The sequence below is a fragment of the Alosa pseudoharengus genome, unplaced genomic scaffold (assembly GCF_046254945.1).
Source record: "Alosa pseudoharengus isolate Yale_2024_CS ecotype anadromous, Long Island Sound unplaced genomic scaffold, YU_APseudo_1.1 YU_APseudo_1.1_scf_12, whole genome shotgun sequence".
In the NCBI taxonomy this organism is placed as follows: Eukaryota; Metazoa; Chordata; class Actinopteri; order Clupeiformes; family Clupeidae; genus Alosa; species Alosa pseudoharengus.
In genome coordinates this window covers 23,624,945-23,697,033 of record NW_027468587.1, presented here as the reverse complement: position 1 = coordinate 23,697,033, position 72,089 = coordinate 23,624,945, and the positions used below count along the sequence as shown (strand labels likewise).

The 72,089-nt window shown below is 39.8% G+C and overlaps 3 protein-coding genes and 1 pseudogene across 4 annotated transcripts; all 4 read right to left on the bottom strand.

The window, feature by feature from the left end:
- Positions 1 to 18,453: 18,453 nt before the first annotated feature.
- LOC143119641 (uncharacterized) lies at positions 18,454 to 23,039 on the bottom strand (annotated as a pseudogene).
- Positions 23,040 to 28,851: 5,812 nt separating this feature from the next.
- LOC143119640 (uncharacterized) lies at positions 28,852 to 33,151 on the bottom strand. The gene is made up of 5 exons (XM_076281261.1): positions 33,112 to 33,151; positions 31,253 to 31,550; positions 30,417 to 30,571; positions 29,296 to 29,578; positions 28,852 to 29,002 (listed from the first exon to the last, which is right to left on the bottom strand). The coding sequence occupies exons 1-5, from the start codon at positions 33,149 to 33,151 to the stop codon at positions 28,852 to 28,854; spliced, it is 927 nt and encodes a 308-aa protein (XP_076137376.1).
- Positions 33,152 to 42,165: 9,014 nt separating this feature from the next.
- LOC143119201 (uncharacterized) lies at positions 42,166 to 44,679 on the bottom strand. Its single transcript, XM_076280527.1, has 5 exons — positions 44,613 to 44,679; positions 43,849 to 44,146; positions 43,388 to 43,542; positions 42,748 to 43,030; positions 42,166 to 42,490 (listed from the first exon to the last, which is right to left on the bottom strand). Exons 1-5 carry the CDS (start codon positions 44,677 to 44,679, stop codon positions 42,340 to 42,342), a joined length of 954 nt encoding a protein of 317 aa, XP_076136642.1. The 3' UTR covers positions 42,166 to 42,339.
- A 4,261-nt stretch (positions 44,680 to 48,940) lies between these two features.
- Positions 48,941 to 60,525, bottom strand: LOC143119200 (pentraxin fusion protein-like). 2 transcript variants are annotated; one of them, XM_076280524.1, is made up of 6 exons: positions 60,394 to 60,525; positions 57,877 to 57,944; positions 55,030 to 55,327; positions 53,977 to 54,131; positions 53,350 to 53,629; positions 48,941 to 49,502 (listed from the first exon to the last, which is right to left on the bottom strand). In XM_076280524.1, the coding sequence occupies exons 2-6, from the start codon at positions 57,941 to 57,943 to the stop codon at positions 49,352 to 49,354; spliced, it is 951 nt and encodes a 316-aa protein (XP_076136639.1). In that variant the 5' UTR covers position 57,944; positions 60,394 to 60,525; the 3' UTR covers positions 48,941 to 49,351. The 2 variants fall into 2 exon arrangements, with proteins under 2 accessions (XP_076136639.1, XP_076136641.1); XM_076280526.1 differs by lacking the exon at positions 57,877 to 57,944.
- Positions 60,526 to 72,089: the final 11,564 nt, after the last annotated feature.

Sequence of the window (72,089 nt, the reverse complement as noted above, 5' to 3'; positions counted from 1 at the left end):
TCACCTCCAACTCAATAATGGTCGCAACTAATGATTGCATCACATTTTCGCTTCATGTTAATATCATGCTTGTAACAATCCCAGGTTGTCCACGTTGCAAAATCTCTTCGATTTATGGGTCTTTTGCCATAAGCATGAGTCAAAAAGACCCAACATTTGGAATGCTACTTCTCAAAGTAAACATTAGACTTCCTTTATGCCTGTACTACTGACATTACACAATTGAAATCACACACAGACACACACACACACACACACACACACACACACACACACACACACACACACACACACACACACACACACACACACACACACACAAAGAGCCAGAGAAAGAATCTTCTATCACCATTGACAGATGCTGAGAGGGGTGAAAGAGAGTGAGTGCAGAACCAAACTTTCAAATAGCAATTACTTTCCATCTCTCACGGGAGCAGTTTCTGGGAAAGCAGCCATACCCACACAATTAGCGAATGAGGATAAGGCTGCTTGCAAACATCACTGCGAGATATCCCTTTTGTCCCAAATTTGTCATCTGAACATAAAATGATGATAACGATGAAGATATCACAATGGCACTGTTGCCGTATCAGTACGCATTGCCAAATCGTTCCCTTGGTCCCTCTCCTCTCCATCGCTGTTATTGTTTTTAAATACGCCATCCACAAATTGAGCCCTCAACCAGCACTGACACGTAGTCCTGCCTTTAGAATATGGACGGACCTGGATCCTCCAGCGCTGCAAGTGCTACTGTGCTGCATTTGAGGATACGGTCAAACTATAGAGCTGATGCTGCTATTGCTTTATTTGTTTAGCTTTTTGAACCAGTCAGTGTCAGAAAGCTCTCACCGAAGAAAATGTGTGCAATTTGGGTACTCATGATTGATAGACCACATTTCCGTCTATTGTACCTACCCTTTCCGTAAAAAACGTACCTTTGTTTAAAAACTTGTAAATTTGTTCACTCATTGTCAATTTGTTTAAAAACTTGTAAATGTGTTCACTCATTGTAAATTTGTTTAAAACTTGTAAATTTGTTTAAAAAAATGTCAATTTGCTTAAAACATTGTACATTTTTAAAAAAGCTTGTAAATCTGTTTAAAAACTTTTTTTTTAAAAACTTGTTTTTAATCTTGTAAATAATTCATTTACCATTGTTATTTTTTTTGCCCTTCCAGGCCACCGTACTCATGCCAGAAAACAGAGAAAAGAGAGCGAGGAGAAGAGGAGGAAGAGGAGGAGGAGGAGGAGAAGGAGGAGGACAGTCTATTACATGCCACTGAGAGTGGAGTTATGCAGCCGCGGGCTGTAAGGGCTATAAGAAGAGGGGAACGCGCATCTCCACGCTTGATTCCGTGACTCGTAGAGTGTGAGTGATGATGCACTTATAAACACACAGACTCACACACACACAGAGACACACACACACACACACACACACACACACACACACACACACGTTTACAAAAAAGGTCCACACTGCAAGTTTTTTATCAGCGTTTTTGCAGAGGAGTCAGGCAACTAAGGAAATAAAAGTGGAAAAAAGGAATCTTGAACTGGGTACGACATTACTGTGTAACAACCTCACAATACACACACATGACATCAGAACAATAGAAGAGTCAATGTGCTTTAGAAGAAGAATGTCTGGGTAATTTACCATAAAAACAGCACTGTTTTAACCCTCAAGTTCCTTCTGATGGTTTATCTGTTCAGACAGAATGGATTGTTACTGTGCACAAATGCATGTGTGCATGTTTGTGTGTGAATGTGTGGTATGTGTGTGTCTGTGTGTGTGTGTGTGTGTATGTCCGTGTTTGTGTATGTGTGTGTGTGTGTGTGTGTCAGTATGCCCCGACGAGAGCCACACCCCACTAAAAAACCTCCCACCGCCTGACCGGCTCAGTTGAGAGTTGCCCATCTAATGGCACTTTATGGAGATGAGCCTGGGCATCTTATGAAAAGCTCGTTTTGTGTATTTGTCGGAAACCAAATTAACAGTGCATCTCTCTGGGGTGTGCAGGCATTCAATAACTACTGTCACACTCCATTACATTCACAGAACTGCTAATGTGAGTTTCTCTATGGAAATGTTTCGGCCTGTGTGCATAAGGTAATGTGTGTATGAGTGTATTTGTGTGTGTGTGTGTGTGTTTGTGTGTGTGTGTGTGTGTGTGTGTGTGTGTGACTGTGTATGTGTGTGCGTGTATGTGCATGCATGTGTGTGTGTGATTGTGCATGTGATACGTGTATCGGCATGCTTTGGGCAGCTATATTGCAACGGCTATCACAATTTTGTCTGTGTGGGTGTAGCCCATACTTGACACTCCTCAGTGTGAGTGTGTGTGTGTGTGTGTGTGTGTGTGTGTGTGTGTGTGTTTATAATGCTGTTTATCTCTCTTGTGCTTCTTTCTCAGGTTTCTTTTTGTTGCTTATCACTTTTCCCTTCACTTCATTCTGTTTCCTGACCCTACACACACACACACACACACACACACACACACACACACACACACACACACACACACACTCCCATAGCGTATCTCTCTCTGTGCAGCTGAGCTTAAGAGAGACAGAGACAGAGAGAGAGAGAGAGTATTCTACTTAAGGAGAGAAGAAGACAAAGCACTAAACATAGCCAAAACTCACTCCTACAAATACACAAAACCACTCCCTCGCACACAAATATATAGTTGCAGGGATTTGTACACACACTCAGATAAACGACAAGCACACACATTTCTGTCTCTCTCTCTGTCTCTCTCTCTCTCTCTCTCTCTGTGTGACAGTGGTGTTGTGACCATCTGATTTTATCTGGAATAAGTAGGATTTATTATCTTTATAGATGCCCAAGGCTAAAGCTGGTGTTCTAAAAATGAAGAAGCTACCATTTGGAAGACTGCTCATGTCTGATTTTTCAAAAGGAGACCATCATAAATTGAAGGCAAATGTTGGAAGCAAACCTAATTTGTGTAATTTTCTTATTCATGTCTAATGAAAACATATTGTTGTCATTAATTTCTCCTTGTCCATCAATATAATAATAGTAGGCTAGAAACATCTGGAAACATCCAATGGGGAGGGGTTTTAGAGAAGGAGTAAGGCACTGTGCCACCAATCCAAGGGTAGACTTTTCAACCAGTCAGAGAAGCCCATGTAGACCAAGGTGTGCAAGCAACCCCAGGGATTATTCACCATGGCAACTAATAGCTCCTGTTACACAATTCAGGATACGGCCGGGACATGCAGGGACCCCAAATTTGGTAGTATACAGCCGTATCTGGGATTGTGTAACAGACCAGTATACTCCCAGATATCTATATGTATCTCCGTGTATCTCTGGTATGCAAGGGAGAATACTGTGGAATTCAAGTCCCGGATAATTTTTTTTTCTTACTGTGACACACACAAACACACACTCAAACACACACACACACACACACACACACACACACACACACACACACACACACACACACACACAGAGACTTCTTGCTGCCAATCTTACCCATCTCATCACAGAGACACATATCTGTGTTACACACACAGGACACACACAGAAGTGTCTGTCCACCCACATATTGTGAGGTGGTGTGTCTGCTATCAGTGACTCACAAACTCCTAGCAGCTTTGCTCGTCTTTACCCAAACATCACCCCATCAGACGCGAACTGTTCTTGGATCTGCCCCTGAGACGTACTGTTGCTTACTCTGGAGTGCAGACTCCATTGGAGTGCAGACACACACACACACACACTCTCTCTCTCTCCCTTTCTATATCTCTTTTCTCCCCCTCTCTGTCTCTCTCGGGCGTCTGTGCTCTGATGAAATATGTGGCAGTAAAAATATCTTTTTGGAGTGTGTGTTATTTAGGAAGAGGTGGTGTTCAGGCGCTAAGGAGCAATGCACTCGAAGAAATTCTAAATTACGACACCTTGTCACGGCAGAAGTGAAGAGTCAATACGTTGTGACATGGATCATTTACGAAGAAAATGAGAAACGGACAATATGAGGGCCCCAGGCTCAAACATTTTCTTCTCTGCGCTCACTCGTTCATCCATCCGTTTCCCCTCCCTCTGTTCCTGTCTTCCTCCATCTGCCTTTTCTTTCTTTCTTTCTTTTTGTCTTTCTTTCTTTTTTTCTTTCTTTCTTTGTTCTGTAGCATATTTCACACTGGAACTCACAGCGTGATAAATGCTACCATGTACTGTAGTTTATTTCTTCTCCATAACTTGCTTTTCACTGTCATGTAAACACAATCAAATCACAGAGCACCCACAGACCCAGTAAAAGATGATGCAGTGAAATATATTCCCAGACTCTGTGTTCGTCTCGAAACCCCCTTCAGCATGCCGTCAGGCTTCTAATGTATGGGCTTGTTGATGTATGGGCCACCTAAGCCAATGTGGTGGACATATATTAACCCAGTCCAAAAAAACAAAAACGTAATCATGACAGGTGCAGCATGAGGCTGAGAGGAAATGGCATACGCGTTTTACAGATGGGTGGAGTCAAGTGAATTACTGCACTGTGACATGCAGATGCTCCAGCGCACGTTCATCACCCCCCTCCACACACACACACACACACACACACACCTACACCCTCCGAGACATTAACTCAGCGCCTCATCTATGCTGTAACAGATGAGCATAAGGGCACCTTTTCTCTGTCCCAGGCGTAGAATTTACTGCAGGAAGAGGATGAGAGTCAGGCAATCTCACTCTCTCTTATCTCTTTGCTGAGTCGATGATAGAGAAATAAAATAATGCTCTGCCTCTCTATAGGAATAATCCAGTTAAGAGGCATATTCAGAGGTATGTGGCCTGTTTCCATGGTGAGGAGGAGGAGGAGGAAGTAGCTATTAGGGTGTCTGAGTGGATCGGCAGGTGTCTGGGAACATGGAGCACACCAGACTCCCGAGTGCCAGAAATTTCCGCTCCGCTCCCCATCCCTTTCCCTGCATCTCCGGAGCAGCCAGTCAAGCATTCACAAGCACTGGGCTACACCAGGAGCTGTGGTCCTGCAGACCTGTAAAAAGCAGTACGATATGGACTCAGATGTAAAGTGTCAAATATGTCCCTGGGGTGAGAGGGGACCCAGTGATCGTGGGCGTGCCAGCTGGAGGGGTTGTTATTAATGGACCTGTTTTAATTAATCTTTCCCAGAATGAATGGTGAATGGTAAATTTACACTGAATTGTTGATGACCTTGTGAGATTATAGCAGTTTCATCTTTTTGTGTGTGTGTCTGTGTGTGTGTGTGTGTGTGTGTGTGTGAGAGAGAGAGAGAAAGAGAGAAAGAGAGAGAGAGAGGTTTTCGTTTTCAAAGGACTCCTTAGTCACAAGCAACACACCACCTTTGCCATTCCCCATGCATGTTAGTCACAGACAGCATACATAATGCATTTGATATTTCCAAGGACAATATTGAAGCCTAAACAATGTAGAATGCCGACTTTGCCTACATTGATAATTATTATAGCACATTTGATGGCACAGTTCAAAACCCACAGTTTGTAGACTGTTTGGATGAAAGAGAGAACAGAAACGCCTGAGTGTTGGGATCTGTGACTCTAAGACATTCAACAGGGGGAGCTAGTGAGCCAGAAATGAAGTTGTGCTGGGTACTGACCAGAGAGTCGACAGTAGAATTTCCATAGCTCTGTGTGTTTAGGGCGTCGTCCAATAAGTAAACAAACACCTCATTATACCACTGTTGTTTTAGTGCACCCTGAACAAAAACATCACTGTTGAAGTAAATCATTTGGTTAGATATACACAGGTCTTCAAACCTAATTACCTGCTTTTAAGAGCAAGTGCTGTGACAGTGCATACATACATTTGAGAGACACACAGGAGTCCGCTTCTCTGTAATGGTAAACCAGAGACCCTCACAATGTGAAAGCAGTTTTTTTGTTGTTGATGTTGTTGTTGTTTTTTCAGCTTCGTTCTTTGTGACAGAAAGGGAAATAAACACAGGGAAATGACCGATGTGTAGCTAACCTCTGTTATGGCCGCCATATGAGTGTTGTTGAGGGCAGGGGCCGGGGGACTGCAGGGGTTGGGTGTGTATGTCTGTGTGTGTGTGGGGGCGGGGGGTGGAGGTGGGAGTGGCAGGGCTCAGCGGCAGCCCTGGGTGAGGAGAGATCTCGCTCTGGAGCCAGCAGAGCCAGAGAGAGGAAGAGAGGGGAAGGGGAGGCAAGTCGAGGTGTGGGACAGCATGCTCAAGTAGCAGCTGCGTTTTAGTGGCACTGAGGCAAGACCAAAACAGAACCGGACAGAACAGACCAGCTCCTGTGTTTCGACCCAGGCGGCCGCTCTGCCAGGCAACCCACAAACAATGATGCACCGGTTCTTAGAGGTTCCGCATTCCGTTTGGGATGACGGAGGTGAAATGATCCCAAGGCCATTACTGTCAGACAGGAGTTACTGCTAGTTTCATTTCAAGCCCAGATTAATCAAATCAGACACAATGTGTCTGTCCTCTGAAGTCTGTGGTCAGTTTAATTACCCAATTAGAGAGAATAAAAGGTGTACATTTATAGAGTGTTGACTAATGGCCAAGGACAGGGGTCGTATTATTTTTATAGGGACTGTTGATACTAGCCTCCGCCATCCTCTACCAGAGGCTTCATAAACCCCTCTGCACTGGTGATGAGGGCCGCCTGTGAAACGGCAGTCAGTTGCTCAGGAGACGTGTTACAATGAGCCACATTTCATGATTTTACTAGCAGCAAGCTCTCATATGACACACACACACACACACACACACATACAAACAAACAGACACACAGACATACAAACACACACATACACACACACACACACACACACACACACACACACACACAGACACACACACACACACACACACACACACACACACACACACCACACACACACACACACATACAAACACACACACACACACACACACACACACACACACACACACACACACACACACACATACAAACACACACACACACACACACACACACACACTCACATTTTATTGCTGTCTGTGCACTGTATGCCAGCGGTGGGTGGAAATTAGGGTGATGAATGAAGATAGGTAGGTGCGGGATAACTAACCAGGCTTTGACCACAGCTCAGCCACTGTCAGCACTGTGGACCAGAAAAAGTTATATGCAGAAAAAGAGCTTCATAGTATCAATATGTCAGACTTACAGCAAGCTGGATCATCATAATGTCTGGATACAACGAAGAGTTACACTGAGAAATGTACATTTACGTTTAAATGAATTTAGCAGATGCATTTATCCAAGGCGATTTACTGTATTGAGGAATAACAATCAAGATACATTGCAAAGGAGACATTTGGTAGCAGACATTTACAGTTTTTTTCAACTGCTTACACACTAAATCTTTGCTTGTCACACAATTTTCTAAACATGTCCTCCAAACATCATAACCTGACACCAAATCTGCAAAACCATACACTAATTCTCAGTGTTTGACTCAGTTTTCAATTGACTAAAACACATTTTGCAAAACACCACACACAATTTTCTACCTAACACACAAAAATCTAACAGGAAGTAACTTGATTTCGTTCTTCAAACACAACCCATCAAAATGCCACACTAAATCACCAGTGCTTCACTCTTTCTCTTCACATGTGCAAACACTCTTAGAGGATTTCCGGTTGAAATATTCAGAACCAATGCAGATACTTTGAAAATAGAGAAAATACAGTAATCGGACGTTAGCTTACAGTAATGTTCTACAAAAAGTTGACTTTATGTCAAATTTGTCTTTTTACTCTATTTTTGTTTGTCCCCATGTTGCAGTACCATTAGCTCAATACATTTTTCTGTGCCTCCAGAATATGGTATAAAATTCTCGCCAAAAGTTTTCTGTACCTGTACCAAAGTTTTGTGCTTGTAAGAATATTTTGTGCTCGTAAAAAATATTTATGTACATGTAAAAATAATTTGTATCTGTAAAAATATTTTGTGCATGCAAAAATGGTTTGTACATCTTCAAATCCGTTTTGTCACTGTGTAGAAAAAATGTTTGTGAATTTGCGAACGATTTTTGCACGCACGGATTTTCCATTTGCAAGTGCGCATCTGTTTTCTACAGACATGAAACAGATCTACGGGTACGAAACGAATTTACAAGTACAAAACTTTTTTACAAATTTTCCCAAAACAGCCAATCACAGTACTGCTTACTGAACGGACAGTCAGCCAATCAGCTCGTTTCTTTAATTGTGAAACGCTGGACATACCGCTCTGGGTACATCCATGTAAACACTACAGTCAGAAGAGGTGAAACAAGTATTGGCTGGGCTAAGCTAACGTCAAAGATACTGCTTTTATCAACTGTCTCTGCTAACGTTACGTGAAAGCACCGCACATATAACATGGGAAATACAAAGGGAGGAATGACTAGTCGGAAAACACTTAACACAATAACTATACAGAACAATTATCATTAATAATAATACTAACCCTGTGGGAACAATAACTCTTAATGAGACACGCTTCATTTTCGTCCATAATGGTAAACTACCCAATTTCGTGTAAAAGTACAATGGTTAGGGCGTGTGAAATCCGTCTTTTAAGTCCAGAATGAATGGGTCTTTAGTCATAGTCAGCCTAAAGCCACCCTGAACTTTTGTGGTCATGTAGCAGTAACTGTTATGTTTTAGCTAGCTTAGGTAACAAGCTAACTTAGCTAACAAGCAAACAGCTCAACTTAACTCTATTCCTTCCCTACTATGAATCTAATATCATTAACTAGAACTAATAAACAGTAGGCCTATAGTTTAAAACGCGAGCACTGGATAGGTAATTAGTAGGTAACATTAGGTAATGGCAGCTAACTGAGCTAGTATTGGCTGGGCTAAGCTAACGTCAAAGATACTGCTTTTATCAACCGTCTCTGCTAACATTACGTGAAAGCACCGCACATATAACGTGGGAAATACAAAGGGATGAATGACTAGTCGGAAAACACTATAACACAATAACTATACAGAACAATTATATCATTAATAATAATACTAATGATCCGAATTGTATTAGTTCTAGTTAATGATATTAGATTCATAGTAGGGCAGGAATAGAGTTAAGTTGAGCTGTTTGCTTGTTAGCTTAGATAGCTCTTCTTTTTTAAGTGTTTCACCTCTTCTGACTGTAGTGTTTACATGGATGTACCCAGAGCGGTATGTCCAGCGTTTCACAATTAAAGAAGCGAGCTGATTGGCTGACTGTCCGTTCAGTAAGCAGTACTGTGATTGGCTGTTTTGGGAAAATTTGTAAAAAAGTTTTGTACTTGTAAATTCGTTTCGTACCCGTAGATCTGTTTCATGTCTGTAGAAAACAGATGCACACTTGCAAAAGGAAAATCCGTGCGTGCAAATATCGTTCGCAAATTCACAAAAAAAAAATTCTACACAGTGAGAAAACGGATTTGAAGATGTACAAACCATTTTTACATGCACAAAATATTTTTACAGATACAAATTATTTTTACATGTACACAAATCATTTTTACGAGCACAAAATATTCTTACAAGCACAAAACTTTGGTACAGGTACAGAAAACTTTTGGCGAGAATTTTATACCATACCAGAAATGCCTTAGGAACACTTACTGTAGAATTGTTTGTTTCTGCAGTTGAAAGGGTCTATAGGCCTATGAATACGTACTGTACACGACCCCCCTCCCCCCCCCCCCCCCCCCCCACACACACACACACACACACTTGTCTTTAGAAAAAAAACAAAATCAGTGTTTTCAAAACTCCATGTACATCTGGTGGTCACAGTATTCTTCTTTGCTTTTTTTCTTGTTTGCTGTAAAATACTGTATTCACAACAGCAAATTATTTGGGAAAAATCACTATTTTTGGTTTCAATATTGCTTGCATTTTTACTGTGTATTTCAACTTCTCTTTGTTGATACCGTAACTTTCACTCTTGTATGGAAATACATATAGAAAGCCTAAGACAGAAGAGCTTTAGGTTTTGAGCAACAGTGTGTACATGATGTATCCAAAATGTCATATTATGACAAAAGTGTTTGTAATGTGAGGCGAATGTTTGCTTTAAACATGTGTTTTTGACATTTTGAATGTTGTGTGTCATTTTGCTGGAGATTTGGGGCATTTTGCATTTTGTGTGAGCAGTTGTGGGTTTTGTGTGTGGAGTTTTGAAAAATAGACACAGAGTTTTGAAAACGTGTGTAAACAATTGTAAAAAACTGTAAGTACTAGTCAACGTGTGGTATCATACTAATATATCATAATGGTATATTAATATATCATACAGTTTGACATAAAATAAATTATGTATTGTTGTGGATTGCTATAGTTTTACTAAGTTCTACTACAGTAGCATTGTTAAAGGTCATGACCATACATGGTATGGCCATGAAATTAACATCCTGTGAGTTATTCTCACTTTTTTATTTTTATGACATCTTATGGAGAAACACAAATCTTGCTTATTAAACACATTATTCATTGCTTATGAATGTGTTATAAACCCTTTATGTAGGTACCCTTCGATTAAAATGTAAGCAACTCTGCTCTCAGTCAGGTAGTGAGTTTTTACAACTCCTGCACAGAGAAACTTATGCTTCTTTGACTTGCATGTAACTGACTAATCACAATTAGTTGGCTGATGTGTATAGGTACAAAATGGCATCTTTTATTCTTTCCTGAGCTACATCCGTGATTACAGCTTTTTGCCAGTGAGTTTTGTCAGTGTTTGGAGCCAATCAGCTTTAGTGATGGATGCTGGCAGCTTGTGGGGAATGAATAGAGCTGAGAGAGTCTGTGGAGAGGCACAAAACCTCAGCTAGGGTAACGTTAGCGCTTTCACACTGAACAGCGACCCGGCGCTGCGTGCACACAGCTAGATCCCACGCCGGGCCTGGGGAAGAGAGACGAAGCTAATACAGGGGGTCCCAGAGACGGAGCAGGGAGCGACGGAATGAAGGAAGGAAAGTGTACTCACACGATGGGGAGTTTCTCTTGCTGCTTTTTGTTGTCGTAGTTGTTGGGCACTGCAGCATGGGGGCCAGGGGCCGGCGGTGGAAAGCCCTGTTGGTCAAACCCGGCATGGAGAGCAGGAAGTAGATATGGTGCGTTTGGGAGGGGTGTGTGTGTGTGGGGTGGGGGGGACCTTGTTAGGCTGGCAAATAATGCAGTTCAGAGAGGAGGGCCCTTTGTGTATTTGTGTGTGTGAGTGTATGAGTGTGAGTGTGTGTCAGTGTGATGAGATGGGTAAGATTGGCAGCAAGAAGTCTCTGTGTGTGTGTGTGTGTGTGTGTGTGTGTGTGTGTGTGTATGTCTGTGTGTTGAGGGGTTAGGAAACAAGCTCTGGAGAGCTTTGGAGTCTGACAGAAGAAGCAGATGAATATTAGATCCACATGAAGGATGGCAAAAAGGGAAGTCTTTGATTCTGCCCCACAGACTCATGTGCCTGTGACTGCCTCAGTGTCAGGAGACATGTTTTCATTACATGAAAGAACTAATGTGCCTCTTAAGATCAGCAAGTCATATTTTTCATTGCACTTTCTCTCTCTGTCTCTCTCCATCCCTTAACCCTCATAGGAAGAAACCCAGGCTGTGGCTACCCTTGTGGGTTTAAGATTATTGAAGTGTCATAAAATGTCCAAACAGGATGTAATAAGAAGCTTTTCTGGGATGTGGCAGAAGAGCTGTGCTAAGGGCTGTGTTTGGTTTGACGTTAGTGTATTTGCATTTGTGTGTGTGTGCCCGCGCGTGTGTGTGCATGTGTCGTGCATTTGAGTCATTGTGTTTTTGTGTAGGCATGTGTGTCAGACTGGTCATGGTTTACAGTCATTAAAAATAAAATGACAAAAAAGCCATCAGAAACTCCACATATGAGTTAGACAACATAAGTTGTACATATACTTGTTTCACACCTCCAGCTATGCTGTCACAGCTTTCATTTCCAATGATTTGTAATACCAGAATAACTAGGAGATAATAGGCTACACAAAGAGGTCATATTATGCTGTGTTCAAATGGAACTTGGGGGAGATGTAGCCTGGAATGGACGCACCCTAGCGCCAGCAAATGTAATTTGGGTAGTCTAGCAACTCTCCGTTGGTTTGCGAGCTGAAAAAATTAAACTCTGATAAGGCCAATCACATAATGTAGAGTCAGTAGGCGGGCTTAACGATAATGATTGATTATCGTTGAGTTGCAACGGTTCGGTGTGAATTCCCTGCTACTTGAAAACAAAGAAGATGGATGTTGCTGTTGGTGGACAGTGTCACACGAGTTAAGCTTTTTTTAAGTTGACAAAAGTTTGAACTAGCCAACTAGCTCTGCTGATGGGAATATGCATGGGACTCATGAGTTGTAGCGTTATCCTATTGCGTGCAGAGGGAATTTTAAAGACATCCGATTACCCCGCCCCTCGGACTGAGCACTGTGAATGGTGAGTGCCCAGACCCTACATCTTGATGTGCGTCTGGCTTGTCAGGCTAGGAGACCTGTACAAGAAAAACATTAATTTGAAACATCACAAACATACATCTCCTTTCAGTACATTAAAAAGAGCTTCTCTTGATGGCATGCAAGCCAGTTATTTGTCACTGTATAAGATAAATTCAAGTCACATAGGTCAATAGTTTTTAATGGAGGATATAATGTCTGTTTTGACACTAATGTTAGGTTGGTTGGTTGGTTGCAACCAACACCCAACCAACAACCAACCACTAATCCTAATTCTTCAAAATGTATCGTTGACTGGATATATTAATCTTGATCAAATTTATATCTGGTAACACTTGAGGGTACATGAATTATCATGAATTCATGCATGAATTAATTCATGATTTATGTATTACTTCCTGAAGTAAAACTGAACAGTATAGATTTTTCCTGTGGCACTCCTGCATAGCCTTCATGGCACACCGGTGTGCTGCAGCACACAGTTTGGGAAACACTGTTTTAACTGACAGCCAGTCATTTACCAGGGGAGGAGGGATCTTCTTGCAGAATAGCACATTTTTACAGTAAAGACTCTCTGGTAGCCTTCATGGCAGACAAATTACATATTATTTACACATGTCTATTTGATAGTTTAAGCATACCCTCCAAAGCATTTCTCAACCACAATGCTGCGGGGGAGAGTAGGCAAGACCATAAGTATGTGTTGTTATTATATTCAGTTTTTCCCTTATAAGAATTACAAAAGGCGAATCTTGATTGATATGATTAGTAATTATAACATTGGTGTGTGTGTGTGTGTGTGTGTGTGTGTGTGTGTGTGTGTGTGTGAAACCCATATAATAAATGTGTGTGTGTGTGTGTGTGTGTGTGTGTGTGTGTGTGTGTTTGTCTGTTTGTGTGCAAGGTGGCATGTTACAGCAATTTTGCACTTAGAGTAGTGAAGTGACGAGACTGTGATTGTTGAGTGAGCTTTATTCAAATTGGGCACCTGTTTTAAGAGCTCTGCAGACCGTGGAGAGCAGCTCATAGTGAGCACAATCACTCCACACACTACTCCATGAGCAGCATGAACACAATCCACATGCATCATGCCCATCAGTCTTCATCAAGTATCCATGGATGCAAAGTAAAATGGTTCAGATCATGTAAGTGAAGGCAAGGAGAGTCATCAATATGCTACTGACCAATATCTAACACTTGACTGTCGTACGATACACACATGGTTTGTCTACTTACAGTAGATTGTGCACTTCTCACCGTTGACAAATACTGAAATCATACAAACATATCCCACAACAGGACATACCAAATCACTCTGCTATACTGTAGGTCATTGTATCCACTTAAAACCTGAAAGCACACAGCTTTCAGATCAGAACTGAATCAGAATCTTCCTTTTATATTGAGGAAAAGAAGGATCAGCCACTGTCCCCATTATTCTGGTGGTCAGCACTCACAGCAGGTTTGAGCATCACTGAAGGCTTATAGTAGAATGTTAAGAGAGCAGTGGAACTCAGAGGATGCTGTTAAGACCAAACCAGAGGATGATACACTCTGTAGCAGATGCATCTCAGAGAGTGCAAGGTACACAGACACATAATGATGATAATAATTAATTAATTAATTAATTAATTAAGCGAAGCTTCTCCTATTCACACATCAATGTGCACTTGGCATTACACCTGCTTTTACATTTTCACTGCAGTTTTTATGTATATTCACAGAAGTTGATTTTTGTTAAATACAATAAATACTAATAATCATGCCAAAAAAGAAATACTAATAATCATGATATCAACATTTTCTCTAGTTGTATGTATGTTAACATATTGTGTGAATTTTAAATAAACATCATATGCCATTAAAAGGGTTTAAAATCTATATATTACATCGTTATAGTTCATTGACCTTTCTTTCATTATTACAGGTCACACCATATTACCAAACACCAAATAGCTATCATTTAGGAGTCTGCACATGTAGGAGTTTGGTGGTCTCCAGTATTTCTCAGTTTGATGTCTTAGGATGGGATTTGTGTGATGACCTGTGAACTCCTGCCTTAGGGGGATGGATAGCCAGTCACTGAAGCCGGACGGAAGCAGTTTTCTGGAAAAGCCAGGACACAGTTGAGTGCACCTGATAGAGAGCACAATCCAAAAGCACGGAGAGTCCAAGACATTACAGACCCATTTCTACATGCTTCCCACCCTTGCATCCTGGTCTCTAGTCAGGGAACTGTACTTGATGGTGCTTGCATGCAGCAGCACCAGACACATGTAGATTGACACCAAATTAATTCTGCCAACACAGAGAAAGAAGGAATAACTGTTGGCTGAGGTCAACACATGCTTAACCTGACTGGTTGACTGCAGCTTGCTCTGGACGGTGACTCCCAAGACTTCAATTGTGTTAGACTTCCAGGATGCTCTGGTAACTGAAGAGATTTAGAAGTTGACTTTATTTAATGGGTTTTAATTTGTGCACTTACTCAGATATCAAGACATAATTGCTATAAAGCTGCCAACAAGTGAATTATTTACATTATTACAGAAGTTTAAATCAAAATAGCTGAAAATTACATGTTACAAAGAATAGTTAAGTAAAGCTGCAACCATATATCTGGCAGTTAATATCTGAGTCATCAGTATTCCAAATAAATCTGATAAATAGGACAAATAGACATAATATGATAAGATTGCACATTTGATATTTTTCAATAACACAATACAGGTTTTCAGTGTGTTATACTGCTCTATTCAGGTACCACTCTAATTCACAACCTAGTTCAGAACAAAGTTCTGAGTCAGGGACACATGCCGAGTTTTGCATTTGAGGGTACCTCACATCCTCGCCCTGATTTAGTGGTTTAGTAATGGAGAGACTATTCTACTGTGCTTAGAAAAAATGAAGACATGATGAAATACATGAAAGAAATATGACAATAAAAGAACTATTGACTTGGCCTTAAATGAAAACATTATCTATTGTTTTGACACCATCTGATCGACTTTCTGTTCAAAAATATACTGTTATTCTCAGCCCTGAATAACAATCCATCAAATTCATGTTTTGTAGGCTGCTGTGGTTTTTATCCCCATGCTTCTCAACAGGTTACTGTTCACAATGCTGGGCAGCTTAAAGCCGCTGTGGGTGAAGAAACAGCTGCTTTTGCATTGTGTGCTCTGGAAGAACACACACTGAAAGCTCAATTACACGTGCGTCCGCAGGGCCTGCTGTTAGCATGCTACGCTAGCTAGCTAGCTTCCTCGTCAGAGCTGGTCTGCTCATGCAGAAAAGTGCTCTCTTCCAGGTCCTGAGGGAGGGACTGGAGCAGGGGCAGGAGCTGAGCCTGAGTCAGGTTAACACAGAAGAGAGGTTTGGCAGATGAGTCCACCTCCTCTGCGTCAAAGACCCCCTGATACTGAAAGGGCTTATGGGACTAGCCTGGAGGCCAAACTCCCCATGATGGCAGCTTGGTATGCGGATGGTCTGCTGCAGGTGGTGGTCTTCTGATGAGCAGAGAAAGGGTGTGGGGAGTGCACCAGCTGGTTGCTAGCGCTCTCAGTACTCGAGTCGAGAGCGCTACAGGCCTCCGCCTGAACCGTGGAGGGAGGGAAGAACAGATGCAGAGAACAATATGGGGATAAAGAGGGACAGTCAGGCGGAGAATGATGAAAAGAGAGGAAGAGACAGTAAATAGCAGAGAAAAGAAGAACAGGGACATGTGACAGAAAGGGAGAGAAACAAGGGAAAAGAAACAAGAGAAGGTCCAGGAAGGGACATGTAAAAAAGGAGACATTGGCAAAAAACACACATACAATAAGTATGCTTATACACACAGATAGACAGACACACACACATACACACACACACACACACACACACACACACACACACACACACACACACACACACACACACACACACACACACACACACAATCTCATTGTTGAGACAGAGCTCAAGCTCCAAACTATTAAGATATTAAGATAAGGGTCTATCCCTACACACCCACTTGCATTGGTTGAACATATACAGATAATTTCTTTTATGCTTGCGCTCAGCTTTACGTCAGCCTCCCGTGTTCATCCTGGAGCCAGATGAGAGCCACCTCTGTAAGATGGCTTTCACTTGAAGCCCTGACCCACAGTAACCTGCCGTGCATTCATTTTGCTTCTCTCACAGTTTCACGCCCGTTCAGCGGTCAGCGCGTATGCAGAAGCAGGGGGAAATAAGAGCAGAAAGACAGAGTCACACAGTCAGTCTGTCATCATCGGTTCCCTGTGACCCGTGAGTGACAGAACATGATGGGAGTACAGCGGCAACAAGTGTTCCGCCAATAACGTCCGTCATTTCCACAAATAGATGTAATTTATAGTTTGCTGCTGTCGCTACTAGCTATTCTTTTTAGCTGGAAAAGATGTCATTATCCTTCGACTATACTGTGGGTTTTGTCCCTGCCACAGCGAGGTGGAAGACTGCGGTTGTAAGATGGGCATCATCAAGATGGGGGAGAGGCTGATTATTAGAGAACTCCAATGGAAATTTCTCCATTTTATAACCTCTGTGGAGGGGAAAAAGAGTGAAAATCTACTCTCTCCACTTTCCACTAACAAAAAATAAAGATTCTTGATCTTTATTATATATAAAAATAAATAAATAAAGATTCTTGATCGATTTCAAATGCAGCAATACACTTTGACTGCATCAGGTTTTGTCCAAAGCACACAACCGGAAAAAGGTGAATGTGTTCTATGTATCCTATCCAGTTCTCAGCCCCTTTGAGAGGTAAATAAGTGTCATGCTATCATGTTTTGAGAGGTAAATAAGTATCATGCTATTATGTTTTGACAGGTAAATAAGTGTCATGCTATCATGTTTTGAGAGGTTAATAAGTATCATGCTATTATGTTTTGAGAGCTAAATAAGTGTCATGCTATTATGTTTTGAGAGGTAAATAAGTGTCATGCTATCATGTTTTGTCTGGGTGTTTACCCAAACCATATTTAGAAACAGCTCAAAATTTCTGTTATTGCCAACACACATTTGGTATAATAAATGTTATACTATGTAACTTTGTAGTACTGTTCTGGACCATGACCCTTTTTGTCAGTTGTCAACACACTTGGTATTCCCCTTAGCATCATTTTCCAATGTGCTGTGCACAATGACACCAAAGGGGTACACGGTGCGCTGAAAATGAACAACAGTGTGTAAATACAATTATTGCATTGTGTTACTTTAACACAGGAAGCCCATTCTAATGCTTGCCGTGTTTGTAATCAGGGACTGATTTAAAAGGAAAAGAAGTGGATACAAGGGTATTAATGCAGAATGAAAACACAGAGTGACTGTTGGCTCAGTGGATTTGAAACAGTCTGTTAAGCTTCCAAGGTTGAGGTGGGGACCACACTTAAATGGGTCCAGGGGATTAATAAGCGTTACTATATAAAGAGGATGGAGACGCATTAATCTAAGATAGAAATCCAAGTGTCAAGGTGACAAATGTCTATTTCACACGCGTGGCTGGGGTAAGTAATTACATACAAATGAACTTGTCAGTGGCGGGCGGGTGGCTTTGCGGCAAGAGCTCTCGTTCCTGCTCCATTTGGTCTCCCCACAGAGCTACTACCACCTCACGCCTCCTCCCTGAAGGAAGGCAAACCAGTGAGATCAACCTGATCCAAACAGGCAGTTCCATGTACCTGGCACTAAGAATACATTACATCTGAACAAAAGAGAGAGAGAGAGAGAGAGAGAGAGAGAGAGAGCGAGAGAGCGAGAGACAGAAATAGCATGAGAGCAGGAGAAGGGAGAAGGAAATGAATTGGAGCATGGGATAGGATAGGGAATGAGCCCGTAGAGGAAATACAGAAATTAAACTGAATTATCGGTTTAATGTAGCCTGGGATCACAAAGGTTCTCATGGGCGTTCCCAGGCTAGGTTTAATGTGAAACTGGATTCAGTTAAAGGCGCAGTCTGTGATCCTAATCCATTACACTTTTGTAGTATTCACAGAAAAGTCTCTCACAGTCCTGTAACTGTCCATTTATTGTGTGTGGTCTTATTGTGTAGTTCTGGACTTTAATCCAGTGGTGATCCATATAGACCCTTTCATGGAATTTTCATTATCAGCATCATAGTTGGCCCCACAAGACTTCCTTTTTAACATTCCATATGTTATCTTAATGCAGAGGAAGTAGATTGGGGCCCAAATAGAATGTTCAAGCATTGTTTTTGTTTACCTTGTTGAAAGGGTACATACCTCCACTTCACAGAGTGTTAGACACTCTGCACGTCCAGGAATCACCACGGTAACATAGCGTCCCTCCATCCCATGACACTCAAAGGTCTCAGAGAACCCAGCAGGAATAGAGGAGATCACTGCACATCTGGAAATTAAAACAGGATTTGAATACTAATACTAATACAGGGTCCATGTGCATAGGTCTACAGTACACTATACCATTATTTTAGTAGTCTGTCACAGATTATGTAGAGTAACATACACACACATAGGCACACACACAACACATACACACACACACACACACACACTCATACATAAAGTATCTCTTCAGAGGACAATAACAAGGACAGTATTACATTTAGGGACATTGGTCGCAATGTAGTATCTGTGTCATATACTGTGCATTTGTCAAGAAATTGAGACCATTTTTACCTGGGGTTGTTGATACCATTCTGCTCCAAAGAATTTCCTATTCGTATTTCAGCCCCATTCAGTCTACTGGGAATGTAATCCACAGAGTTAGTGATTACCACAGAGAAGACTTTATGATTTTGGAGCAAATCCACTCTCCACCAAGGGTTGAGATGAGCTTCTGTGTGAGTACAGGAACCATGACCATATATGCCATCACGATTCCCATCGATGGCATTATTTGCAAATCCATCTCCATAAAGGTCTGACTGCGTTGCTCTCCCTTTTAACGCCACATTCTTACCTGCATGGAAACAATGAAAGAACACCAAATTAGCTACCAAACTAGATGTACCGCAGAGCGGTACAAAATATGACCGCCGCCCAGTCCAGCACATTTTTTCCACAAAAAGAAATCACACTGAAAGGCCTATATGATTCTAACTGTCTCACTAAATTGCATTATCCACACTCAATTCTCACTGGTATCTGCTAGACAACAAGTACCAAAACATGATTAGTTCATAGATTTCACACAACCCCACCTCCATCTTGCCTGTTCATAATTCTTGATTGTTTGTGTTATGTTTATGTTATGTGTGTGGGTGTGTGTGTGTGTGTGTGAGTGTGTGTGTGTGTGTGTGTGTTTGTGTGTGTGTGTGTGTGTGTGTGTGTATGTGCGTGCTTGTGTGTGTGCCTGCGTATGTGCCTGTGCATGCAAGCGTACATATGTCTACTGTGTGAGTATGTGTCATACGTATGATTACTGTGAATGTATGTGTGTGTGTGCGTGTGTATCTGTTTATGCACATGTGTGCACATGAAATGGGTTAACATGACCCCTGGAGGCAAACATACAGAAAAAATTGGTCATCCTAGGCCCTACGGTTCTCAAGATATTCACAGAAAACTGTGTCTGCCCTACCCTCCTTTCGGGGGGTCCAGTACAGCAGGGGGGCTACAGATCAAAACGAAAAATGATGGTTCCATGCTATCCATGTGGGGTTACATGCCCACCAAGTTTCGTGTACCCCGGTCTTTCAGTGTCCCGGGAATCCTTGTTGGTGTACGGTCACTAAATGTACACATAAATTATTTTATTGTAAGGCCCCCCATGAACGAAAGTTCACAAAACTTGGCATGCATTCGGAGGGTGTCATAATGATCCTACACTTTCAATTTCGTGCAGTTTTGACCATGTCAGCCAGAGATATTGTGATGAAAACACCTAATTTTTTGCTTTTTAATTTTTAACTAGGTGGCGCTACACATGAAATAAGTGGTAATGGGATGGGTTGGCATGGCCCCTTGAGATCAACATCCAAAAAAAAGGTGGACCTCCTATGCCCTACGGTTCTCGAGATATTCACAGAAAACTGTCTCCGGCCACCTACAGGCCAGTTGGTGTATAGTAACATAAATTGATTTATTGTGTGGCCCCCCATGAACGGAATTCCATGAAACTTGGCGTGCATTCAGAGGGTGTCATAATGATCCTACACTTCCAATTTCGTGCAGTTTTGACTATGTTAGGTCACAGATACCTGCAATTACAACACCTCATTTTTACTTTTTTGTGTTTAACTAGGTGGCGCTATACATGAAATGAGTGGTTATGGAATGGGTTGACATGGTCCCTTGAGATCAACATACAAAAAAAAATGGTCCTCCTAAACCTTACAGTTCTCGAGATATTCACAGAAAACTGTGTCTGCCCTACCCTCCTTTCGGGGGGTGCATTCCAGCGGGGGGGCTACAGATCAAAACGAAAAACAATTGTTCCATGCTATCCATATGGGGTTACATGCCCACCAAGTTTCGTCTACCCCGGTCTTTCAGTGTCTCGGGAATCATTGACGGAAATTTGGACATGCGAAAAAGAAAAAAAAAAAGAACAAAAATAAATAAAAGAAAAAAAAGAAAAAATCTAACTAAACCTATATGACCGCCGCTTCGCTGCGCGGCGGTCATAATTATACACCAACACACTAACGAATCAAGAAAAATCACCAAACAATGATTAAGACACAGCCATACTAATACAACAACTGTATCAAATCCCAACCCCATAGCACACTTCACAGACCCCAACCTGATATGTTTCCTATTTCAAATAAGAAGCAATGAGCATCAGCTACTGTATATCACTTTAAAAAATACAGTAGTTTGAGTATTTTGTCACATGCTTTATTTACAAGGACAACTCTTACCTGTTGGAGCTGGATATCCATACACCTCAACCTCACAAAGTGTCAAAACCTTGTTGTGTCCAGGCAGAAACATAGCGTCCCTGTACTCCATTATCCCATGTGAAGCTGAGGGATCTGCCAGCTGGGATGGGGGATATGACCCCTGCCCTGAAAGTAAAGAGTTATAGTGCTTTATGTTCATTCTGTGTGTCACATATTCAGCAACATTATATGAAACAGAACACTGATTGCTTGATTGACATGTTAATGTATTAATCTTTTTTTGTACAGTGCAATGGTACCAGGGGGAAGAAGTTGATATAGTTGAAGTTGATATTCAATATCTATAGCTTTTCAACTCTCTGTCACCTTCAATCATTTATGTACCAGAGCCATTTTGAAACTCACAGTGGATTGCTATTGCCATTGTCCAGCAGGGAGTTGCCGATACGAATCTGAGCTCCATTGAGTCTTTCAGAGCAGCAGTCTGCTCTATTGGTGATGACGACTGAAGTGATTATGTACGGGCTCAAAAGATCAACCCTCCACCAGGGATTTTTATGACTATCAGTGTGGGTGCAGGATCCATGATGAAAATATGGGTCACGATTTCCATCTATGGCATTGTAGGCCTCACTGAGGCATGACCATGTGTCTGATTGTGTGGCCCTTCCATACAATGCCAAATTTTTAGCTGTAAAGAGAAATATTTTTACATTAACATCACTCAAAAAGCAAGATTTCCAAAGAAGTATTGTATTGACTGTTTTAATGGTTAGATTCAGACAGCACCCAAGGTCATAGTTTAGCATCTCAGTTCAGACACTACAAAGGCCAATACAGTATCTTATGACAAAAAGGTGCAAATTTCATAAAATGTTTCGTCCAACAATTCCACCCATGAAAGAAGCTGCAGCTGACATATTTCACTGTCTCAAGACATTTCTGCGGCAATAACTTGTGATGTAAAGGTTCAAAGTTCATGAAGATTCATAGGTTTTCATTCATATTGTTTTTGGTCATTTTTATGGTAATACTTTGCTTTAGTCACAAAACATAATAAAACAATGATTTGTTTGTCATTATCAGTGTTGGGCAAGTTACTTTTAAAAAGTAATTAGTTACAGTTACTAGTTACTTCTTCCAAAAAGTAACTCAATTATTCATTCAGTTACCAACTTTGTAAAGTAAATAGTTACTTCAGAAAGTACATTTTTAAATGCTCAAATGTGACCCCACCTCCACCCCCCTTTAATGGAAATTAAACAACATGTGTATGTTCAATTATTTATGATAAATATGAATACTGTAATTAAATGGACACTTACAATATAATACATTATTGTACACAAATCTAAAAATGTCAATGTTGCTTAGGGACAAAGTTGCCTCCAGTCAAATGCCATGTAGCCTAGATATTATGTTTATAAAGTGGATCAATACTCCACATTTATTTGAGTAGCCTATTGGGCGTCTATATAGTTCAAAAACATTTTTCTACACGGTAGGGCTACCTCTCCTCTGACCGGTATTTTGGCAATTAGTGCCCTGAATGAGTTCGACTCATAATGTAGATAATGGCAGCATATCCTCCAGTACATACAGTGACTGACTTACAGTTTGTTTAGTTCGGTCCTAGACAAAACGTCTGGTGGGGGCTTAAAATCAAGCTTCAGTTGCTTAGGTTTTGTGGCACTGTCTCCTTCTCCTTCGGTGATCATGGCCTCTAATTTCGTGGAAGCATGCAACGTTGAAAGATGTTAGTGTAAGTTTAAAGGGACACCAGGCAACGTTTTCGTGTTAATTAATCATCTTCGTAAGTCGGTATATGGTTAAATGACTCATTACAGGGCGAATGAAGGCTCTCTCGCCCGCCCCTACTGCCTGTAGGAAGAATATCCCACTTGCAAGTTCGGTGTATCCTACCCGCCGACCGAGGCAGGCTAACGAAACGCTAGAGACTGTTGCAAACGTGTGTATAATGGCAGAGCAGACGAAGAAGCAGCGAAAACCCTTGACGGAAGACGCAAAGAAAAGGAAGAGCTTCAGACCGTGCGAGGGGGAGTTTCGTAGAGAAAAAGCATCAGGCTTGCCTGGTGTCCCTTTAAATTAGGCTAATGTTGCTTGACACCGACGTGGACAGGAACTTTTGCCCAGGGCATAATGTGCATTTCACGATTGCATTCATCCCTTTAATTTCTTGGAGGGAAAGGTAATGGCTATACAGTACTTCCATTTACAGAAGGTTACTTTTGGATGATTTGGGATCACTTACCTGTCTCTCGCTTGACTGACTCACTTGTGTTTCAAACTATGCGTGGTTTCAATCACTCGCCCAACTCTACCTGTGATTGGCTTACCATGATTTTGTATTTTTTTTTTGGGGGGGGGGGGGGGCTTTTTATGCCTTTTAATCAGATAGGACAGTGGAGAACGACAGGAAGTGAGTGGGAGAGAGAGTCGGGGTGGGATCTGGAAAGGACCACGGGGCGGGAATCGAACCTGGGTCGCCGGCGTACGGTGCAGGTGCCCCAGCCAGTTGCGCCACAGCTGGGGCCTTACCATGAAATTTTACTCAACCTCCTCAACCAATTGTCAGCATATCACTAACCAAGGAAGAACAGTACTTTGCCTCTCAGCTCAGAGATCTAGTTGGTCTGATGAAAAAACAGCTTCAATTATAGTAACGAGCCGCATTTTTTGACAGTAGCGGTAATGACGTTATTATGACCGCCGTGCAGCGAAGCGGCAGTCATATAGGTTTAGTCAGAGTTTTTTCTTCCGTTTTTTAGTCCCACAAGGTTAGAATGGAACCACCTTTTTTTGTTTTGAAACAACCCCCCCTCCCACCCCCCGCCGGACTGGACACCCGAAAGAAGGGTAGGGCGGACACAGTTTTCTGAATAAGAATTGTAGGACCTAGGAGGACCACCTTTTTTTTTGCATGTTGGTCTTAAGTGCCCATGTCAACCCATCCCATAACCAATTTTTTTGGAATTCCGTTCATGGAGAGCCTTACAATAAATTAATTTATGTTACTGTACATCAAGTGGCCTGTATTTTACATTTGAAATATATGAACTAATCATGTTTTGGTACTTGTTGTCGAGGAGATACAGGTGATAATTGAGTGTGCAATGCAATTCAGTGAGACAGTAATCATATATGCCTTTCACTTATTTGTTTTTGGCCAGACCAGCAGATCAATGTTCCCTCTAATTTTTTTCAGCACTGAGCAAATATTTTGTTTTCTGAGCGCACATTTCAGCACTGTGAGCAATTCGCTACCATGCGACCTGCCGGAAGAGCCATAGGGAATTCAAAGAGATGACCGCAAATGTATCAATATGTCTAAAAAGGTTGATATTTATTCAATATCCTTTATAATGGTTGGACTTGTGGAACACTTTAATGATGGTATTTTACCAGTCAGTTTAGTTGAACTTAAAGGATCTTTGGTTGAACTTCTCTCTCTCTTTTCTGATTGGCTGGTGGGGTGGCTATTAATTCTGAATAACAGGACACCGTTCCATATCAATGCTTATGAATGGTAACTATAACAACCATAGTAGGACGCAACAATGTAATCAAAGTAGCTTCGCAACAATGGAATCAACTGTAAACAAGCTAACTGTCCATGCTATCGCTGTTATAGTTCCAACGAAAGTTGTAGGCCTACAACAAGCTGAACTAGTGAGCTTCTCTTTAAACGGAACCACGTGTTTCCTTTGCTTTACAGTGGCAACCGGGTGATAAGCGGGATAACGGCCTTCGAGGTGTGTCCAGTTATACGGAATTAATGGACTCCGCTGCGCGTCGGGTAGTTTTTTGCCCCTCGCCCTCGTCCATTAATTCCGTATAACAGGACACCTCGGCGGCCCTTATCCCTTATATAAACCTTTAATGTTGGCATGTAAATATCCAGTCCAAAACTAACATTAGCAGAATGATTTCTACTGGATTTGAACCAACAATCCTTGGGGTCAAATCTTACTCTTCTAACCACTGCACTAGGCCTACCGCATTTCGTAAGGGATAATGTATAGAACGCCGGTCATTATGGGGAAAATAAGTCCCGACAGGGCGAACCGGACCCCGACGCGCCAGTGAAGGGGTCTTGTTTCGCCCTGAAGGGACTTATTTTCCCATAATGACCGGCGTTCTATACATTATCCCTCTTATTATACGGCTACTTGCCAAAACGAAAAAATAAACTCCATGATATGTCTCTTTACATTGATTTGTTACCGTTTCGTCGTGGCTTTTGCTGAGAAACAAATAGTTTGCAAACAGAGCCATATAAAGGTACCCATTGACAGCGGTCATTCTTGTTTTCAAAGGTCCTTTCCCAAGAAATAATGACCGCTAGAACTTTCGGAAATCCCATTCAAGTCAATGGAGCATTCTACTTGCATTGTGAAGAGCCGTATAATAAATGTAACACTTAAAGCCTCAGTTGCTAGGTAACAATAAACAAACTCAAAAATCGTAATTCTTACTGATAATGAGAACTGATAATTCATAATGATTTCACTTACAAACTGATGGTTTTATGTGTTCACTAAACAAAGAATATATATATATAAACATGAGAATATGCCAAAAGGCACTCATACATTTTATTTACACCACTCAAAAAGCTTGTTATAAAAGGCATAACTTGTTAGATTTAAGTCCTAGGGTCGCCAGCTCTGTGGAGAACCCGCATGAGAGAGGTGACACAGCACGTAACTCCCTTTTGGCATATTCTCATGTTTTATATATTCAGACTTTGATTTTGACATACATTCTCAGGTTTTGACATATATATTCAAGGGTTTTGATATATATATATATATATATATATATATATATTCAGATTTATTTGTATATATTTAGATATATTTAGATATATTTCATGTATACCAGTTTTGTATGTATTGTAACAGATGGGCTAGGTTATTGGTAAAGTAGTTGAATAGCACACTACACATGCACACACACAACACGCACAAACACGCACACAAATGCATAAACACACACACACAAACACACACAAAAAAAAACTAACTTACATGCAGGCACACACACTCAATACACACACACACAGAAGCACACATATACATAAAAACAACCACACACTGTGCAAACACTCAATTACAAACACAAAAAAGGAACAAAATAGGAAATGAACACAATTTGACAAACGTGCCTTATTTTTGTGGAAAAAATGTGCTGGACTGGGCGGCAGTCATATTTTGTACCGCTCTGCGGTACATCTAGTTAAAATGGGAAGTGTAATCAATTAGATTACACGTTACTCGTTACTGAAAAAAACTCCGTTAGTAGACTCCGTTAGTAGCGCCGCTATACTTAAATGCCGTTATTACCAACACTGGTCATTATGAGAAACAGTTTGATTAATAGACTATCACAGTTTGTCATTGTTTACCTTGAGGTAGTGCCAGAACTGTGAATCCTGACACATGAAGAGCTATAATCAAGAAAAGTGTCTCCATTCTAGGAAGGAGAAGTTATGTTTTAGCAGTAATCACTTGAAAAATATGCACATTACGACAAATTAGTCTAAAATAGGTATTTCCATTCATAACAGTATCTTTACTGTACTTTTGTACTACTATACTTTAGTATATCTTTCAGTATACTACTTCTCTTACCTTGAGATGGTGTGCTTCTTTTTCTTATGCGTTTGAGACTTCTGTCTGAAGAAGTGACATGTATCTCATAAGCTTTCTGATCTTATTTATAACCACTAGTCACAACAGGTATTTTTTTTAAATTCCTTAATGACTCCTAGGAATAAGGTTATTGATCTCTTATCAACAATGCTTATCAGTAGCTTGAAAATGTTGAAATGTCAAAACAGGAAACACAGCAAAACGAAAAGGATAATAGTAGTCGATCGAAGTTCATCAACAGTTTGACCTTGTCTTCAGTTAATCAGTTGGCTATACTGGTAATGGTAGCCTACAATAAGAAAACAACTTATTTTTAACAGTTGTTCAAACGCCCCGACACACACACAATGGACTACATTGTACAGTTCAACTTCAATGTCATACACACACACACACACCCTCACAAACATGCACCCACACATACAAACACACATACATACACAAACAGACACACACACACACACACACACACACACATACACACACACACACACACACACACGCACACACAAACACACAAAAAAACCTAACTTACATGTAGGCACATACACTCAATAAACACACACAGAAACACACATATAAACAAAAACAACCACACACTCTGCACACACTCAATTACAAACACAAAAAAGGAAAAAATGTGCTGGACTGGGTGGTGGTCATATTTTGTACCGCTCTGTGGTACATCTAGTTGGGTCCCTGCCTGCAGTTTTGTGTTATTTGTCTATATTTCATTTCATGGTTTGACAAGGCAGTTTGGACAGATTTGGACATCATGGCAGCAGTGGAGGAGTGGGGAAGGAGACCAGGGCCACAGCAAGGGAAAATAGTGAGAACCGGTTCGGGATGGGGGTGACCACAAATTATATATGTAGACATTACATAAACAGGACCTGTTGTTATTTAGAAACATTTTATTTTTTAACACCATCTTAAAATTCATTCCACCTTAACAGGGTGGTTTTGCAAGGAAAACATATAATACAATTAAGATTAAAGAGAGTAAAATGAAAAATACAGATATAGTGTGGTCAAAAATATCCAGGCAACACTCAGGTGTGAGGAACCACTGCAGGTTTATTCACGATACCGGGAGCAGGTCACTAGCAACAGCATGTTCCAGTAACACTACTCAAAGTTCTCTAGGGCGAAGCCCCATCTTATGCATGTTAATTACATTGGTAATACAAATCACATGAGTACAATGGTCTTTTCCAAAAATCCTCATACATGCAGAAATACAACAATACATATACACTTCTTGGACATAGCATGTGATCCATGCACCATACACAAGTCATGTGGCTACTCCAAGTAAGTGGTCAATACAATATACATCCTTCAGCATTCTCTTGCCATAGTCTAGTTCCTGTCGGGATATTCCTAATATTACTGCCTAAGGCAGAATACCCTTAACTCATGACAAAGGGGGTCGCATGACCTTTATTAGAAAATCGTGACATGGAGAGAGCAAATGACAGACAAAGCAAAGTTGATGCACAGTATTAAATGTATAGAAAGCATACACAGAATATAAGAAAATGAAATGTTAATCACTTCTATGTAATAAATGTAGATTAGTATTCACTTCTAATACATGTAAAATTATTAATAATCACTTCTATTTCATAAAAATGTTAGTAATCCAAAATTTATCTTTCAATAGTCATTATTTAGCTGCAGAATTCAATATAAAAAATGTTTTATATACATACAATTTACATAATATCCAGGTGTATACCCAGATATCATTTAGAAAAAAGGTAGTGTTGTCCAAAACAATACATACATTTGAGAATTGAGAATGTTGAGAGGTTTTGAGAGGTTTTCCATCCTATGTGCTGTTTCACTGGACTTAGTCCAGTGGTGATCCATATACCTCCACTTCACAGAGTGTTAGATACTCTGTACGTCCAGGAATCACCACGGTAACATAGCGTCCCTCCATCCCATGACATTCAAAGGTCTCAGAGAATCCAGCAGGAATAGAGGAGATCACTGCACATCTGGAAATTAAAACAGGATTTGAACAATACTAATACAGTGTCCATGTGCATAGGTCTACAGTACACTATACCATTATTTCAGTAGTCTGTCACAGATTATGTAGAGTAACATACACACATTCACACGCAACACACACACACACACACACACACACACACACACACACACACACACAAAGTATCTCTTCAGAGCACAATAACAAGGACAGTATTACATTTAGGGACATTGGTCACAATGTACTGTAGTATCTATGTCATATACATTTGTCAAGAAATTGAGAGACCATTTTTACCTGGGGTTGTTGATACCATTCTGCTCCAAAGAATTTCCAATTCGTATTTCAGCCCCATTCAGTCTACTGGGAATGCTATCCACAGTGTTGGTGATTACCACGGAGAAGACTTTATGATTTTGGAGCAAATCCACTCTCCACCAAGGGTTGAGATGAGCTTCTGTGTGAGTACAGGAACCATGACCATATATGCCGTCACGATTCCCATCAATGGCATTGTACGCAAAACCATTTGAATAAAGGTCTGACTGCGTTGCTTTCCCTTTTAAAGCCACATTCTCACCTGCATGGAAACAGTGAAAGAACACCAAATTATCTACTACCAAATAATATGCATCATTCCCATGTGTGGAGTGGTGGAGTTTGTTGAAGACCTGTATCTCCGCGTTCTACACCTTGTTAGCCTGACGAGCCAGACCCACATTAAAATGCAGGGTCTGGGCACTCACCGTTTGCAGTGCTCAGTCCGAGGGGCGGGATAATCGGTTGTCTTTCAAATTCCCTCTGCAAATAGGACAGCGCTGAGTCCCATGCGTTTTCCCACCAGCGGAGCTAGTTGGCTAGTTCAAAGTTTTGCCATCTTAAAACAAGCTTAACTCATGTTACACTGTTGGCCAACAGCAACATCCATCTTCTTTGTTTTGAAGTAGCAGGGAATTCAAGCCAAACCGTTGCAACTCTGCCATCAATCATTATGTTAAGCCCGCCTAACGACTCTATACACGATTTGATTGGCCTGATAGAAGTTTAATTTTTCAAGCTCACAAGCCAACAGAGAGTTGCTAGACTACTGTAGCCCTGGAAGCAAATGTAATTTGCTGCCGATAGGGTGCGTCTAGATTTCTAGGCTAACACCTTGTCGCAATCATGTGTGAACACTTGTTCATAATTATACACCAACACACTAACAAATCAAGACAAATCACCAAACAATGATCAAGACACAGCCATACTAATACAACAACTGTATCAAATCCCAACCCCATAGCACACTTCACAGACCCCAACCTGATATGTTTCCTATTTCAAATAAGAAGCAATGAGCATCAGCTACTGTATATCACTTTAAAAAATAGTTTGAGTATTTTGTCTCATGCTTTATTTACAAGGACAACTCTTACCTGTTGGAGCTGGATATCCATACACCTCAACCTCACAAAGTGTCAAAAGCTTGTTGTGTCCAGGCAGAAAAACATTAAGATAGCGTCCCTGTACCCCATTATCCCATCTGAAGCTGAGGGATCTGCCAGCTGGGATGGAGGATATGACCCCTGCCCTGAAAGTAAAGAGTTATAGTGCTTTATGTTGATACTGTGTGTCTCATATTCACCATCTTTATATGAAACAGAATACATCTAATTATTTCTATGAATGATTGTTTGGTGATTAATTCATTAATTGATTATTTAGTACATGTTGTTCATACATTGTTCATACTGCACAATCTATATCTATTCTGCTCTTATAAGGTTTCTGCTAATACACTGCACATATTTAAAGTTACTATATTACTGTAAACCATTCCACCTTCTTGTATAATATTGTCTACACTGCACTATATATCGTATACTGTTTATGCACCACCTGCTTATACTGTGTATATCACATTGCACTTTTCTGCAAATTGCATCGCAAACTGCATTTCGTTGTCTCTGTACTTGTACTCTGAACAATGACAATAAAGTTGAATTTAATCTAATCTAGTACAGTGGACTTTTGCAACATGTTGTGTGTGCACATAGTTGGGTAAGGGTTTAGAATATTATACCAAAACCAAACAAAATCTAAAAGCATAATCCTTTTCACACATTCACCTAACAAAACCACCTAGCTTCATAGAAGTTGAAGATTAATATTCATTATCTCAATGGAAGAACAATATTCATTATCTCAATAGCTTTTCAACACTCCCTGTTACCTTCAGTTATTTAACTATCAGAGCCATTTTGAAACTCACAATGGATTGCTATTGCCATTGTCCAGCAGGGAGTTGCCAATGTGAATCTGAGCCCCGTTTAGTTCCTCAGAGCAGCAGTCTCCTCTGTTGGTGATGATGACGGAGGTGATTATGTACGGGCTCAAAAGATCAACCCTCCACCAGGGATTTGTTTGTCTATCAGTAGCAGTGCAGGATCCATGACGAAAATGTGAGTCACGATTTCCATCAATGGCATTGTAGGCATTACTGTGCCCTGACCATGAGTTGTCAATTAGGTCTGATTGTGTGGCCTTTCCATACAATGCCACATTTTTAGCTGTAAAGAAAAAAAAAATTACATTCATATCACTTAAACAGCAAGATTGTATCATTTTATAGTCTTAGATTATGGAAGTCAGCGTGCCACAGTTTAAAACGCTTTATAAACCACCTGCAACACATGCACAGCAGGGGCGTCGCTAGCAGTTGAAAACAATCGGGGCTTGGCCCGTAGAGTCTAAACGGTTCTCATAATTTCGATTTTGCCTGCCCATGCTGCTCACTATTGGTAGATTAAGCCGCCGACTATAGCCTCATTGTGCCATATTGATTGAATAATATGGACAATGATATTTTGACCATTGAAGGATGTAATGACCTTGATATTATGCTATCTTGATATTTCTGTTTGCTATTAAAAACAAACTATAGGCTATTTAAATTGCAAAGATGCATATTAAATGGTTCATGTTATGCTTAACCTAAGGAAAACGAATCATTGAAGATTCACTGATTCAATTCTAGAAAGGCAAAGTAAGTATAGGCCAGCACTGTATGGCCATGCCAACTACACCTACTGTAGATAACCAACCTGAACTTGAAAATGACAAAAACAACATAACTCTGCCACCTCCTTGTCGCCTTTATGATTTCATTATAGCTTTCTTACCAAATAGGAAATGCAAACAACAGTGTAATAAATAGACAATCAAAGCTTGTCATTGTTTACCTTGAGGTCGTGCCAGAACTGTGAATCCTGACACATGAAGAGCAATAATGAAGAAAAGTGTCTCCATTCTAGGAAGGAAAAATGAACTTTTAGCAGTAATCAATTGAGAAATAAGCACATTATGACAAGTTAGTCTAAAATAAAAAAAAAACGCTTTAACATTATCTTTACAAAACAAGACTGCAAAAAGTAAAATGTAAGGACACTCTCCACTCTGCTGAGTGCTTTGTAATTACAATTATAAGTGCTCTGTAGATCTTACATGGACATGATGGAAATACTCTCCCTCTCACCTTGATATGTTGTACTTCTTTTTTTCATAAACACGTACTTGTATCTCTCTGAAGAAATTACATGTATCTCATAGCTTTCTGGCCATATATATACCACTGGGTCACAACAGTGTTTTTCCCCCTTAACAACTCCTTAGGAGTTATCTTATCAGTATCTTATAAACAATGATTATCACTAGCTTGCAAATGTTTGTCAGAAACAGGAAACATGTACATCAATAACAATATCTAAGTCACGAGGACCTCATCAACCATTGTAATGAGGGTACAATAAGGAAATAACTTTCTAGCAGTTGTTCAAATGCCCCGACACAGACACACACACACACACACACAATCTCTCTCTCTCTCTCTCTCTCACTCACACACACACATACACACACACACTCTCTCTCTCACACACACACACCAGGCATATGCTTATGGTGGGGCGGGGGTAGGGGGTTGTTTAGGCTGAAAAGCGGAGAAGTGTCTCACAGCAGAGTGCCAGGTGTCTGTGCATGTTCTTGTGCATGTGTCTGTATACTATGCACAGCACACACACACACACACACATACACATACACACACACACATACACACACTTTTATTGATACAAAAGGCAAGACATGCTCCAAAATCCAAAAGGCAAGACATTTTTTTATTGAAATCCAAAAGGCAAGCAAGGAAAACAATATCCAAACAAATACTGTGGGAAGAGTCACTGACAAGGTGACAGGTCTGAATGGCTCACATACTGTTACAGGTTCTTAAGGATAAACAAAATGGCTGAGGCAGATTGTTTTGCCTCCTTTTTTAGTCCTGTGCCGTGAGATCAGAGATCATTTTAATCCAGCCAGTCGGAGTACACTCTGAAGCGCTGCGTTGATGTCCAGTTTTCTGTTCTGCTTTAGTTTGAACCCAATAAACTGAGCCTCGTTTTTGGAAGCAGCAGGTATGTTGCGCTGCTGTAGATGTACAAACAACGATTTCCGTGATAGTTATCACTAACAGCTATGTCGTCATTGTTGAGCATGTTGAGAAGATGACCTGTTCTGGAAATACACATGCGCGCGCGCGCGCACACACACACACACACACACACACACACACACACACACACACACACACACACACACACACACACACACACACACACACACACACACAATCTCCCCCCATTTTATGCTCATTGGTCACCAGGTTAAGAAATGGGCTACATTGTAGGCCTACAGTTCAACTTTTCATAAGATTGTTTGTTGAATGGAACACAGTTCCAGGTAAAACAACAATGCTTGAACCCCAATAAAAACTTGTTCAACTGCAGATTTCATCCATTGGGTCATTAGGTGAGATATTCAAAACAATGCAACCGAGCCATAAACAATTCCAGCCAGAATTTATGTTGTTCAGTGCTGCATATGACGTGACAATATGTCTGCCATGTGCTCTGTTAAAAATAAGCAAGATGGCCCTAGATTATCCCTGGGGTCCATTTCTAGAAAGAGTTGGCTAACTTCCGTTGTAATCTTTAGAGTTAGAAATGTCGTTCTTGGATTTGGGGTTTGTTGTTTCTTTTCTGTTGGTATGAATGCTCAATCGCAAATATGAGTGGAAAGTTTGGTGGTTGGATCTATTGGTCGAGAGTAGTCGCTGTTGCGTCATTCATGGATATTTTGCGGTTGTCAACGTTTTGACTTGATTGACCCTCCATGTTCATACCTGAACACCCTTCAACAGAATATTTCACTTATCATTACATTTTAAATTTACATTCATTCATCTTTGAGTGCAGGGGTGGACCAACAGAGTTATGCAGAGTTGTGCAGACACAGCTGCGTCCACAACATCCACTCATTCACACTTGCACCTGAGCACACAGAAACACAGGTTGTGTATTTTTTATAATTTCTATTTATGATGTAGCTCTGTCGATGTTGTAGTAAATGTTTTACCATAGCCTGCCGTCAATAACACTGCAGTGTTTGAACTAAGGAACAACCATCAAACAACAACTCTTTCTAGAAACAGGATACATTGCCAATGCCAATGTTGCCAATGATAGTGATACATTATCCCTAACATATATAGATATACAGTATGTAAGGGATAATATATAAAACGCCGGTCATTATCAGAACATAAGTCCCGACAGGGCGAACAGGACTTGTTTCGTCCTGAAGGGACTTATTTTTTTGATAATGACTGGCGTTCTATACGTTATACCGCTTACTATACGGCTACTTTCCTAAACGAAAAAAATAAACTCCATGATATGTCTACCAGCATAATCTTAAGAGATACTGTACCATTTAAAAAAAATGGTAGTGTTGTCCACAACAATACAAATATTTGAATTAAGAAAGTGAGAGGTTTTGAGAGGTTTTCCATCCTGTGTGCTGTTTGTCTCCGGTTAGCCAGTTAGCTATTCTAATGAGGGTGCAATAAGGAAATAATTTGTTTTTAGTTGACACACCTACACACACGTGCATGTACGCATACACACACACACACACACATACACACACGTGCATGTACACACACACACACACACACACACACACACACACAAACACACATCCTTAGACCCCAGCACAATTTCAATCTAACTAAAATTAAAATACTCAATTGATTGTGATACTTTTCCTATTGCAAGTCATTTTAGGAGAAAGGGTTGAACAAATTGCAACACAAGCAAACTTAACTGATTTTGTATCCTCAATATGTCCTGAGTAAGGGAAAAAAAGCCCCGAAGAATGCCAATAGGGGAAAGTTTAGATAAAGACCTAAATATACCCTATTCATGCGCCTATACAGTATTTTTCTCACGCAAATAGGGGAAAAAAATTAACCTTCACATATCACCATGAAAATTACTGAGTTGATTACTTACATCAAGAAAAACAGAAAATGTATTATAAGTTTTTTGAAATTGTTTGTTAACATGGGCAAACAGGGCATAATGTAATTATGTATAGCTAATGTATAGTGACCCAAAACTAATTGCAACATTTGACAAACAAATTGTACAAGGCATGGAGGAAGATAATACATGTCTTAACTGGTATTATATCTCATCTAGAGGGTATATGCTTATAGAAAATATATAGTTTATGGTGTTTAATTTGTTTTCCCTGGACAGTATAGGCCAAAATGTATCCACTTTACACTAGATTCGCCTTTACAGAATAGAGGGCAATGTATTGTGCATGGCATAGAGGAAGATGGGATATGTCTTAATTGGTGTTATATCTCCTCCGGAGGGTATATGCTTTCAGAAAATATATATTAGGGTGTTTAATTTGTTTCCCTTAATAGTGCAGGCCAAAATGTATCAGCTGTTCACTTGATTCGCCTATACAGAATAGAGGAGTATGTGTTATGCATGGTATGGAGGAAGATGGGACATAAGTTGATTGATGCTATATTTCATGTACAGTGCATATACTTTTAGAATATGTATAGTTTTGACTGTTCTATGACTTTGGTAAAACCATGACCCATGCATAGGCATGCATTGTTAATTATTAATCTTAAACTATATTTATTAGTATAGCATTTTTGCCAGATGTCACAACAATAGTCACTTGGAGGCTAACTGCAGTTATCCCATCTGCACCCTTCTGTCGAATTAGGACATGATCATGTCCATCTTCAACTTTGCCTTCACAATTTTCCTGCATTCACTAACATAAACATACTGTGCTGTCCGATTATTGTTTTAGACAAAAATTGTGCAAAGTAAAGGGGCATCATACAGGCCCCTCTGATTGGACAGACAGTATATCAGTCAACCCCTGGGCAAGAGGTCAATTACTATAAGACTTGCAAAATGATGGACTGATACTTTGTGATATACTGTATGTTTCAGTGACCTCTAAATCAGATTATGTAAACACCAAAACCACTTTCCTAGGCTGAATAATGCCTATGTGTTTGTACAGATGGGTCATTCCGTGTGAAATCACCCAATTTCAGCGCAATTTGGCAGGTGACCCTCTCCGAAAAAATCTGAAAAAAATCACAGGTGTTTGTAGACCAAATCCATGCATAGATCTTAAATAGTATATCTGTATAACTAATCGTTGCAAAACTACAGCCCTTTGAAACTTCAAGTCATTTTAAGCATTGTGGTGAACAATCCTTTTTGTTCAACTTCCAGCATTATTGGCTCTTTTGGTATTTCACACACATTAGTGAAACTATGTGATTAGAAGTACATTTTCCTGTTGAATTAAAAAATCCAATCGGATCAGACGTATCTTGTATACTTTCCCCTCTGCAAAGCTCTGAAAATGGCTATAAATTCATAATGTGAAAAGATATCATCACCTTTGAGGGCTTCTCATTCAAAAAGTATGTGACACAAATTCATCAGATTTTTTTCCTACACATATATGTATAATAAGGTCCTGTCCATGCATTAACTTTGGTTGTTATCATTTTCATATTTTCAGAGCATTTTTTTAAAATTGGGCTTGATTTTCAAAAAGCCTGTTTTCATCTTCTCATTTCACCACGTGGACAGTTAACAGGATTTTTTTTAATTTTACCATATATCATTCTGTATGTGAGGATCATCTGCCCAAACTTTCGGCTTGTTGCTGAGTTTCTTCATTGAGATAAGATTTTTTTAAAATATTGTCTATAAATCCACAAAATTTGTACTGGATCTGCAGTACCACTTTGCACCACATGTGGTGCTCTTTTAATACAATGGAAGTCAATGGAAGAGTAAGAGAGTCACTTGTTTGCTGCACATATCCAATCTAAACACACAGTTTATGGTTCATAGTTGAATTGGTCCAAATAATTATTGCAACATGAACAACATACTACTCATACATAAATCTTATTTATAGAAAATAAACTGATCAAGTAAATTATACACACATAAGACTGACTGGTCATCATACATGCAGCAAGAGGATTTAGCATAATTACCATCTTTGTAATGAGTTTTCTACATCAGCTTCAACCTATCAGTGCCTATGTGAGCACTTTAATAATTTTTAGCCAGCTGGTTAGGCAAAGTCTATATTCATCGTCATATGCTTGGGATGCAGTCCTCTGTGATACATAGACAAAGAGCATCAAGATGGAGATCAGTGCTTTAACAAACAATCAAACAATGGGTTTCTAAAATTCAGTTCATCAAGGTATTTCACTTGATGAAGATGACCATGTGTGTTTCCATCACAAGTATTCATAACAAGGTTTGAGGACTCGTGGATCCAAGAGGCATTTGTAAAAAGATGATAAATCTTTAGTATTGATTTTTCTGCATCTGACAATGCACTGAATTTTAGAAACCCCTTTTTACTTTAACCATATGAACCATAAACTGTGTGGTTAGATTGGATATGTGCAGCAAACAAGTGACTCTCTTACTCTTCCATTGACTTCCATTGTATTAAAAGAGCACCACATGGTGCAAAGTGGTACTGCAGATAAAGTACAAATTCAGTGGATTTATAGACAATATTTGTAAAAAATCTTATCTCAATGAAGAAACTCAGCAACAAGCCGAAATTTTGGGCAGATGATCCTCACATACAGAATGATATATGGTAAAATTGTAAAAAATCCTGTTAACTGTCCACGTGGTGAAATGAGAAGATGAAAACAGGCTTTTTAAAAATCATGCCCAATTTAATAAAAATGCTCTGACAATATGATAATGTTAACAACCAAAGTTAATGCATGGACATGACCTTATAATCCATACATGAGTGGGAAAAAAATCTGATGAATTTGTGTCACATACTTTTTAAATGACAAGCCCTCAAAGGTGATGTTTTTTCACATAATGAATTTATAGCCATTTTCAGAGCTTTGCAGAGGGGAAATTACACAAGATACACCTGATTTGATTGGATTGTTTAATTCAACAGGAAAATGTACTTCTATTCACATAGTTTCACTACTGTGTGTGAAATACCAAAAGAGCCAATAATGTTGGAAGTTGAACAAAAAGGATTGTTCACCACGATGCTTAAAATGACTTGAAACTTCAAAGGGCTGTAGTTTTGGAACCATTAGTGATACAGATATACTATTTAAGATTTATGCATAGGTTTGGTCTACAAACACCCGTGATTTTTTTCAGATTTTTTGGGAGAGGGTGACCTTCCAGCCACTGGGTGATTTGACACGGAATGACCCAGATTACACATTGTGGAACACTTACATGCAAAAACCCACTTGGCTCTATTTAAAGATTCAACAACCATTTCCATTGATTCAAAGGGCCACAATGTAAAATAGACACCAATTTGCAACAAACCAGTCTGAAATAAGCCAAAGGAATTCACTCTTTGAAAATAAAAGAATGTTCCTCAACAATGCAAGATTCTAAAATTCCATGTTAAGTTAGATGGGGTCAGATATTCTTTAGAATGTGTATTCTACAACATTCTAATTACAGTTTTGTCAGTATTTGCTGAAGAATAATGCATAAAACAACCCTAATTTTAACATATTTCCACCAACTGGATTTTCATGGTCTTTTACTATGGTGTAAAGCCAATTGAAATATAAAAATGTGAAAATAAATTCTGTTGCAATTAGTTTTGGATCAGACCTTTGCCTGGACTATTAGTTCCGTTGTGGTATACAAATGAACTATACATCATTACATTATGCCCTGTTTGCCCATGTTAACAAACAATTTCAAAAAACGTATAATACATTTTTTGTTTGTCTTGATGTAAGTAATCAACTCAGTAATTTTCATGGTGATATGTGAAGGTTAATTTTTTTCCCCTATTCACGTGAGAAAAATACTGTATAGGCGCATGAATAGGGTATATTTGGGTCTTTTTCGAAACTTTCCCCTATCGGGATTCTTCGGGGCTTTTTTTCCCGTACTCAGGACATATTGAGGATTCAAAATCAGTTAAGTTTGCTTGTGTTGCAATTTGTTCAACTTTGACCCCTATTTTGGCTTAAAATGACTGGACTATGTTGACACTTGCAGGTTTTCAGGGCCTTGTCCCCTAAATCAGTGCCTGGCAGGCCTGTGTGTATTTACTGATCAGGCTAGCTCGAAAATGAGGTTGCAAACAGGAAGTATGCAGCAAAAAAACTATACTACTCAAGTTCTGCCATGCTCAAGGCCCTCAGCAACAGTTTGACCTTGTCTCTCGTTTAGGAAAGCCAGAGTAGATCACACTCCCATTACCATCAACGGAGCATTTTGTTTTGTTGACAGCTTCAGATTTCTAGGCATGAACATCTCAGACACTCTAACATCGTCATTAAACTCCAAGTGCACCCTCAAGAAGGCACAACAACGCCTTTATTTTCTGAGGCGTCTTAAAAAGTTTGGCCTAAGTACCAGAGCACTTGTGAATTTCTACCGATGCACCATTGAGAACGTTCTTTCTTTTTGCATCACAGTGTGTGGTATGGGAGCACAACCTCCCATGACTGTAAACAATCGCAAGGAATTGTCAAGTCAGCAACCAGGATTACTGACGCTGATCTACCTGATCTCCACGACATTTACACTTCCCGCTGCAAAAGAAAAGCTGATTGTATTATTAGAGACCCCAATCATCCCACTCATGCTCTGTTCTCTCCCCTACCATCCTAGAGACGTTACCGTAGCATTAAATCCAGCACCACCCGTCTCAGTAATAGTGTTTTTCCACAGGTGGTAAGACTTGAATAGCTGATGCACTTTCTGTCTTGCACTATGCACTTTATGTCTGTTTTTGTCTGTTACAGTATATGTCTCCTTGTCTGTTATACTGCATGTGATTGACAAAAAGAGCAAAATGCATTTCATTGTATTGTAGACCTACTAAATACATAGGACAATAAACCAAAACCAAACTTGTTAGGTTGGCCAGTTCAGGAAATAAATAATAAGGAAATCAATTGTTTGTTTTTTTACCAGGTGTTCAAAATCCACAACACCCATGCACACACACACCCACATCCACGTGCACACACACACCACTGAAGGTTATGGTTATGGTTATGGGATTTGGCAGACGCTTGTCCGAAGCTAAACATAGAAGGACCGCATGATGGCATGACCGCATGATTGGTCCAAATGTCCAATACAAATTCATGAACAGATGGAGTGATGTGTTTATTTATGTTTTCTTTGTTGAAATACAGTAGTGTCTTATAGTATTAGATAGCCCTGTCCTTCCGCTTTTTATAATATTGTATCTAATTGCATTGATTAGGGATACATCCATACTGCCCTATAAAGGCAAAAGGCAGTAACTGCATCTTTGGTCAAAAATGAGTTATTGTCATTTTTGGGATATTAAAGACTTCCTTTATCGTGTGGATTAGGAACAGAACAGGTAATCTGGATAGTTATTTAAGTAATAAGTACAGAAAAGGTTATTATCTTAGTATATGGGAGTTGAGACAGTAGTGTAATATACAAACAGTAGTTACAGGAACAGTTGTGTGTACACTTAAAGATTACTAAATGCATGGCTTTGAAATATGTAGACACATAAGTTGGGTGCATATGGTATTTTCCTTGTCCCTTTGTGAAGATTGGCCCACCAATACTTCAATGGATTATTCACCCTTTGATACTAATGGACTATGGACACTTAGTCTTGTATTGTTGCCATGAGAGACTTTCCAAAGAAAAAAAGAATGCTGAGAGATAATATGTCATAACCACCCTGTAATGTATGATGTGTGTGAAAATACTTACCTGTTTACTTACCTTCCACCATGTGTTCCGTTGTGGAGACATTGTTGATTAATATTGTGAAGAAAATGTTTGGGACACATTTTTTTTAGTGGGGGATGGTGTTGCGACCTAGAAGTATTATTTTATAATTTCATAATTTCCTAGAATAGGGATATGCTTAGATTCTGTAGGGGAAATTATTGTAATTTCATTTTATAATTATTCTGGTAATTCTATGATTTATGTTACTGAAAGGTAAAAGTTCAGTTACGATGATGTCATCAGCCAGCGCAGTAGCCTAGTAGAGAGCTGAGCCAAGTAAAGTAAACGTGGGCTATGTTGCTGAGATTAGAACATCTAGAAGATTGTGTGTTGCTTCGTGTAAAAATATAATTCCAACAGAACTGGCAAAATAAAGTTGCTAAAGAGAAGACGGAGTCTGTCTTAAGAGTGCAACATATGCATTGTCTCCAACTGAATGCACTCCCAGCACTGGATAACAACAACTAAATGTCTAAGTAATGTGTGTCATCTAAAACAAATTTATTTACCACTGCTTCATCGTTCTGTCATGATGTTCAATACACGTTTAAACCTTTGATGGTCAACACAATTCTTATCCTGAGGAGTGTCATGTGACATACCTTACACATGTTTGTATTAAGAATAGCAAGACAGTCCTAAATTTTCCCTGAGCATTATCCCACTTAGAGAGGAAGTAGGTAACCGATTAACCAGTTGAGTTGGAAGTCTCCAGAATTGGATTGGAGGAGTGGGGAAGGAGCCCAGGACCACAGCAATGGTTTAGAAAATAGTGAGGACCAGTTGGGGTTTTGATTGGCTACAGATTATAGACATTACATACACAAGACTGTTGTTATTTACAAACATTTTATTTTTGTATTAATTTGCAACAACATCTTAAAATTCATTCCACTACAAAAGGGTGGTTTTTCAATGGAAAAAATTTAATACAATGGCAGATTAAATAGAGTAATATGAAAAATACAGAATTAGTCATTATTTAGGCGCAGTATTCAATATAACAATTGTTATGTACAATTTACATAATATATGTTAAGGTTTATACAAGAGATACCATTTCAAGAAAGTTGAGAGGTTTTGAGAGGTTTTCCATCCTGTGTGCTGTTTCAATGGACTTTAGTTCTGGACTTTAGTTCAGTGGTGATCCGTACACCTCCACTTCACAGAGTATTAGATACTCTACACGTCCAGGAATCACCACGGTAACATAGCGTCCCTCCATCCCATGACACTCAAAGGTCTCAGAGAACCCAAGAGGAATAGAGGAGATCACTGCACATCTGGAAAATAGGATTTGAACACATTTACTAATACAGGGTCCATGTGCATAGGTCTACACTATACCATTATTTCAGTAAGTATATTTCAAGTAGTCTGTCACCGATTATGTAGAGTAACATACAATATACACACACACACACACACACATATCTCTTCAGAGGACAATAACAAGGACAACATTACATTTACAGACTTTTGTTGCAATGTAGTATCTGTGTCACATACATTTAATAAGAAATTGAGAGACCATTTTTACCTGGGGTTGTTGATACCATTCTGCTCCAAAGAATTTCCTATTCGTATTTCAGCCCCATTCAGTCTACTGGGAAGGTCATCCACAGAGTTGGTGATTACCACAGAGAAGACTTTATGATTTTGGAGCAAATCCACTCTCCACCAAGGGTTGCGATGACCTTCTGTGTGAGCACAGGAACCATGAGCATAAATGCTGTCACGATTCCCATCGATGGCATTGTACGCAAAACCATTTCCATAAAGGTATGACTGCGTTGCTTTCCCTTTTAAAGCCACATTCTCACCTGCATGGAGCCAATGAAAGAAAACTAAATTAGCTACTACAAAATAATATGTATCATTCTCATGTGTAGAGTGGTGGAGTTTGTTGAAGATCTGATTTTCTTCTGTCATCCAATCCTTATCTCGATCATTTGTTAACACCTGTTCATATACTAACGCACCAACACACTAACAAATCAAGACAAGATGCCGCCACATTGTAATACAACTGTGTCAGATCCTGACCCATATGTCACTTGACAGACCACAACCTGATATGCATCCTATCTCAAATAAGAAGCATTGAGCATCATCTTTATCACTTTAAAAAATAGTTTGTGTATTTTATCACATGCTTTATTTACAACGACAATGCTTACCATTTGGAGCTGGATATCCATACACCTGAACCTCACAAAGTGTCAAAACCTTGTTGCGCCCAGGCAAAACAACATTAAGATATTGTCCCTGTATCCCATTATCCCATGTGAAGCTGAGGGATCTGCCAGCTGGGATGGAGGATATGACCCCTGCCCTGAAAGTAAAGAGTTATAGTGCTCTATGTTCATACTGTATGTCTCATAATCAACATCATTATATGAAACAGAACACATCTACCCTACATGGGGCAAGGGTTTACAGCATTATATCTAAAACAAACAGATAAAAAATCCTTTAAAACCATGAATATTTCTCACACATTCACCTAACAAAACCACCCAGTGTCATAGAGAGATATCAGGGGAAGGAAGTTGAAAAGTAAACAATATTCATTATCTCAATAGCTTTTCAACACTCCCTGTCACCTTAAATAAATTAACTGAGCTATTTTGAAACTCACAGTGGATTGTTATTGCCATTGTCCAGCTGGGAGTTGCCGATACGAATCTCAGCTCCGTTAAGTCTCTCAGGGCAGCAGTCTCCTCTGTTGGTGATGACGACAGAGGTGATTATGTACGGGCTCAAAAGATCAACCCTCCACCAGGGATTCGTTTGCAAATCAGTAGCAGTGCAGGATCCATGATGAAAATGTGGGTCACGATTTCCATCAATGGCATTGTGGGCATCACTGTACTGTCCCCATGGGTTTTCATGTAGGTCTGATTGTGTGGCCCTTCCATACAATGCCAAATTTTTAGCTGTAAAGAAAAAACAATTTTACATTATCATCACTTAACAAGATTGTATCATTTTATATTCTTGGATTAAGGAAGTCAGCATGCCACAGTTTAAAACGCTTTTATAAACCACCTGCAACACATGCACAGTGTGGCCATATAGCCAACCCATGTACATGAAAGGCATCTGTACACATGACACTTGGCGTGCTTGTACCCCCACTAGGCTGATAAGGCCAATAAGAATTCTAGACCCAGGGGCCACCCTCCCTTCACACTGGGAGTCAGGAAGCTGCACATTTCACATTTACGTAATACCTTAACTTTTACATACATAGTGTGTATGTGTGTGTATATATAATTTTGCAATACCAGTATACAAGTTTAGCAATTTTGCAATACTTTGCTATAATAGTCACAAAATGACTTGTTTGTATTTATGTGAAACAGTGTGATAAATAGACTATCAAAGTTTGTGATTGTTTACCTTGAGGTAGTGCCAGAACTGTGAATCCTGACACATGAAGAACGATAATCAAGAAAAGTGTCTCCATTCTAGGATGGAAAAGTTATTAGTTATTATTTTAGCAGTAATTAGAGAAATATGCACATTACTGTATGGCAAGTTAGTCTAAAATAAACGCATTGCTCTTCATAAAATTATCTTTACAAAACAAGAATGGAAAAAGTATAATGTCATCACGCTTTCCCCTCTGCTGCTATGGAGTGCTTTGTACATTACAATTATAAGTGCTCTGTAGATGGACATGATGGAAATACTCTCCCTCTTACCTTGATATGTTGTATTTCGTTTTTTCAAATACACGTACTTGTGTCTCTCTGAAGAAATGAAATGTATCTCATAGCTTTCTGGCCATACTGTATATATACCACTGCTCACAACAGTGTTTTTTCTCCTTAACTGCTTAGGAGTTATCTTATCAATATCTTATCAACAATGATTATCACTAGCTTGAAAATGTTTGTCCGAAACAGGAAACAAGTACATCAATAATAATATCTAAGTCACGAGGACCTCATCAACCATCAACCATGAAGGTACAATAAGGAAATAACTTTCTAGCAGTTGTTCAAATGCCCCGACACAGACACACACACTCTCTCTCTCTCTCTCTCTCTCTCTCTCTCTCTCTCTCTCTCTCTCTCTCTCTCACACACACACACACACACACACACACACACACACACACACACACACACACACAGTACACACTCTCTCTCTCTCACACACACACACCAGGCATATGCTTATGGTGGGGACAGATTTGGACATCATGGCAGTTAGGAAATGGGCTACATTGTAGGCCTACAGTTCAACTTCTCATAAGATTGTTTGTTGAATAGAACACAGTTCCAGGTAAAACAATGCTTAGACCCCAATAAATACTTGTTCAACTGCAGATTTCATCCATTGGGTCATTAGGTGAGATATTCAAAAGAATGCAACCGAGCCATAAACAATTCCAGCCAGAGTTAATGTTGTTCAGTGCTGCATATGACGTGAAAATATGTCTGCCATGTGCTCTGTTAAAAATAAGCAAGATGGCCCTAGATTATCCCAGGGGTGTGTTTCTAGAAAGAGTTGGCTAACTTACATTGTAATCTTTGGAGTTAGAAATGTTGTTCTTGGATTTGGTGTTTCTTTGCTGCTGGTGTGAATGCTCAATCACAAATATGGGTGGAAAGTTTGGTGGTTGGATCTATTGGTCGAGAGTAGTCGCTGTTGCGTCATTCATGGATATTTTGCGCTTGTCAACGTTTTGACTTGATTGACCCTCCATGTTCATACCTGAACACCCTTCAACAGAGTATTTCACTTATCATTACACTTTAAATTTACATTCATTCATCTTTGAGTGCAGGGGTGGACCAACAGAGTTGGATCGTGTTCAGACACAGCTGCGTCTACAACATCCACTCATTCACGCTTGCACCTGAGCACACAGAAACACAGGTTGTGTATTTTTAATCATTTTTATTTATGATGTAGCTCTGTCGATGTTCTAGTAAATGTACAGGACTATTTTTACCATCAACGTATATAGCCTGACATCAATAACACTGCAGTGTTTGAACTAAGGAACAACCATCAAACAACATGGTGGTTTAGTAACCATGCAGCTAACTTTGGACCCCTGGGCATTATCCCACTTACTGAGAGAAAGTAGGTAACCGATTAACTGATTGAGTTGAAAGTCTTGTTAGAATTGTATTTCTGCCTGCAGGTTTGTGTTGTGTCTGAATTTCATTTTATGGTTTGACAAGGCAGTTTGGACAGATTTGGACATCATGGCAGCAGTGGAGAAGTGGGGAATGAGACCAGGGCCACAGCAAGCGTTTGGAAAATAGTGAGGACCGGTTGGGGTTGGGGGTGACCACAAATTATATATGTGGACACTATACACAAGACCTGCTGTTATTTACAAAGTCACTCCACGTCAACAGGGTGGTTTTGCAATGGAAAAGTTCTAATACAATGGCAGATTAAAGAGAGTAAAATGAAAAATACAAAAATAGTCATTATTAAGCTGCAGAATTCAATATAAAAAATATTTTACATTCATACAATTTACATAATATCCTGACAGGTGTATACCAGCATAATCTTAAAAGATACCATTTTAAAAAATGGTAGTGTTGTCCACAACAAAACATACATTTGAAATTGAGAAAGTTGAAAGGTTTTGAGAGGTTTTCCATCCTGTGTGTTGTTTGTCTCCGGTTAGCCAGTTAGCTATTCTAATGAGGGTGCAATAAGGAAATAATTTGTTTTTAGTTACCGGTATGCATACACAGACGTGCACGTACACACACACACACACACACACTTAGACCCCAACACAAATTCAATCAAAGTAAATTTCAATTGTGATCCCTTTTCAATTGCCAACATTTCACTGCAGCTTCCATCCATTGTATCATTACTAGGTGCTATATTTAAGCAATATAGCACGAGTGAGAGTGGGGTTGGTCATGGATATTCCCACGGGTGTTGTTCGGCCGTAGCCACGAGGCCGGAGGCCGAGTGGCGCAGGCAACAACAGCCGTGGGAATATCTATGACCAATCCCACGATCACGAGTGCTATATTGCTTTTATACAACAATTCTACCACAAACTAAATAATCTGAAAACATCCCGTTATTGTTTAAAAATGTTAATTTCGACATCGTTCTTACGCACCAAAAAATAGTTCCCTTTTCAATAGACAGCGTCTTGGTTGCTAGGTAACCAACATTCCAGATCCCTCGTTACGGGTCTTTGTGGTTTACGTGTCTTCTTGAAAGAAATGTTGAAAGTCGGGCTGAAATCACATTCATATCTAGGTTTGCTGCATGCATGCACTGGGCCATGTCATGTAAGGGACATGGTACTGCAAAAAAACGGAAACATCGTTTACATTGCAGAACCACTCAACTTTATTAATTTATGGTGAATTGTTAAATCGGACTTGACTGTGCACAGCCTGACGTGACGATGCTAGCAGGTTAGCAGCGGTTAGCTAACTATGCTAACGTTAGTTATCTACTATCTTAACGTTAGTTAAGTCTCCTCCAAGTGACAATCATATTATACACAATGCTGGCAATGCTGAGAACAATTAGCATCCTCGTTTATCTTACTTACATTGAGTTGACTGTGTGGCTTAATCCACAGATGTGGTGAAGCACTGTTTCGTTATGGTTTGCTATAGCCTGGCAATTTGCCATCCCCTTGGAGTGGTGGAGGGAGATGAAAATCGAGCGGAAGTACGTAGGAAGGCAATTAAGCCAGGCTAGGTTTGCTAAGGAGTAACCATAGACAGTAAAAGATAGGGCCATTGCTTGAAATAGTGGAGAGCTGGGATGAGAAGTTACATTGTGTTAAATCTTCGCATTGTATCGCGGAGTGATTTATTATTAGCTGTGCAAAGTCTGAGTTGAAATGTCCAGGGATATTCCAACTCATGGAACGTCTCTCGGCCAATCAGAAACAAATAAATAGTTCCATAGAACCCAATTGTTGTATAATTTTCAGCAATGTTGTCACTTGCAGGTTTTCAGGACCTTGCCCACTACTACTGATTACTTAATCTACTCTACTGATAAGGGGTGCGTTTCCCAAAAGCATAGTTGCTAACTAAGTTAGCAACTTTGTTAGTTGCAATGCAATTTCCCATTGCCAACCAACTAAGTTGCTAACAGGTTAGCAACTATGCTTTTGGGAAACGCACCCCAGGCTAGCTCGAAAATGAGGTTGCAAACAGGAAGTATGCAGCAAAAAAATATACTAGTCAAGTTCTGCCATGCTCAAGGCACTCAGCAACAGTTTGACCTTGTCTCTCGTTTGCCAGTTAAGGAAATAAATAATAAGGAAATCAATTGTTTGTTTTTAACAAGGTATTCAAAATCCACATCACCCATGCACACACATCCACATGCACGTGCACACACACACACCACTGAAGTCACGTGCACACACACACACCACTGAAGGTTATGGGATTTGGCAGATGCTTTTGTCTAAAGGTAAACATGGAGGGCATGATGTCATGTCCGCATGATTGGTCCAAATGTCCAATACAAATTCATGAACAGAGGGAGTGATGTGTTTATATGTCTTATAGTATTAGATAGCCCTGTCCTTCCGCTTTTGATATTATTCTATCTAATTTCATTGATTAGGGATAAATAATTTACAACCATAACAATACTGATTTGCTACTGAACAAAAACCTATGAATTGGAAATACTGTAAGTCCAGATAGCTCAAAAATTAGGTTGCCAACAGGGAGTATGCAGCCAAAACACAAGACTGTTGTTATTTGCAAACATTTTATTTTTGTTTTAATTGTAACACCATCTTAAAAGTCGCTCCACATCAACAGGGTGGTTTTGTAATGGGAAAAGTTGCAATACAATGCGAGATAATAGAGATCAAAATGAAAAATTCAGAAATACAGTAGAAATAATAATTATTTAGCTGCAGAATGCAATGTAAAATACTTATATACTTATCATTCACATAACATCCTGACAGCCTAACCTAAAGTGATACCATTACAAAAAAGGTATTATTGTCCACAACAATACATTTGTTGTGTTTTGAGTGAGAGAGTGTTGAGAGGTTTTCCATCCTGTGTCATAACAATACATACATTTGAAATTGAGAAAGTTGAGAGGTTTTCCATCCTGTGTGCTGTTTCACTGGACTTTAGTGCTGGACTTTAGTCCAGTGGTGATCCGTACACCTCCACTTCACAGAGTGTTAGATACTCTACACGTCCAGGAATCACCACGGTAACATAGCGTCCCTCCATCCCATGACATTCAAAGGTCTTAGAGAACCCAGCAGGAATAGAGGTGATCACTGCACATCTGGAAAAAAAAACAGGATTTGAACACTAATACAGGTTTTTTGTGCAACGGTTTACAAATACCATCCTGTTATCAATTTAGTATGTATATCTCAATTTGTCGCAATGTGGTGTTGGTGTCATATACTGTAGATATATCCAGAGACTGAGATACCGTTTTACCTATAGACCCTTTCAAGAGAGTTCCATTATCAGCATCATAGTTGGCCCCACAAGACTTCCTTTTTAACATTCCATATGTTATCTTAATGCAGAAGAAGTAGATTGGGGCCCAAATAGAACGTTCAAGCATTGTTTTTGTTTTTATTGTTGAAAGGGTCTATAGGGTTGTTGATACCATTCTGCTAGTATTTGAACACTAGGCTAATACAGGGTCTTTGTGCATAGGTCTGCACTACAGTACCCTCCAGAATTATTGGCACCTTTGGTAAAGTTGATTAAAAACAGGTATAAAAAATAATGTTTTGATGATTCATTGTACTATCACAATTAAAACAATGAAGAAAAATCTACCCTTGAATGGAAGCAAATTCTGAGAAAAAGGAAAATCTCACAAAGAAATATTTAGAAAATATTTTTAAGGAAAACACATTGCTCACTTATTGGCACCCCTAGACAATCTTATATACAAAACCTAACAGAAGCATTGTCATATCTAATTTCAACTTATTTAAGTTAATCAGTGTCTGTGAACTTTCATAAGTAGTTCATGACTTTCTTTTTCACTAAGGTAATAAATAAAGTGACAGAGAGGTTAAATCCTCTAGTATTTTTTCAATGTGTTGCCATTTGTAAGTCAGGTAATGTCTATAAAAACTAGGTACTTTGTTGAAAATGCCTATATCTACAGTTAAAAAAATGATTACTGTAAGAGGTTCTAATTAACTGGAAATGTGACAAACATGCTTGGACAAAGACCCAAGGTTATCATGCTCCCACGTACAGTATGGAGGATGGTAAGATCGATCCATATCCATATATATCCATATATCCATATAAATATGATATGTATATATATATATATATATATATATATATATATATATATATATATATATATATATATATATATATATATATATATATATATATATATAAATATATATATATATATATATATAATAGTGTATATATATATAACAGCCTGACTAGCCACACCCACATCAAGATGGGGGCACAGTGCTCAATCTGAGGGGCGGGATAAACGGTTGTCTTTCAAATTCCCTCTGCACGCAATAGGATAGCGCTACAACTTATGAGTCCCATGCGTTTTCCCACCAGCAGAGCTAGTTGGCTAGTTGATCAAACTTTTGCCAACTTAAAAAAAGCTTAACTTGTGTCGTGCTATTCGCCAGCAGCATCCATATTCTTTGTTTTCAAGTAGCAGGGAATTCACGCGGAACCGTTGCAACTCTGCCATCATTATGTTAAGCCCGCCTACTGGCTCACTTTGTTCCTTTTTTGTGTGTTTGTAATTGAGTGTGTGCAGAGTGTGTGGTTGTTTTTGTGTATATGTGTTTTGTGTGTGTTTTGTTTTTGGTGTGTTTGTGTGTGTGTGTGTGTGTGTGTGTGTGTGTGTGTGTGTGTGTGTGTGTGTGTGTGTGTGTGTGCGCGTGTGCGCGTGTGTGTGTGTGTGTGTGTGTGTGCGCGCACGCGCGCGTGTTTGTGTTTGTGCGTGTCGTGTGTGTGCATGTATGTGTGTGTGCATGTGTAGTGTGTGTGTGTTTACATGTCTTTGTGTGTGTGGGTCAAATCAGGGAACCACCTACTCTTTGCAATAAGTGCCATGGGATCTTTAACAACCATGGTGAGTCAGGACCTCAATTTAACATTCATGCAAAGGAAAACATCTCCTGCAGTACAGTGTCCCTGTCACTGCAATAGGACATTGGGATTGATATTTGTTTGTTGGCTTTTGGCCACAGGGAAGAGTGCCACCTACTGGCCAGCCACCAACACCACTTCCAGCAGGAATCTACTCTTCCAAGGAGGTTTCTTATCCAAGTACTAACTAAGCCTGCTTAGCTTCAGTAATTCAGCAAAGTCAGGGTATCTGCTGGTCTGGCTGCTGGCTAAAAACAAAAGGTGAAAGGCATATATGATTCTAACTGTCTCACTGAATTGCATTATACACACTCAATTCTCACTGGTATCTGCTAGACAACAAGTACCAAAACATGATTATCTTGCCTGTTCATAATTCTGAGAAATTCTTGAATTGTGTGCATGTGTGCGTGTACGTGTGTGTGTGTGTGTGTGTGTGTGTGTGTGTGTGTGTGTGTGTGTGTGTGTGTGTGTGTGCGTGCATGTGCTTGTGGGTGTGCCTGTGTGTCTGGATGTGCATGCATGCGTACATATGTCTACTGTGTGTGTATGTGTCATACGTATGATAACTGTGAATGTATGTGTGTGTGTGTGTGTGAATATCTGTTTATGCACATGTGTGCATATGGAATGGGTTAACATGACCCCTGGAGGCAAACATACGCAAATAATTGGTCATCCTAGGCCCTATGGTTCTCAAGATATTCACAGAAAACTCTGTTGGTGTACGGTCACTAAATGTACACATAAATTAATTTATTGTATGGGCCCCCATGAACGAAAGTCCACGAAACTTGGCATGCATTCAGAGGGTGTCATAGTGATCCTACACTTTCAATTTCGTGCAGTTTTGACCATGTTAGGTCACAGATACCTGCGATTACAACACCTCATTTTTACTTTTTCGTTTTTAACTAGGTGGCGCTATACATGAAATAAGTGGTTATGGAATAAGTTGACATGGCCCCTTAAGATTACAAAAAAGGTGGTCCTCCTAAACCCTACAGTTCTCGAGATATTCACAGAAAACTTGACAGAAAATTGGCCATGCGAAAAAGAAAAAAAAGAAAGAAAAAAAATATCTTATGTTATGTTGTGAAATTGAGAATGGCACTCCGACTAAATAATTTAGTCTATTTCTTTGTATTGTGAAATTGAAATGAAATATGGATTATTGCAATCAATAATATTTTGACATTAATTAAAAGGAATCAATTTCTATGAAAAATCTCTGTCTGTTGTGTGCATGTGTCAAGTTATAGCCTAGGCCTACCGTGTGCATACTGCACAAAAGCGCCACTCGCGCCTAGGCTATTTAATTGTATCGCCTTTAGGCTATGCATGGGATGTGCCAACTTTTTATGAGTTAGAGAGATTAAAGACAAAAAGATAATTTGAGCCCTGACCAAAACAAACTTCCAGATCAAAACAAATATGGTTTATTGAACACAAAATCAAGCCTCGGCCATTGCCATCTCAGTCCTCTGATCTAAACTCAATGGAAAAACAGTAGGGTGAGTCAAAGAGGAGAATGCAGAGTGTGGACCTATCTGGGGAGATTTTGTAAAGACGAACGGTTTTAAATCTCTTGTTTTGTATTCTCCAACTTTATGGGGTGTCATAGGAGAATATTGCAAGCTGTTGTATTGGCAACGGGAGGCTTAAGAAGGTATTGCAAGCAGGGGTGCCAATAATTGTGAGCAATGTGTTTTTGTTAAAAGTATGTATTTCTTTATGAGATTTTATTTTTTCTCAAAATAAATTTGCTTCCCTTCAAGGATGGATTTTTCCTATTTTTTCATTGCGAGATTACAATAAATCCCCAACAGATTATTTTTTATACTAGTTTTTAGTCAACTTTAGCAGAGGTTCCAACAATTCTGGAGGGTACATATCATTATTTTAGTAAGTATATTCCAAATAGTCTGTCACAATTTATGTAGAGTAGCATGTGCACACACACACACACACAGAGAGAGAGAGAGAGAGAGAGAGAGAGACTGAGATTGAGATACCATTTTTACCTGGGGTTATTGATACCATTCTGCTTCAAAGAATTTCCTATTCGTATTTCAGCCCCATTCAGTCTACTGGGGACAGCAACCCTGTTGGTGATTATCACAGAGAAGACTTTATGATTTTGGAGCAAATCCACTCTCCACCATGGGTTGAGATGAGCTTCTGTACTAGAACAGGAACCATGAACATAAATGCTGTCACGATTCCCATCGATGGCATTGTATGCAAAGCCATTTCCAAAAATGTCTGCCTGTGTTGCTTTCCCTCTTAAAGCCACATTTTCACCTGCATGGAAACAGTGAAAGGACACTAAATTAGCTACTACAAAATAATATGTTTCATTCCATGTATGGAGTGGTGGAGTATGTTGAAGATCACCTTGAACATCACCTTGTCTTAATCAAGTGTGAACACCTGTTCATATACATTAACACATTAACAGATCAAAAGAAGACACATCCATACTAATACAAAAATGTTGTCGGATCCTGACCCCATAGGACACTGAAACGACCTGATATGCTTCTTGTCTCAAATATCTCAAATAAGAAGCATTGAGCATCATCTATACCACTTTTAAAAAATAGTTTGTGTATTTTGTCACATGATTTATTTACAAGGACAATGCTTACCATTTGGAGCTGGATATCCATACACCTCAACCTCACAAAGTATCAAAAGCTTGTTGTGTCCATGCAGAAAAACATTAAGATAGCGTCCCTGTACCCCATTATCCCATCTGAACCTGAGTGATCTGCCAGCTGGGATGGAGGATATGACCGTTGCCCTGAAAGTAAAGAGTTATAGTGCTCTATGTTCATACTGTATGTCTCATAATCAACATCATTATATGAAACAGAACATATCTTATAATTTTCATAATTCATTGATTGACAGATTCATTTATTAATTGATTATTTAGTACAGTGGACTTTTGCAACATGTTGTATGTGGGGCAATGAGTTACAGCATTATACCTAAAACAAACAAAGAAAATAAATCCTTTAAAAGTATAAATATTTCTCACACGTTGACCTAAGAAAACCACACAGCGTCATAGACTGATATCAGGGGAAAAAAGTTGAAGAGTAAACAATATTCATTATTTATTACACGGCTCTTCACAATGCAAGTAGAACGCTCCATTGACTTGAATGGGATTTCCCAAAGTTCTAGCGGTCATTATTTTCGACTAGAGGACCTCTGAAAAAAATAAATCGCTGTCAATGGCAACGGAGTTTGTTCTTCTAATTCAGGTCTTTCATATCACTCCGCAACTACTGGAGCTTCATTCAAAAGTGAAAAGCAGACGGATGATCAGCTGTGTTCTAAAGAATGTTTGATTCAAGTTCAGTGTGTGTTGTTGCGAACTATTAGTTCCTCAGCAAATGCCACGATGAACGGTAACAAATAGGCTAGGCTATGTAGGCTAAAGAGTCATATCGTGGGGAGTTTGTTGTTCCATTTTGGCAAATAGCCGTGTAATAAGCGGGTTAATGTATAGAACGCCGGTCATTATTGGGAAAATAAGTCCCTTCAGGGCGGAACAAGACCCCTCCACTACGCGTCGGGACTTATTTTCCCAATAAAGACCGGCATTCTATACATTATCCCCTACTTAATACCTTTTCAACACTCCCTGTCACCTTGGATCATTTAAATACCAGAGCCATTTTGAAACTCACAGTGGATTGTTATTGCCATTGTTCAGCAGGGAGTTGCCGATACGAATCTGAGCTCCGTTGAGTGTCTCAGGGCAGCAGTCTCCTCTGTTAGTGATGATGACGGAGGTGATTATGTACGGGCTCAAAAGATCAACCCTCCACCAGGGATTCGTTTGTGCATCAGTAGCAGTGCAGGATCCATGATGAAAATGTGGGTCACGATTTCCATCAATGGCATTGTGGGCATCACCGTACCCTGACCATGGGTTTTCCATTAGGTCTGATTGTGTGGCCCTTCCATACAATGCCAAATTTTTAGCTGTAAAGAAAAAACAATTTTACATTCTCATCACTTAAACAGCAAGATTGTATCATTTTATAATCTTGGATTAAGGATGTCAGCACGCCTTAGTTTATAACACTTTTATAAACACTATTAAAAAGCAAAAGAGCTTGATCAGCTGGATATTTCGCTCACTGACTTGCACAACAGACAGACTGAGGAAGTCATTTGTCCCCAGGGCCATTGAACTGTTCAATGCTTCACTAAAGGGAAGAGGAGAGATAGACTTCTCTGCTTAGTCTGTCTGCCTCTCCACCCTCTCCATGTTTGAGTACTGACTGCCCACTACTGCTTTACTACTGTTTTACTACTGTTTTACTAATGTCCACAGCCTAATGTTTTTACTACTGTTTTCCTGCTACACTGTTTTTCATGCTATATTAGCACACATGATCAATGGCTTCTGCTACAATAATACTGAATGGCTGTAACCCTATTACCTCAACCTGTTCTTGCACTGACATAGTTTTTTATATTACCTTGTCTACATTATACTTTGCTCTCCTATTTGTCCATATTATTTATGCTGGTCTCTAGACCTTATTATTGCACTGTTGGACTAATGTTGGACTACTTTTTGCACCTTCACCATGACACTCACTCTCTTGAGCATCTTACCATGCACACATAACTAAAGGACTACTGTTGGACTACTTTTGCACCTTCACCATGACACTCACTCTCTTGAGCACCTCACCATGCACACAGAACTACAGGCCCTGTCACTACAAGCGTCTCATGCTTGATCACCCTCAAGCACACTGGATTTTTTACATTTAATTTATATAGTATATTTAGTATTTAGTTTTGTTAGTTTTTCTTATCTCCTACTGTCTCTATTGTACAGTGGAGTTTGGTTATATGTTTATACTTACTGTATACTTGTATTTACCATTTCTGCTGTAAGTGCATGTTGTGTGTGATGTCTGTATGCTTCTGAGACCCCCTGAATTTCCCCTTGGGGATTAATAAAGTATCTATCTATCTATCTAAACCACCTGCAACACATGCACAGTGTGGCCATATAGGCAACCCATAAACATAAAAGGCACCTGTACACATGACACTTGGCGTGCTTGTAGCCCCACTAGGCTGATAAGGCCCATAAGAGTTCTAGACCCAGGGGCCACCCTCCCTTCACACTGGGGACCAGATGTACATACATTTGTGAACGTAGCGTTATCAGCGTCATGGACACACCGCAGATTGCGAACGCTGTCAGACCCAAGTTTCCGTCGTATTTATCAATCGTTCAATCCTTAGTGTAAATTGCGCCTTTCTCTGCCTTTCTCCGCCCATAAACGCAATTTACGAACGTCCACAACTGAATGGCAGCACCTACATACAAGCGCAGTTGAATGAAGTTAACTGATGACAACATTAAAAACAATCAAACGTTTAGCGTTCATGAAATAATACCATACATGATAAGATGTAAACAAGCAGGGAGATAATGAAGATCAGTAGTTCTACTGAAACTACTTATGCACGTATGATATGGAAGATTGGTCAAATCTAGCAAGTAGGAAAGTTTAAGTGAATGACGTGAAAGTGAAAGTAAGACATTCGAAAGGCCAACGAAAGTTAAGGTTGCTTTTGGTAGTACAAATACTTTCACCACAAAAACTGGTGCTCTAAATAGCGATTCTGTTGTCTTTGAAAGGTTCTCTTATTGATGCATTGAACTGCAATTTAGATTAACACCTGCTATTACAAGGCGGAAGTATTTAGGCGCAGAATAGACGTGCGCTTTCAGGAGCAGTCTTTGTACATACCGCGGAATACATAACTAGGCGCTCTTTACTCTTCCCCTCTCATCTTTTTACGCTAAACTCCCACTTTCCCCTGGATCCTCCCATGAATGCAAATGCATGACATGACAAACGCAATCTGCCACTTTCAGCTCCCGCGACAGGCAGTTTGCGTTTTTACATCATTGCGGCCTGTTTGTTCATACCTCGCAATGATTTTACATGCACATTGCGAGACAAATACGCCTGAAGTGGGCGCAAAAGTGTTAGTACATCTGGCCCTGGGAGTCAAGAAGGCCAACTTGGTTTTTCAATAATCCTTGGAAAGTACCGGTAATAGGCTATACACAGTTTTAATGGTTAGAGAGTGGCAGCACCTTAGGTCATTAGGACAATTTAGCTTCTCAGTTCAAGTGCTCAGCTTCATATAGCACTTCAAAGGCCAATGTCTTGTGACAAGAAAGTGCAAATTGCACAAAATGTTTTGGCTAACAATTCCATCCATTAAAGGAGCTGCAACTTACATATTTCACTGTAAAACTTTTCTGAGCCAGTAACTTGTGATGTAAAGGTTCAAAGTCCGTGAAGATTCATATGCTGCATCACAGCCATGTTACAAGCAAAATTTTGTGAAATTCTATTTGTGGGGGTGGTTTCATTTTTTGTGTGTGCAATTTTTCAATAATTTGTTACAGTAGTCACAAAAATGATAAAACAACGACATTGGTCATTATCAGAAAGATTAATAGACAATTCAAGTTTGTCATTGCTTACCTTGAGGTAGTGCCAGAACTGTGAATACTGACACATGAAGAGCGATAATCAAGAAAAGTGTCTCCATTCTAGGATAATCAAGAAAAGTGTCTCCATTCTAGTGTCTCCATTTTAGGAAAAACTAACATTTAGCAGTAATCACTTGAGAAATATGCACATTATGACAAATTAGTCTAAAATAGGCATTGTCATTCATAACATTATGTTTACAAAACAAGAATGTATGGAAAAATGTAAATGTTAGCATGCTTTCCACTCCGCTACTATGGAGTGCTTTGTACATTACAATGTACAGGTACTCAATCTACATAGACATGGTGGGAATACTCTTCCTCTTATCTTGATATGGTGTACTTTTTTCATAATGTACTTGTGTCTCTCTGAGAAAGTGACATGTATCTTACAGGTTATAACTTTCTGACCATATGCAGGTATATAAACCATTGGTCACAGAAAACAGCAATTAAGGCATTTGTCGAAAAGAAGGATGTTTTATCTGTTGTCCCTACAGGTTATTTTTAAAGCAGGCATACCTGTGGGCATGTAATTGGGCTACGGGTTTTCTTCAGGAATGTCATGTTTGAACGGGCACTGCACTAGTAATTACAAATTCAATAGGATTAAAGGAAAACCAAATATTCATCATCATCCCCGGGGGCCACCACATCCCCCCCGTGCTGGGCCCCCCGAAAATGCAGTTTTTCCTAAATAACTACCTGAACCGTGGCACTGAGGATGAATAATTTTTTATGGTAAGTTGGTCTCAAGGGCCCACATCAACCTAGCCCATAATCACTCATTTGTGATTTGCACCCCCCCGGTAAAAAATTAAAATACAATATCATTCTGCTTTAATCGCCCCTATCTTCAGGTAAGATGTTCAGAACTGCACCAAATGTTATGTGTATGATTAACCTGACATTCTCTGGGGGAATGCCAAGTTTCGTAGAATTTCATCCATGGGGGGTCTAAAAAAATTAAGTTATGTGTACATTTAGTGACTGTACACTTATTGGCCTGTAGATGGTGGTGTTGAGCGAAGGGTTGCTGGAAGAGGATATTGTCTCACACGCACTCTTTCTCGCAAACACACACACATACATCAACACACACACACACACATGCACACATACTGTACACACACACACACACATGCAAACACACTCACATCCACAGGCACAGACACACGCATCCACATACACAAACACACACAAACACACACACACACACACACATTACACACACAGACAGAAACACACACATGCACACACACACATCCACACACACAGACACGCACATACTATCGGTATCGGCAATTAGAACGGCCGATACATAATTACAAATTCAGTAGGATTAAAGGAAAACCAAATATTCATCATCATTTGCCTGCATTTCCAGTATTGGCGTTACATAGTAGTTTGTCCACCAGATGGCGCATCGTTGCAGCGAGACGCAGACTGCTTTGGCAAGACTTAACTTTGTTGGAAGTTAATCTAAAGTGGATTGGAAAGACAGTAGACGCTTCCTACAAGGACAACACTGTAGTTTACCGCAGAGAACGTCTAATAAGGGTAGGATGATTTTCACATTAAAAATGTAATTCCCATTTCTTCTTGAAGCCGAAATAAATCTGAAAATGTTTATCGGACATGCTTGGCTTTTACTGCAGGTAGGCTACGCTAATCTTATACAAGTTATATCAATAGCCTGGGACCTAGGTAAAATAATGTTACCATTAGCATTGGTTGAGTGATGGAGGCCAATTTGATTACTGGTGTATTTGTAGAAAACCATAAATTTGGTTACCAAGCAAATTGATAACAGCGCTGTAATTGTATATTTCGACTGTCACTGACAGGCTCAACGTATCTCCAAACTTCATTGGTATCCGTGAATTAGTGAAACACCCTCAGCACACAGTGAGGTGAAGCACACACTAATGCCGGCGCAGTAAGCTGCCTGCAAGGAGCAGTGAGGGGTTAGGTGAGGTGCCTTGTTATTCGAATCGGCAACCCTCCGGTTACAAGTCCGAAGCACTAACCAGTAGGCCACGGCTGCCACATGTATTGACCATGCTGTGACCATGCATTTTAGACCGCTAATATAGGGCCCCTTGTGTTTTAACAGAAATACCCTTTTAACTAAACCTAGGTCACCAGTGAAGTTCCATCATATCCCTTGGGTTCCGGACAGAGATAGTCTGACCTTGGGACCTTGTTCCAGGAAAGAGGCGCTTCTCAAGGAAACCCTGAACTGCCGTCTATGAGTTAGCTGCCACATCTTGTTTTTTTTTCTTCCGAGAGCAACCCGGTGGATTTTAGCTCAATTGTCAACACGCTCGACTTCCGCTCCGAGGTGCGCGGGTTCGAATCCAGCTGTGTGCTGAGTCTGGTCTTCTTGCGTTGTGTTGAATTGCACGGCTCGGCCCTGCACACCGCCGGATTCGAACGTTAACGATAGCGAACGTTTCACTAATTAGACCAGGTTAGTAATATGGCAGAATACTATTTTACTCACCTCTATCAGAAGGCAAAACACAATGACTGGCAACAGAGGCTGGAGGTCGTATGCAGACAAAGAACACTCTTGCACAGAGATACACAAAGTCTACAGGCAAAGGCAGATTCTGAGAGTCCCCTCAAAACTTCAGTTGCCTCCTTTTATTCACTTCTGTTTCCTGTTGATCACAGGCTATCCATGGGCAAAAGCTGGCCCCCACTCTATGAAATTTGTGATTTGTGAAATGTTCCTCATTCCATCCTCAGGCTTTGACAAGAACTGGTTTCGTTGTTTTTTTTTTTTTTTGCAGTTATCAACTGTTCCTTCCTTGTTTTTGTTTTTTTTCCATTTGTGTTGCAACTTGGCACATCTGGCTTTCTGGTCAACACTGAAAAAACATCTGCCAGAAAGAAAGATGTACAGGTAGTTTTTCTGCCAATTTCCAAGACTTTGAATGTTTATACAGACAACTTAAAAGCAACACCAAAGAACTTTTTCTCTGTCGCACGCACTATTTGTTTATCCAGCACTGGCTTTGGAAATAACAATGTCCACAGACAAGGTAGAATATGTTGCATGATTTTTGGAAAGTACGATGCATTGCGACATCAGATGCAAGTCACATTTGTAGTTTCTTATGTGTCATTCCATCGAACTACAGATCCGCTACCCGATCTGGCAAACTTACATAGTGCGGTTATAGCCGATAGAGGGCCGTGAAGCAAATGCAGAAGTGCCGTTCACCCTGTTACGAGTTCATGAACCACTGAAACGATTTTGGAAACATTATTTTAAGGTAGAAAAAACTCTTTGGTGTTGCTTTAATGGACAATTCCTTAAAATAACTGGAAATTAAAGGGCTGGAAAGGAATTGTCAGGAAAATATACAAAATATACAGAAATTGTACTAGCAGAAAAGTGAATGACATGTGCATGCAATTATGAAGGTATTATAATTATGTAATAAAGTAAATGTGAACATAAATATGCACCATATGGCAACATGTCATCCCAGACTACCATAATTTCTTAAAGTACATAACTCCATTTTGTCTCTATTTACATGTAGATCAGCACATCATAAGAAAACTTGAGAAGCAGAAGATTGTGGTGTTCACTCCATCAAGGCGTGTAGGGGGCAAACGAGTGGTCTGCTACGATGACCGCTTCATTGTGAAGCTGGCCCATGACCTGGACGGTGTAATCGTCTCCAACGACACTTATCGTGATCTGCAGAGCGAGAAGCCAGAAGGGAAGCGTTGCATTGAGGAGCAACTGCTCATGTACTCTTTCATCATCGACAAGTAAGCATTTTTTGCTTAGCGCTCTTCTGTTTAGCTCACATTACCTGAAGCTTTACCTTTGCTCCAACTTGCCACTACTGTGACTTCATTGTGATGGTTGTTGTCTTTTGAATGCCTACTTTTCTACATGAGTTTGAAAGCAATCAGTCTGTTTAGGGTCATTCCACATCAATTCAACCAGGGCCCACACACTTAGGTCTCAAAAAAATCTGAAAAAAATACCAGGTGTACCTATGTTACCCAGGAGACACACTGTAAAATTACTTTTATGTAGGATCAATATTTCCAAGATACAGCCAGTTTTACAGGGGGAGGCAAGCCCATAGAGCAAGAACTAAACCATGTAGGAGGCTCAAATTTTGCATGCTGGTACATAAAAAGGAATAGTATGTAGCAAAATCGCCACGTTTGGTCTGGATGATCCTGCATGGTCATAGCTGTCCCTCAAAGTTGATTGGAGTTTTTGGCTGGGCTCTGTTTAGGCCTTCAGAAGTCATATTTGTCCTGTGTGGGAAAAATTTGCTAGAGACAACAGCAGCACAGTTACATTTGAATAGACAACCAATTTATTTTCCGTTAGGCCCATTACTTGTGTGTTCATCTCCAATCTCATATTTAATAGTTGAGTTATTGCGAAGCCTGAAAACTCAAGGTTAATGTTTTTTTAAAGCATTTCTGAACAGACATATTCACAGAAAACTGTCTCCGGCCACCTACAGGCCAGTTGGTGTATAGTAACATAAATTAATTTATTGTGTGGCCCCCCATGAACGGAATTCCACAAAATTTGGCGTGCATACAGAGGGTGTCATAATGATCCTACACTTCCAATTTCGTACAGTTTTGACTATGTTAGGTCACAGATACCTTCAATTACAACACCTCATTTTTACTTTTTTGTGTTTAACTAGGTGGCGCTATACATGAAATGAGTGGTTATGGAATGGGTTGACATGGCCCCTTGAGATCAACATACAAAAAAAAATGGTCCTCCTAAACCCTATGGTTTTCGAGATATTCACAGAAAACTGTGTCTGCCCTACCCTCCTTTCGGGGGTCCAGTCCAGCGGGGGGGCTACAGATCAAAACGAAAAACGATGGTTCCATGCTATCCATGTGGGGTTACATGCCCACCAAGTTTCGTGTACCCCGGTCTTTCAGTGTCCCGGGACTCATTGACGGAAATTTGGGCATGCGAAAAAGAAAAAAAAAAAAAATTCTGACTAAACCTATATGACCGCCGCTTCGCTGCGCGGCGGTCATAATAAGTCCCTTCAGGGCCCTTTTTTTCTTTTTCGCATGTCCAAATTTCTGTCAATGAGTCTAATTGATGTCATTGTGGTTGAGATATCTGACATTTTTCTGTTAAAGATTGGCATGGAGACAATGGGACATGGTTGCCTTTGTCAGTGTACTTATGTGAACTTGCACAGGTCAACTTGCTCATCTTTACTTGCGTACCACTTCACACCAGTGCTTCAGACCAGAGCTGATGCTTCAGCAATAGCCGTCACTGAAAAGCTGTAAGTGAACAGTTGAACACAGCTGTTCTCACATTAGCTGATTGCGATAAACATAAACCATTGTTGCCTAATTACCAATTATTCATTACACCTGTCTGTAGTATCTACTTTTTTTGTGTTTTTCACATATAGTATTTTGCAGTATTTTTAAAATTACAAAATTACTATTTTGCATTTGAAACACATATTACATGTTTCAGAAATACTACCCATCCCTGGGAACAGGCAGATTACTAGTTGGCCATATAATGACATACTTTAATACTGTATTTCACCAGTTAGGGCACCAAAATGGCCAGTAGCTGCACTATGTAGCCTATCTTGACATGTCTTTAAGTTTTGGGTTACAATATACAGGTAGTGGGCTCTCTGTTGATTTTAATGAGTAGGCCTAAGCCTAAAGTTACAGCATTTCTATCACAATTGACCAGACTTTGACCTTTTGTCTTCTTTTAACAAAATTCTGGCTATGATTGTTCCTTGTATTGCATCATGAGCCATCACTGCACCTATTGCATTCTACTGTTGTTAGCCTTAAGCCTAGCTCAGTCATTATGTTGTACCACATCACCCTCCATTAGAAGTGCAATGAGCTGCATTGAGCATAATAAACTGCATTTAGAATTCCAAATCCATATTTCCAGATATTTTGGTAAAAGTAACTTAAAAGTAATACAATAGTAGTGTAATGCCTTACAATTCAGAGACAGTAATATTATAATGTAATGAATTACTTTGAAATGACAGTAATAAGTAATACATAATATATTACGATTTTGAAGTAACTTGCCCAACACTGATTAAACCACATGTCACTGCTTGACTAAATGAAAAATATAGGCTACTGAACATGCATGGAGATCGTCATAGTTGACAGAAATTACGATACTGATTATATAATAACCTATAGGTCCAAATCTAAATGATTGGGTTCAGTTTATGAAGTTTTGCTACAGCATGATACTGTGTGTTTGTTATTTATGGGGGGGAATCAGGGGGGGATTTTGGTATCGGTGGGCTTGTGTGTGTGTGTGTGTGTGTGTGTGGGGGGGGGTCGTCGGTCCAGTAGTGGGCCGGTCCAGGAGAAAATTGCCAGGGCCGAATTTTGTTCCCAGTCCGACCCTGGTTGCCACGCAACACCTGAAACTGTGAAGTTCTATCTGTATGGCAAACTATTTATTTTGTCAGCAGAAGCCACGGTAGCAAAATCATTTTTAAAGACCCATTGTGTTAAGTTTCTTTTCTCGTTTTGGCAACTAGGTGTATACTGTACTAAGCAGGATACTGTATTGTGCGCCGGGATTATCGGAAAATAAGTCCCTTCAGGTCGAGGCAAAACTCATGCGCTGCGCCGCGGGGTTCTGTTCGCCCTGTCGGGACTCTTTTTCCGATAATCACTGGCGGACAATACATTATCCCTTACAAATATGGCATTCATATTTTCTTTAGCAATTGAAATAACATCAGAAGGCACATTTTAACAAGTTCTTTGAATCATTTGTCAATATTCATCCATAACATGCATGTACTGTAACTTTAACTTCTAACTCTAATCATGGTCTTGTTGTAAACAAGGCTAAATTGAGACGATTAACAAAGCTTGATACAAACATTAATATACTTTACATTCTAAGCAGCTAAGGCACTTGAACAGTGGGAGAAACAACTATATTTTCTTTTCCATATTGTCGTGACCACTTGGCTTGGAGTGAGCACGACATGAAGGGGAGACCACACCAAAGTATATTTTAAACGAAAGTATATTTATTAACTGAGATATTTACGAAGTCAGTATGTGTAAGGAAAAGCAAAACTGTCGTAGGTCAGCATATGGGTGTGTAGTGCAAAAAGGAAAGGAACAGAGCTGCAGCCAGCCCTGCCAAGAGTGTCCTCGCAAGTGCAGTGCCAGAGAGCGAACCAACTGGAGAACACTGATTTTATGCAACCTCCAATTAGGCCATCAATTAGCCACCTCGTTAGAACCTCCACAGCTCCTCTTACAGGCCAAGACAGGAACAGACAAGTTCAAGCCACACACAATATCAGGGAGAAAGAGGCAGACCCAGCACGGTAGAGCTGGGCCGTCACAATATGTGTAAGCCTTGTAACACATATCTTATCAACAATGCTTATCAATAGCTTGAATATTGTGGCCAAAAACATACAACAAAGGTATAATAGTAGCCGAGTCACAAGGACCTCATCAGCAGTTTGACCTTGTCTCCGGTTAGCCAGTTAGTTATTCTAATGAGGGTACAATAAGGAAATAACTTGTTTTTAGTTGACACACACACACACACACTTGCACACACACACACGTACACACACGCGCACACACACACACACACACACACACACACACACACACACACACACACACCTGCCCCTCCCCATTCCCTGCACATTGGCCACCAGGTTAGAAAATGGGCTACATTGTTAAGTTTAACTTCTCATAGATAGATTGCTTATTGAATAGAAGGCAGTTCCAGGTAAAACAACAATGCTTAGACCTCAACACAAATTAAATCTAAATAAAATAAAATTACTCAATAAACACATAGGGTACAATAATGAAATAAATTCCCATGCACACACTCATGCACACACACCCACATGCACGTGCACACACACACCACTAAAGATTATGGTTATGGGATTTGGCAGACGACTTTGTCCAAAGGTAAACATACCAGATGGAACGCATGACAGCATGACCGCATGACCGCATGTTTGGTCCAAATGTCCAATACAAATTCATGAACAGATGATGGAGTGATGTGTTTATATATGTTTTTTTTGTTGAAATAGTGTCTAATAGTATTAGATAGCCCTGTCCTTCCCCTTTTGATGTTATTCTATCTAATTGCATTGATTAGGGATGATTAAATCACAACCATAACAATAACTAGATGTACCGCACAGCGGTACAAAATATGACCGCCGCTCAGTCCTGTACATCCGTTCTGCGAAAATAAATCACACTAATCAATTTGTCTCCATATTTTACTCCATCCCCCACTCTTGAAACTTTTGTGTATGCTTGTTTGGCATGCCTGTGTGTGTGTGTGCGGCTGCACAGAAAGTAGCCTACTGGCGCTGTAAAGGTGAATAGATTGTAGAATAGCCAAAAAAGTTGTAGCATTGTTATAAAACCTTTAAAATCTCTAAACAATCACAAGTAGGGCAGTTCATCACAGTTCATCCATTGCAACTGGATTGATGAAAGGTCACTTACACCTGTAGGCTACATTGTATTTGGGAAAAGCAGAAGGTATCAGCTTCGGTCAAGGTATTATATATTTTTTAATTTATTTATTAATAAACAAAAACATCTCTGTCAGTTCCATGCAGTTTTCAACAGCTATCAGAAACAAAGGTCATTTTTGGATGGATGGATTTTTTGTGAATGTTTCTTCTTCTACATACGATTTTAGTCATCTTTAGTTCATATGATACTTTATTGTCAATGCACAAATTAAGTACCAGTAGTCTGAAACGAAATGCAGTTTTACATCTAACCAGTGGTGCAAATAACTGACATGTCCAAATGAGCCTTCATGAAATGCGTCGCTAGACTGTTCATACACATTTTAACGGGCCAAGTTGAAGAGCTGTTGTTCGTTATTGTTCGTGCAAATATAGGCTGATTCATGTTCCCTTGCATTGTGTAACTAAGGTCCATGGCTAGTCTGGCTTTCACCAGACCAAACTCAATCTTTTAAGAAAAATAAAAAAATCGCCGGCAGATCAGGCTGGGTTCACCCATGGTAGGCGCCCGATAATTCTTTAATTTTCCAATTGAGATATCCACGCTCTGGCTATTTTAAATGCAAAAATGCATCAGGGAGTTATGACAAAACCGTAACTGTTAACAAACTAGATCCTAATAGAAAACTGTTAGCTTCCCTAAGCTACAGGTAGGCTATAAGGTAGGCCTATTTACAACATAAATTCAATAGGCTATGCTGGCGACACCAATTAAATCTCCTTTGGAAATCAATGGCTTACGCCTTACAGTATCAAGCGGACTAAAGCTGCCACATCGTGGCGAAAAATTGTAATAAAATTCACGCAGCTCCATGAATCACGGAAAGCACGAATGAAGTAGCCACTTCTAAATGGGACCCACCACACAGTAGCTTAAGTTGTGTTGCTAAAGCAGCCATAATGAAAGCCATAATGAAGCTGTCATTGTTTGGATACTTCACACACACACATGCTTTTTAATCTCACAGACTACAACTACCAAGCTGGAATCAAAGCACATCGATTCCCCTCTCACACCCTGCAGCAGTTAAAACAAATAAACAGGCGTCTCAGTCTCACGTATGTAGTCTATAGCCATAGGCAAAACTGTATCAGACCGGTGTAATGTTGGTAAATCATCCATTGCACAGAATGATTTTGTAGCACGTGCAACAAATAATATTAGGATTATGTGTACAGCCCTACCTTGGATACATCTCTCAAAGTGCGCTCTAAAATATTTGGTTTAGATGTAGATCATCACGGGTGCGTTAATTTTGAAAATAGAGTATTGAAGTAGCCTAGTGGGTGTTTGGGAATGAACGTTAGCTCAGATGCTTTTTGAGACTTTTTGTGGTCTTAATGCAACACTTTACAAAGCACTGACAGGGCCACCAAGGACTGTGACCAAATCAACAGCAAAAAAAAAAAAAATTTTAGCAAGCAGAAATGTCCCAGCCCGGTGTTTGCATCATAGACAGGTTATCTTTCAGGTATATTTTCCATTAGAAAACCATTGCGTTAGGGAACGTTGTGGCTAACTTAGCTTGTTAGTAGGCCAGAATGAGATGACAGTCGAAAGATACAATTACAGTGCTGCTATCAATTTGCTTGGTATAACCGCATTTATAGTTTTCTACAAATGCAATCAAATTGGCCTCCATCACTCAACCAATGCTAACAGTAACATTATTGTACCTAGGTCCTTCTCAGATTTATTTCGGCTTCAAGAAGAAATGGGAATTACATTTCATGTGAAAATCGTCCTATCATTATTAGACGTTCTCTGCGGTAAACTACAGTCCTTGTAGGAAGCGTCCATTGTTTTTCCAACCCACCTTTATCACCAAACTAAATTACTCTCACTGCAACGATGCGCCATCTAGTGGACAAATGACTATGTATCGCCAATACTGGAAATGCAGCCATGATGATGAATATTTGGTTTTCCTTTAATCCTACTGAATTTGTAATTATGTATCAGCTGTTCTAATTGCCAATAGATAGTATGTGCCTGCCTGTGTGTGTGCATGTGTGCACCGCCATCTACAGGCCAATGAGTGTACAGTCACTACACATGTACACATAACCTACATTTTTTTAGACCCCCCCATGGATGAAATTCTACGAAACTTGGCATACCCCCAGAGAATGCCTGGTTAATCATACACATAAAATTTGGTGCAGTTCTGAACATCTTAACTGAAGATAGGGGCGATTAAAGCAGAATGATATTGCATTTTCATTTTTTACCGGGGGGGGGGGGGGGGGGGTGCAAATCACAAATGAGTGATTATGGGCCAGGTTGATGTGGGCCCTTGAGACCAACATACCATAAAAAATTCTTCATCCTCAGTGCCACGGTTCAGGTAGTTATTTAGGAAAAACTGCATTTTTTGGGTTTCGGGGCGCCCAGCGCGGTGGGGGAGTGGCCCCCGGGGACCAAACAAAATTTTTCAGTAAAAGTCTAGTGGGGCTACATACCCACCAAATTTCATGTGCCCCGGTGTTTCGGTGTCCCGGGTATCGTTGACCAAAATTTCAGGAAGTAGATGACGGGAAAAAAAACAAAAAACAAACAAACAAAAAAAAAACTTTGACAATCCCTATATGACCGCTTCGCTAGCTTCGCTAGCTTCGCTAGCGGCGGTCATAATAATTTGCAATTGACCCTATGCATAGCTATAGGGAAATAAGTCCAGATGTTGGTGCCAAAGTTTAAGAAGTTGTGGTTTTTAGTTGTATCAAAAACTTAGGCATGCAACATTTGCATGTTTGCCCCTTCTTTCTTCTAATTGTGCACTTTTGGGTAGGCTAATGTGTGGCCAGATTACCATGGTTTGACGTGGTCATGTAAAATAGTATTGAAGACAAAATAACTGCACTTACTGCAATAACTTATTTCCTCCTTGCTCCTTTCCTCACTCAACCATGACACCTTCTACACACATACACACACACACACACACACACACACACACACACACACACGCACACCCACATACATACACACACACACACACTCTCTCTGTCTCTCTCTGCTACTCTGAATGCACCAAAGTGAAAACATAAAAAGTTTCTTTAATGTTCAAGAATGGACAACTAGCCATTTCTGATCTGAATGGTGAATCAATAAATATTGACTATGTTTTCTTTACCTTTTATATGCCCTGTACTAAGTGCAGGGTTTTGCAGATTGCCGTTTTACAATTATAGCCTTACAATATTATTTATCTTCACTTACAGTTCCTGCTCAAAATGACTACAAAAACATTAACATTAGCCTTTAAGACATACAGATAGGACACACACCCATATACCACACTCTGCCTTACATGAAAACATTTACTGACATGGACATCACTATTATCTGTGAATAAATATGCCTATCAGATTTTGTGTTGGCCATGTGTAAATACAGTAAGCCAATCTGCGAAACACTGCACTATGTACAGGGCTACAAGGGCTTTCTTCAACATTTTGTTTTTGGTTAGGTTACTTTCAGTCAGTCTCTGACAGGCTGTGATCTATACAGGCTGGGTGAATTAAAGTGCAAATACATCAGGTAGAAAGCAGTCTGTGTGTGGGTATCTTAAATAAATGTAGTTATTCTTTGACAAACAAACTTTTTCATGCCATGCGTGAATTTTAAAGTCATCTTGATGGAGAGAATTGTGGCATCTTTAAACGCTGCGCATATCTTACGTGCATGTGTAACCTGCAAACTGTACAAATTGACCAGATTCCATTGTCAGTTCAACTTGTATTCAACAGTCAAATGATAACATTAGGAGGAAGCAAAGACGTCTTGTGAGGTCAGTTTCATGGTCAATGCATGAACGTTGAGATCCCTGCAGGCTGCAACAATAGGACAGATTGTCTCCTATCAGGAAGAAGAAGGCAGAGGAATGTATTCAGAGCACATCAGGAATTTAGTTATCAGATGTGTTGATTTGAAAAATTCAAAACCTATTTTACCACAGTTTTATAACCTTGATGTTATAAGGCTATTGTAGTATAATGATTCATGTCTTTATATTGATAGGAGGGGACATTTTGACATAGTTGAATATGGGGGGACATGTCAATTGAATCATTATGTGCGCCCAATCACACACACACACACTTTCTCTGACTCTGCTACTGCTACGTAAAAAAGTTTCTTTCACGATGTTCAGGAAAGGACAACTAGCCATTTCTGAATGGTGAATCAAAAAAGATATATTGACTTTAAAAAAAAAAACTTGTATAGGCCCTGTACTTAGTGCAGGGTTTTGCAGATTGACTTGCTTTCATTAAAATATTTTAAAATATTCATTTTCATGCAATTGCAGCCTTTCAACAAAATATTATTTATCTTCACAATTACTGTTCCTGCTCAAAATGACTACATAAACATTAATGTTTATCCGTGAATAAATACGCCGATTTTGTGTTGGTCATCTGTAAATAAGCCAATCTGCGAAAGACTGCACTATGTACAGGGCCTAGAAGGGCTTTCTTCAACGTTTTACTTTTGGTTAGGTTACTTTCAGTCAGTCACTGACAGGCTCATTAGCGAAACGTCCCCTGGGAACGTTTTCGCAGACCCAGCCAAACGTACCACCAGGTACGTTTCTGAGGTGCAAACTGGCCAGCGGGGGTGCTAAAGGGAGACTTTTAGAGATTGTTTACTGCAGTTAGGTCCGGTCAAACTAAATCGTAGCCTACATGATCTCAGAAGTATTCTTTGTTTACCAAACCAAAGTTTTTAATTAATAGTGCCTATTTCCCGCTAAGTTTTACAAAATAGAAGAACACAAAGCCTGAACTGCCGTTCTATGAGTTAGCTGCCCCATCTTGGTTGCTTTTATTTGAGGGAGCAGCCCGGGGATTTTGGCTCAATTGTCAACACGCTCGACATCCGCTCCAAGGTGCAGCTGTTCACAGGTTCGAATCTGGCCGTGTGCCGAGTCCGGTCTCAGTGCGTTGTGTTGAATTGCACGGCTCGGCCCTGCACACGGCACTCCCGCTGGCCAGTTTGCACCTCAGAAACTTACCTGGTTGTACGTTTGGCTGGGTCTGTGAATACGTTCCCAGGGGAGCGTTTCGCTAATGAGACCAGGTTGCGTGATCTATACAGGCTGGGTGAATTAAAGTGCAAATACATCAGGCAGAAAGCAGTGTGTGTGTGTTGGCAGCTTAAATAAGTTTAGTTATTCTTTGACAAACAAACTATTCCATGCCATGCGTGAATTTTAAAGTAATTTTGATGGAGAGCATTGGTGCATCTTTAAACGCTGCGCATATCTTAGGTTACGTGCATGTGTAACCTGCAAACTGTACAACTTCACCAGATTCCGTTGTCAGTTCAACTCGTATTCAACAGTCAAATGATAACATTAGGAGGAAGCAAAGACGTCTTGTGAGGTCAGTTTCATGGTCAATGCATGAGTCTTAAGATCCCTGCAGGCTGCAACAATAGGACAGTACATGTCCTATCAGGAAGAGGAAGGCAGAGGAATGTATTCAGAGCACATCAGGAATTTAGTTATCAAATGTGTTGATTTGAAAAGAACAAAACCTATTTTACCACAGTTTTATAACCTTGATGTTATAAGGCTATTGTAGTATAATGATTATATTGATAGGAGGCGACATT

What these genes read in the sequence shown, in the direction of transcription:
- LOC143119640 (XM_076281261.1), bottom strand. Translation starts at nt 33,151, where the DNA reads ATGTCTTGCCTTTTGGATTTTGGAGCATGTCTTGCCTTTT. An exon ending in TGGAGCATGTCTTGCCTTTT is followed by an intron (nt 31,551 to 33,111) that starts GTATCAATAAAA and finishes TTTTCTTTACAG; the next exon opens with CTAAAAATGTGGCATTGTAT. An exon ending in AATGGTATCAACAACCCCAG is followed by an intron (nt 29,003 to 29,295) that starts GTAAAAATGGTC and finishes TTTAATTTCCAG; the next exon opens with ATGTGCAGTGATCTCCTCTA.
- LOC143119201 (XM_076280527.1), bottom strand. Translation starts at nt 44,679, where the DNA reads ATGGAGACACTTTTCTTGATTATCGTTCTTCATGTGTCAGGATTCACA. An exon ending in AATGGCAATAACAATCCACT is followed by an intron (nt 43,543 to 43,848) that starts GTGAGTTTCAAA and finishes CTTTACTTTCAG; the next exon opens with GGCAGGGGTCATATCCTCCA. An exon ending in TGGATATCCAGCTCCAAATG is followed by an intron (nt 43,031 to 43,387) that starts GTAAGCATTGTC and finishes GGCTCCATGCAG; the next exon opens with GTGAGAATGTGGCTTTAAAA.
- LOC143119200 (XM_076280524.1), bottom strand. Translation starts at nt 57,943, where the DNA reads ATGGAGACACTTTTCTTGATTATCGCTCTTCATGTGTCAGTATTCACA. An exon ending in AGTTCTGGCACTACCTCAAG is followed by an intron (nt 55,328 to 57,876) that starts GTAAGCAATGAC and finishes TTTTCTTTACAG; the next exon opens with CTAAAAATTTGGCATTGTAT. An exon ending in TGGATATCCAGCTCCAAATG is followed by an intron (nt 53,630 to 53,976) that starts GTAAGCATTGTC and finishes GTTTCCATGCAG; the next exon opens with GTGAAAATGTGGCTTTAAGA.